Source organism: Tasmannia lanceolata, unplaced genomic scaffold (genome assembly GCF_043159265.1).
Source record: "Tasmannia lanceolata isolate RefF3 unplaced genomic scaffold, GAP_Taslan_0.1 ptg000006l, whole genome shotgun sequence".
In the NCBI taxonomy this organism is placed as follows: domain Eukaryota; kingdom Viridiplantae; phylum Streptophyta; class Magnoliopsida; order Canellales; family Winteraceae; genus Tasmannia; species Tasmannia lanceolata.
In genome coordinates this window covers 12,815,713-12,876,660 of record NW_027518683.1, presented here as the reverse complement: position 1 = coordinate 12,876,660, position 60,948 = coordinate 12,815,713, and the positions used below count along the sequence as shown (strand labels likewise).

The window sequence follows — 60,948 nt, the reverse complement described above, 5'->3', positions numbered from 1 at the left end:
TACTCTCGTAAACTGATGCGGTCGCCTGAAAAATTGGCCCATTTTGAAACATATTTGTCTGTATCCAGTTAATACTAAAAGACACTGAGATCCCTATTTCAAGAAAATGAGTCTAAATCATGTGCACAGAAAGCACATGACTTGAAGTGAGGAAGTTCCCTACTTCAGATGATATAAATATGGTCAAGTTGATTACAACAGCACAGGACATAATACCAGTACAATGTAAATCAGGAAAAGAACTAGTTTTACTTTCATTTAAGAAGAATTACAAAAAGCTTGCAATGCATTCGAAACATAATCACCACAGATTACCCTAGTGCATACCTTTTTTTTTATGTCCACCCTATTGCATACCTGCTTCTAACAATTCAAGCTTTTCAACATAAAATTTTGAAAACAGAGTTGTATGCCCACTCAAACATGGTCAGACCAAGTCTCCTTTCAAAAACAGTTTCAACATCTACCCATCTCTACCTGCCAAAAAAACACACCTTAACAGAGCAAATGAAAACCCACTGACTCATTCCATTGCCTGTATCAACCATTTAGTCATATGGAATCTGAATATACGCAGCATCGCATACAAATGGAATGTCAGCGTACATGCCCCCAAGTGCACACCGCATACACTCCAGCACCGTAAATAAGTACGCAAATGCAACAGCTGTCCAGAAGTGCATTCCAATCTTCCCCCAGTACACAGCCAGTGGCATCCAACGGCTCACCGTCCCTATCACCTGGAGAGCAATCTCAAGGAGCATGCCCATAACAACATGGAATCGGAAGAAGTGGGGCCATTCCTTCCTCCTCACCACCCCAAGATATGCAGCAAAGAAGTACGCCATCAAGAACCAGCTTGGTAAACTCCCGATAGCTCCGAGGAAGGGATATGTGAGGAATTCAAAGTCCTCCAAGAAAGGGTGGAGATGGTACGCCGTTTCCGCATACATCCATGTCTCATGGAGGGGCATGAGATAGGGGAGACAGGCTAAGGCCCTCCACCACCATCTCGGTTTTTTGGTCATTGGAGGAAAGCGGAAGCTGGATGGGACATCCTTGGCCGCTCGGGGACCCGTCGGAGATCTGGTCCCAGTTGTGCGCCGCTTAGGTAGCAAGGGGATCGCATGGACGAGGCTACCATGTTCCCCGCTTAGCAGTGGAGCTGATGCAGCCGAAAGGTGCAGACGTCCCCCTATGTTTGAAAAGAATGAGTAAAAAAAGATGGTGATTATAAGTACCTAAAAACACAGTTAGGTTCACCCATGTTTGGAAGTCCAAATATCAACCCACCTAGTGGTTCCCAACTTGGATTGTCCATGCATCAAGAATACCAACCACATGATCATAACCATCAACCAAAACATGACTGTTGCTTTCTTTTCTTTTCTTTTCTACTGTCCATTTGCAGGATGACAGTTATATCATGTATGAGTATTGGGTCATGAGCAAGCTAAGGTGGGAAAACCACATGGACAATCCAGACAATCATGGTAAGGCTCATGCAGAGTATATGGGTACTTATATTGTTGCATTGGTTTGTTTCTCCATTATAATATTAAAATAAGAGTGCTTAACAGAATGTCGAGGGTGGTGTCCCTGGGACTGCCACTTCCTGCATGTGAGCCAGACCACACAGGTTGTATGGCCCACCTGCGGGGCATGCACAGAGTGACAGTCCTAGAGAGTGCTCTCCCTGGTCATCCTTACATCATTTTCCTTCAAATAATTGGCTGAGTTTGTGACAATTGAACTGAAAGTAAAAAGTTTTAGATTTTGTTCTAATTTTTTAAAAGACTTCAAATCCCCTTCATAACTCCCTAAAGAATTCACCCTTGTTCATCCAAAACACCCAAAACAATCACTCTACTCTTCCCTTAACCACTTTTCAGTTGCCCTAGACCCAATCTCTACATCAACAATCTTCTGGCTTTCTGCCTTCTACCAATCGTTATTCCATCCCCTGGCTTTAACGAACACCACCAATCCTTAAACCAATTCCTTACATTTTTTTCTCTATTCCTCAGACCTATTTAACACACAACCCAAATAGCCGAGTCTTTAGATTCTTTTCAAGCACCATCTAGCCTTTCTTGGTTTCTTTTACATAATTTTTTTTTTGTGGGTATTCTGACTTATTTTTCATCGGCCAAGTCAAACTCGGAAATCATCACATAATTCCCGTCAACTTCAATTTTTTGAAATCAAGATAATAATGTTGTTTTGGAATTCTAATTTAAGCAAAAAATACAATGAAAGATACCTCTTGAGGGACAGAATTTCTGATCTTGATAAGTTCCCAATGAGTTCCTAATGCTCGGAACTGTAATTGTAATTGGCAGACATGAAAAGCATGTAAAAGCTGATTTCGGCATCACAGTGGAACAGGACCTAGGTTTCGGCGCCATGCTTGTGGATGACATGTTGCATCCATTTAGAATCATGTTCAAGCACTTGGATAAGATAAGCAAAAGAAACTATTAATGAAAATTTGAAGCAACTTACAAATGATTGATATTTGCTCTCACAAACAGCCAAAACCATAACTGGTGAGCACGATTAATAAATGAATAAAATGAAAAGATTATCACCATCGTACATGAAAGGAATAAATAAGAGGTGGAGACAAATGTAGCTGTTAAAAACAAACATGAGGTGTTAGACATTGCAAGTCTTGAAAACCCAATAAGGCGGCATATCTGTATATTTATTTGATAATACCAAGACATATGCTACCATGTAAATAGCAACTCATAAAGAGAAAACTACTTGCTCACAACTCATTTTTTTTGAAAGGTTATGACTTTTTGGAAAATAGTTGACTTCACAAGCACAAAGCATATAAAATTCCTTCATGCCGAATTACAACCCAACCCTATTCCTCGCTCACAAGCTCATGTCCAAGCCAACCCTATATTTTCTTGTGACGAGAAAGCCTGATCTTATCATCTAAGCCTTTAAAATGCCCCTCCCCATTCCTTGTAAGAGATAATCCCAAGCTTCTTCAATTCATTCTAAAAAAAGAGAAAAGAGAGCTACAAGCCCAGTCTTTTCTCTTCTCCTCCCTCTGTTCTTCTTCGTCCCTACTCTGGCGTACTGCCATTATTTGCAACAAGGTTAAACTTTTTGGCAAGGTTTCTAATGGCCGCAATGGGGCTCATCTATGGGTGCCTCTCACAGCCTACACAACTCCAATGACAATCAATTCGCCAGACTTATCACTTTGTAGTTAATTACAATGATAATTTAATAAAAGAGCTCTTTAGATTAGATTATCTGATTTCGCTTGTATTTGTGAGTACGTTTGTAATTGCATCAAACATAAATGGCGGTAACCCCATCTCCTAAATCTCCACCTTGACGAATCCACACATTTGGCAATTCTCGTTTATGGATGAGACCGGGAGGGTTTGGAAGATCATTAATATCACCCAGCCCTCATCTTTTCATGGCTTCCCATGCCAAGTGAAAGGAGTCAATTTGACAACGGATTGACACCATATACACTATAAGGGTGAAACAAATGGTATATATGGGGACTTATTAACTGATAGTTCGGGATCCCACAAAGATAAGCACACATGTGCCAAGCAGACAAGGGTAAATTTTAATGCTTAGTTTTCTAGAAGGTGGTCAAATATTCCCTTAGAAAAACTTCATCCAGAGTTTGTAATAGTTAATGGTGATGAATATTCCATGGTACAACACAATGCTTCTATTCTTTTTGCGTGAATTTCAAAGAGAACATGATGAGCTCAACATCTACAAAGCTGATGCACCACAAAGTTCAGATACAAACAGTCATCAATTCCTACAAGTCAACCCAAATCTCTCTCGCACGGAGGTTATATCATAAACATGGATAATGACGAAGTTCCTCCATGATAAACTGAAGCAAATGCTCTCTTAACCGACTCGCCATCATCCAAGTATGGCCGGCCTCGACGTCGGGTCTGCACATGCTTTATTCAAACGGGCTTGTGAATGGGTTTTATTAATGAGGGAAGAGTGGGCCCGCATATGTAATAGGTTGTCGTAAGTGCAGTGATTATTTTCCCCTTCATACATAAGCCCAATCTTTACTTAAAACACCATATTTTTACTAAATCTCAATGCCCCTTCCCTTACTAATTTTCCCATTTTCACTCCATCTAATTCTTTGGATCTCACCATACTCCAAACAGGTTCCCGACCATGAAGAATGATGAGGGGGCTGCAAACTAAAAACCAACAATTTTATAAGTGCAGCTCTCTAGTCAGTCACTTATAAGTCTGGTTCGGCATTGGGTTGGCTCACCTAGAAATTCTCGTAAAACAGGATATTCCTTGCCAATCCCTTGTATGCTTAGTGAGCAGCTATTTTCATCATTTGCATTTTCCGTCTATGTAGAGCAAAAAATTTACTTGGAAACTTTAGTGGAATCCTCCCACTTGTTTTGATAATGATACTCATCTAACACTACCAATTTTGATAATGACACCTATCTAACAATCCCTCTTGCTTCATTCTACTTCACTTGTCGATCCCTTTTAACAACAAAACACCCTAAATTCTACTCAAGTTTATTTCCACTCCACTTTCACTTCGTTGTGCGGCCCACTTCACTTCACAGACTGGGAACCAAGGCCTGAGACATTTCACAATGTGTATCTCCTATGCTTTCATTTTGCTTCCCCATTTCTCGTTTCCCCTTCATTTTTTTTTTCCAATGTTTCTTGCTTCAATTTTACGTTTTTCTTCCCCTTCCCGAATTCATTTCCCGGGATGATAACTTTGATATAATGTGTAGACACAATCTAAGGCTATTGTGATGCCCTTGCCGAGCAACGAAACCTTTACAGGTCAAAGTCAATAGCCTTGGGGTAAAAAAAAAACAAAAAACAAAAATAGAGAGAGCAAAGGGAAAAGCCCAATCGGATGTTAGATGGTCAACAGGGAAACCTGATTGGGAAGAGGGTAGACAACATCTAAAGTGGTTCCACCTGGGCCTCTCTTTTCCCTTCATGAATCACAAAACCATAATGTGCCTAAATTTTATCAGTTTTACTACGATTGTAACTCAGGAAATTATGAAGAACCATAACTAAAACCCAAATTGATCAAAAATCAGAAAATTTGACCTTTGTTGGGCCAACCAATGCGCCAAGCTCATCAGAAGAACCAACCCACTAAAGCGATCTCCACAATAAAATCTAACAGAAAATTCTATTAAAAAAAAAAAAAAAAAAAACTGTAATATAGGAGATGATAAAATTGGAAATCACGCACACTAGAACAATCAGAGAAGAGCATGAATTTCATCCAAAGTTAATTGCTTTGGATAATCATATAATAAACGAGATTAACACGTGAAACCATCTAATTACCCTGCAGTAGATATAGAAAGAGAGGGAAAACTACCTGAAGTGCGCATGCGAGAATGAGCAAGAGCAGACACGTTCACTAATTAGGGTTTTCTATCAGAAATAAAATAGAAGAGCTTGGTTCTATCCATCTTGGTGTTGTTTTGGAGACAGATATCCACACCCCCTCCTTTTACTAATGCCACTCCCTCTGTCTATTATAATTTAACTTCCTTAACCCTTTGTTAGAAACTTAGAATCTGACTATGCCGATGGCGATGGTACCGGTAGGATCAAAGCCAAATGGGGCATCGGCGTCAGTAGATTAAGGGCCCACATTTTTTTGGTGATTCAGACCATTCATTTTGTTGGGCCCTGACGTAGATAGGGTGTGCCCATAAATCTTATTCACACTAGTATCCTAACCTGCGGAAATGATATCCGCACTTCTGAAGAAAGGGCTGACAATGAGTTGGACTATTGTCTATTGCTTGCTGGATAGATAAATGAGAGCTCGATCACGTTCATCTGGCACGTGTGGGTCCCAGAAAATGATTATTAGAACCACTCCTTGCCATTTATAACACAAAAGAGTGCGGATATCATTTCCATAGGGACTCTTCAGATTTTTATGGAGTCCAGTAAGACCTTTGGCCGAACAAAACACATGCTTGGCCTATGAGATGAATTACATAGTATATTAGTATGGGTTCATTGGCGATTCCATGCATCTATAAGATCAAAACCAATAAAAATCAATTGTTTATCTTAAGACCTTCTTTGTTTTGGATTTTAAACCAGATCGTGAGTTCAAAACTGATTATTAGAGTGAAATTTACGTTTGATATCAAGTCCAATAATCAGTTTTGGACTAACAAGGGTTTTGGATTTCTCACTCAATCTATCCTGTGGACTTGAACAAGACCTTTTAGCTGATCAGAACTGTGAGATCCCACATCGGAAAGGGAGGAAAAGTTCATGGGCTATATATGTGGATTCCCTCTCCTCCTGTGTAGACGTGTTTTCCTGTGGGAAAAACAAAACCGGGGCGGGTTGTGACCCAGAATCGGACAATATCTGCACAGTATGGGGCCGGGGCGTGACATAATGGTATCAAAGCGGGACCTCCCATCCAGTACGGTGTGCCAGCGAAGATGTTGGGCCCTAAGGGGGGTGGATTGTGAGATCCCACATCGGAATTGAGGAAAAGTTCCCGGGCTATATATGTGGATTCCTTATCTTCCTGTGTAGACGCGTTTTCTCGTGGAAAAAACAAAACCGGGGAGGGTTGCGACCTAGAATCGGACAATATATGCACGGTGTGGGGCCAGGGCGTGACATAAATATGTTGTAGACCCCCATTCCCTGTGTAGAAACGTTTTCAGCATCTCCAAGGGGCGGGCCCCGCGGAGTAGGTCGGGCACGGTTAGTGCTGCTGGAAAACAAAACCGGGGAGCGTAGATGACCTAGAACCGAAAAATATCTACATAGTGTGGTCGGGGCGTGACAAGAACTACACTTATTGCATCAGTTGTAAGATTGTGCAGTTCAGCCTTTCCCAAATTCTTCATACGATAGAAAATGAAGAAAGTTCACATTCATAACATTCATAACAGAGGGTCTCTCACTATGAGCAGAGACAAACTTAAGTGACCAAAGTGCACGAAACAATGGCATGCCATCTCTCTTCTCAAACCATTAAGCATATAATTGTGGAAATGCAATCCATTTTTTCACACCAAGATGAAAATGGGAGCACTTGTTGTGGTTTTCTTGAACAAAGGTCAGGTTAGTAAAAAAAAAAAAACTTGAAAAAAATATGCTCACCAATGTAGTACAAATAGAATAAATCACGTTAAAATAATCAAATCAGAGTTTTTAGTTGAAGTAAATATGTCAAAAAACGTTAAGAATAAAAGCCAACACAAAAACATGATCAAAACATTGCATGTCTCCCTAGTTTTGAGATCATGAGTATGGTTTTAAATTTCGACCGAAACCAAAATGGGGTATACTCGAAACGGTGCTTTATTTCGACGAAATTTCGGTCTAAATTTCGTTTATCCCAAAATTTTGTCCGAGATTTAAGGGATTTCACCCAAAAAACTCAATTTTTGATATTTATCTAATATTTTCCCGAATTTTCTGGAATTTCAGCCGAAATTCTTTACAACATAAAATACTATTTTATCTGATTTCGTCGGATTTCGCCCTAAATTCCAAAATTTTTGTGGAAATTTCGGTGAGGACCGAAGCGCATTCCAAAACCGAAATTTGAAACCATGGTCATGAGTATCTGGATCACCCAATTCGTAGGCATATCGCCGATATGACCAGTACGCATATCTGATATGTACAATACATATTTTTTCAACCTTCAACTGATATGCTGACGAATACCCACATTTTACTGATATTTTGAGCCTTGGCTAAAGCTACAGGGCATGAGTGTTTAGGAAATTAGACTGAGCTCTTTGAATAATCCACACACAAACTATCAAAGTCACGGGGAAAGCATATAGAGAAATATGATAAATGTCGAGATGGTGAATGATTCAGTTAAAATAGCAGAACCATAGACAACCCAATGCTGCAAAACTGAATACAGTGAAAAATCTGGAGTCAATATATAATTCAAAATAAGAGCAAACTGAGCGAATGAAGAGATGTACTTCTTGCAAAAAAATAGGGATATTATTCCATAATAAGACTTCTAGAAAATTTTACTACATAGAAATATTTTGTTGGCTATTGGCATTCAAAACCCTGAAAGCCATCCAGTATTGTAAGAACATACATCAAAACCAGCCCCAAAATATTCCAAGATAGTACGAAAAATCTAACAAAATCATTGCTGAAGCTACAAACGTTAGGGCCCGTTTGGATACCTCCCATTTTGTATTTGGATTTGAAATTGAGTTTTGAATACAAAATGAGTAGATCCGGCAGCTCATGTAGAGGGAGAGAGAGAGGGAAGGGGGTACTTCCTAGTGGAGGGGAGCGAAGAGGGTGAAGGAAACTGCCACATCTGTGGATTTCCAATTTCTTATTTCCACAGCAAATTTAGAAATCTGATTTTTTTCACTGTCAGCTGCTGAATTAGAAATCTAATAATTTGATCCGATCCAAATTACAGTGCAAAAAGGGCTGCAAAAGTGAGAAATCCAAATCAAGATCTTCTCGGCATCCAAACGGGCCCTTAATGAAAATGAACTTTACATATGCTTAAAAGCTCATTACATAGATTTTGACTGCTACCATCCTAAACACCTAAAATGAATTAGTAGAAAGTGAGAAGAAGAAGAAAGGATAACAGTTAAGACATGGTATCAAAGAAGGAAATTAGAGATTCTACCAGAAAAGCTTGCCAAGAATCCGTCCCAGGAACGCTCATATTAAATTTGGTGTCCCATTTGCCGCTATTTGAGAAACCACAATTGTAAAGAACCCCTTCCTGGCAGCAAAGAGGATAATGCATAGAGTACTTTATCTCCTGTGTTCTATGTGGACAGTCATATTCAATGATCCCAAGCCCAACATAAGCTTCAAGACAAGCCAACCTGCCCAGCTTCTTTTAGTAACAATATATACATGCAGCCAGGCAACCTAACAACCAGAATCCAAACTTTCCAGTTTTATTTCATTCTAAGAACATCAACCTAATGGGTATATAGAAAAAACCCCAGAAATATATGTTTCCCTCCCCTTCCAGATCATCAGGGAGGACTTATTTTGATACATAAACATCACATAACAGTTGAGGCAGAGCAAAATTGGTTGGTTGCTACATCTACATTGTTGAGTTTCCCATTAGAGTGCCTAGTTTTGGAACTGGCACGTGTCATAAGTTTCTGTTGAAACAGAGAGGTGAGCATTGTCTCCAAGGTCTGTGCCGTGTACTTTGCATATTTTCCGGCGCTTGCATCTTGCTCAACCAGCGGGCCATAATTCTGCATATAACTCCTGTAAACCGGAACAATCGCCTGCACTGCCAGCTGGCATGTCTTTCCCCTCAAATCTTTGTCCAACACAACCCAATTAGATTGTTTCTTGTACATGTCATCAAATGCCTCATTGAAGGCTTTTAGCCTTTTCTTGACCAAGTCACGAGCAGTGGCTCTCCCACCTGAGAACAAAATCAAACCTTCCCTACTCAGCAGAGCGGGAAGCTTCCCCCAACTCTCTCTCAAGTAGAGAGCCGCATAATATTCCTTGTACTGTTCATGTTCTCTCAACCAAGCATCACCCAAAAGACCGCCAAGCTTGGTTCCTCTCAAGTGCTTATAAAAATGCCAGTGGTTGCCCATAAAAAAGAGGTAAGATAGAGTGGTGTCTTCATATGCCTTGGACCATGTCTCTAAATTTAATTCGACGGCTTTAACTATATTCAAAATCGCATCCGTAAGGAGCCTCTCTTCGAATCTCTCTTGGTTCCAACTCCGATGGATGACCAAAACTTGTGTTAGGATTGGCCTGTAATCATTCCCAAGCAATTGATTACAGTATTCCGTAATAAAACTTACCAGTTTTGGTACACTGCCATTGGCAGGAGGTGGTGTCTGCCTCTGCAATTCCACTTGCACCAAAAGCTCCCAAAATATCTCACAAGAGCCTTCAATAACAGCTTTAATGAGATCCCTCGTCAAGTTTTGAATTTGAACGCAGGCTTTACCACCAAATAGGCGGTAAAAGTCTAACCTTAGCTTATTCAAAGAAGCGAAAATATCCAACAATTTCAGGAGTTTAATAGGGTCCTTCTTACTCTCAGTAACCATCATCCCAAATTGGAGAAAAGAGATAATGCCGGCCTCGACTGCTATCTTTGCAAAGCAACCCCTCCATACATCGGGTCCAATTTTCTCAAAAACATCATCGCAAAGCTGGTACTCGGCTTCAAACAAATGCTTCACTGCAAATTCCAAGTGCTTACCCCACTTTCCTATATAACCCTCAATGCTCTGCACATCATTGAATTCCGAAATCGGGATCTCAAGGTAGTCCAACCCTAGCGCCTCCAAGCTAGACTTTACATTCGAGCTACGGACCTCGACATAGATCGACATGCAACTCTCAAGGCGGTTATTGGCAGTTAATCTCTTAAGAATCAACTGAAGCTTCTGTATGATGGATACTGGCAGTGGGGACAGGGCAATGCAGGGTTTTTCACCTAGGGTTGATGAGGTCATGGGTAAAGGAACACTGTTCTCAGTCAAGAGCCGACGTAATTCACTTTCTAATTTATCTAATGCATCCTCGAGGAGCCCACCATCTAGACGGGCTCGTTCCTCGTACGAATACAAATCCCAAAGATTCTTCAATGAATTCTTCAAATTCGATATGTACCGATAATCGGCAATAGAATTCTCTTCTAAGTACTCAACAATATCCTCTAACCACTGAATTGCTAGCCCACAATTATCCCCAAGGAATCTCAATGCCTCTTCAAGTCGCTTGACGACCGATAGGTCACTCCTGAGATCAGACCTAGGGTTTGAAAGAAGAGGTTTCTCGAGACCGTGGACGGCATCGAAGACCTTAAGGACTGCGGCGGCGGGGCCCACCGCTCGGTCAATGTGGCCACCGACGGCAACCAGAGCGTCTTTCTGGGCTAGGATGGGGCGAACCGCCGATTCTAAAGACGGTAACCTCTGGTGAATCTCTTCTAACCTAGGACCCACTTTCTCTAATGCGAAAGCGAGTGTTTTTGATTTCTCTAAGCTGATTTTCAGTGACTTCCTAGCAGCTACAAGGTTTTCAATGGCTGCCATTCCAAAACCCTAACCCTAGAAACTAGTGGAATAATAAATTCACACTGTCTATATAGTCTTAAAATACTGAACCACCGTAGGAAACTGAGAATTCAAGATTACCATTTCGCCACCCCAAAACCCTAACCCTAGAAATTAGGGGAATAAGTTCAAACCGTCTTTAAGCTCTTAAAATACTGAACCACCTAAGGAAACTGAGAATTGAAGATTACCATTTTCATGACTGCTTCTTATTTTCTCTTTCTTGTGATTGTGGTAAAGATGTTTTTATCCATGACTAATTAAGAAATGGGTCAGCATTTTCACGACCCAACTCCACCAAATCACAAAGATAAATTCAACAGAACATAACCAAAATCACAAGGGAAAATCTTGAAATCTGCAACTACCAGCAACTAAAATTCAAGAAAAGGAATAAAAGAAAGAAGCAACATAAGATGGGTAACTTAACTAGCTTAGATAATGTGGGATTCGGAACGCTTCTCAAGGGCTTTTGTTTTTGCTTTCTTACAACAGGGGTTTTAGGAAAAAAGAAAAACAACAAAAAGAAAGAAAAACCCCAAAATGAAACTGAAAAACTGATTCCCAACGCGACGAGTCGTGCCAAGTGCACGACAGTCCAGCAAGAAAAGGAAAGAAAATCAATATGAAATCTCAAATATCTAGCTAGAACGATTTATGTTAGGTACCCTTTTTAAAAATTTGACAATTCCCATGTTGGGAACTTGTGATTTGTATCATTCGATAAAGCCATTTAATCTTATGAATCTTGGTCCAGATACAAACGTTCCTTTGAAATAGAAAAAGGGACATGGAAATATATGGAATGAGAGGAGGAAAACGGAATTGAAATGGGCATGCATCTTAAATGCCCTTGATTTTCGATTTATTAACGGAGATGCCCCTATTAAGGAAACACGTTCGGAAGTGTGCTGGGAGCCTCGGAGTTTAGAGCTGGCAATTTCACCCCGGGAAGCGGGATCCGCCCCGCCCCGCCCCGCTTGGGGAAGGGGAAGGGGATTTAAAAAATTCCCCGGTGCGGGGAAGGGGATGGAGTTGGCCCCGCCCCGCCCCGCTCCGCTCCGCCCCATATTAATGCCATTTTTTTCTTGTATTTTGTAAGTATTTTTTTTTTTTTTTGGAAAACTACTAGAAACCCCTTGAATCAAAACATATTTACAAGATTCTCCCAAAATTTTCATAATTTCCATTAGTACAGTTTTGTCTCTGAAATAGCTTTTTATGTTTTCTTTTACCCATAATCTATTGGGCATTGTCCCTCATTATATTAGTATATTACCCTTAGAAATCCCTAAAATCTCTCCGTCGAACCATCACTGTAAGGCAACATTAAATTCTTTGAAAATCTCCCTCCCCCAAATAAAGGCAACATCTCTCTGATGAGTGATGAGATTTTATATGGTGTGCGCTCGTATAGTCCATTATTTTTCAAAAAGTAATGTATGGGCTATGCCATTGGATGATCCAAACCGTCCATTTGATAGGCTACAATTTAAAAGTACTTTACAGGCCACACCATAGATCATCCAAACCGTCCATTTGATGGGTCACAACTTAAATAGATTGCGGCCCAAAAATCATTTCCATAGGATGATTGCAACCCTCCGATCTATAGAAGGTATCATAATATGCAATTCCTCTATAGATTAGAGGGTTGGGATTATCCTATAGAAATGATTTTTGGGCCACAACCTATTTACGTTGCGGCCCATCAAATGGACAGTTTGGATCATCCTACAATGTGCCCACCAAGTGGAAGGTTTGGATCATCCTATGCCTATGGTAGTATGGTGTGCCCATCAAATGGACGGTTTGGATCTTCCTATGGTGTGGCACGTACAATACTTTTTGGCAAGTGGGATTGGGAATTAGGGATCTGCTAGGGACTATTGATCAATTAAATGAATCTGAGAGCAACCACCTTTGTCCCCAGGTTAATAAAATGAATAAGACAAAATCTTAGCCTATGTGTGGGTTGTGCGGCTACTCTCACATGCAATAGCTAAGCTGCAACATACCTGAAGTGATTGTCCCTTGCAAATCTTTAGTTTTAAACGTAACATTTAACAAAGTAAAGTGATTGTCCCCGAAGGATGCGGGGCGGGGAAGGGGATTAAATATTCTCCGTGGGGAGGGGGATTCCCCACATCCCCGCCCCGGGGAGGGGAAGGGGAGGGGAAGGAGTAGGGGACCCCAACATTCAGCCCCGACCCGCCCCGTTGCCAGCCCTATGGGAGTTTGTGTTTGAATGATTGAGAAACCAGGTTACATTTTTTTTTTTTGGAAATGATTTAGCACAGCTATGTTTTGATACAGGAGGCTCATGTTTCTTGTCTTTTAGTATTTAATTGTCATGTAAGTGCTTTTTGGGAGCCGTAAAACCCTTTTACAGCTCTTTAAAAACTAAAAGACAAGAAACACGGGCCTCTTGTATAAAAAATGTTCGTGTTGAAATCATTTCCCTTTTTTATTTTTTCGGCCAATGATGAGGAGCCGTTAGAATTTAGAGCATTGATTAGAATGGGACCCCAAATGGATAGGAAAGTTAATAGAAGTACCTACCTACCTACACTTTGTATAGGGAGGTGAGAAGAGTCCGCCCCATTACTTATGGATCTTGACAGGGTTTTGTTTTTTTTGTTTTTTACACCGTTCTCTTCTCAATCTTTTTTCTTTGTCTCGAGTGCCATCATCCCCTCTTTCTCTATCTAAAACCGTCAATGACATGCTATCTTTTTTTCTTTTTTTTTAATGACGTAGGATGTCCCCACCCCCTTCGGGAGTAGGACTAGTCCCTACGAATACACGCAACGACCCACTCACCACGTGTATCAGGTAAGTCGGGAGCAGGATTCGAACACTCGTCAACAAGAGCAAACCCATGACTTTATGCCGAAGAGCCAACGCCTCAGTGGGACACACTTGTTCCAACTCCAATGTCGTTTCAAAGACCAGAAGCCTTGAATCAAGTTCGAAGCTTCACATTTGTAATGGGTGCTACTTTCCAAGAGAAATTATATGATGAGTGGGCATATAAACACATACTCACCATCCCACCCTTGATATTTGATCCAATAGCAGATCATCGTCAGTACACTCATTTATCATATAATTTCTCGCTTTTCAAAAATCGATTGGCATCAACAAAATAAAATGAAGCATAAGATCCGCCCCGTTGCCACCCCTAGTCTGTCTTACCTTCAAGACCACAAACTTAGTATATCAATAATGGGAAAATAGATCTGATTGAATGGAACATGGATGACAATCCCAATTTTCGGTTGGTTATATTTAGTATAGCTAGGAAAAGCTACGGATTAGTATTGGGAGAACGTTTCACGTGCGTTGCGATGCAGGGCGGATGCGTTCGTCGCCTATTACACAATCGTCGGATTGTTCTGACAGACGGGATTAAAATGGTTAAAAAAGGCTTGCAAAAGGTATCCGGTAGCCTTCTACCCCACTTTTTGCGAGAATATCGTCCATATCATCCCAATCCAAATCTGATATGTACCTGTTTATGGTGTGTGTGTTGTAGTTGCAAAGTAGTTATCATGTAGTTAATTATGTAGGATTATGGGTGTTAGTTCTATTGTGTGTCATGTTAGTGGGTAGAGTTTGTGGGTAAGTGGGTTGTTGATGAGGCACTCTCTATGTTCATGTATTTAAGTTCTTGTAATTGAATGAAATGGAGGAAGAGAATTTTAAAGCAAAGGTGACTTGGTTTAGGAGAGTCATGGCTCCTCTCGAATCGAGGCTTTAGGAGGTCCGGTTGCCTCGAATCGGCCTCTTTCCCCTCATTTCTATTTTATTTTCGTTTATTTCCGTTACGGCCAATTAGGCAAGTAATAAAATCCCGTGGTGAAAAAGAATGAGGGTTTCTATTTTCAGCCTGATTTTTTCTCTAGCCCACTGTATGAGAAGAAAATCAATCGAGATAGAATTCAATGGATCATAACCTCCATCTTTTTTTGTTAAAATCAAGCCATTGGAGCAGAACCTCCATCAAGCCATTAGAACAGAACTTTCATCTCCTTTGTCTCCATTTTCGTTCTGTTCTACTCTGGAGCAAAACTCTCGATCAAATCTGTTTTTTGCCCGGGTGGCTCTATTTGGAGATAAATACACCGTTTAAAAGATTTTGAAAAACGAATTTCAGTGATCTACTTGGAGCTTGCCTAGGATAAAATTTCTTGTTAGGCATTCTTCTTGGTGGCTCATTTGTAATGAATAAATGTTTGATATTGGATATGATTTCGGCGCAACCATGTTTTAATAATTGCAAAAACCCAGCTTGTCTTTTCTTTTTTAATCGGCCTACGAGAGCTTTTAGGGAACTGTAATACAGCTGTTTAAATACTAAAAGACAAGATGAGTTAGTAAAACTATCAAAACATAGTTGTGATGATATCATTTCCCTTTCTTTTTTATTGTGTTTCTCAGAGTGGAAACTATTGCAATAACCTTTGATAGCTGCTTAAGAAAGAAAAGACAGTGTGTGTTTGTGCAATTATTAAAGTGGTGTAGAGCGAACACAACTACACAAGTAGCCCTAAGAAATTGTTAAAAAGAGAATTTTGAAAAAGTCGTTATGATCCGGTATGAAGGAATTTGATATGCTTTGTGCTTGTGAAGTCGACTATTTTCCAAAAAATCATGTGGATTCCATTTCATAAGATGTTCCAAACTGTTCATTTGTCGGGCCACAACATAAATAGGTTGTACCCCATAGATAATTTCTATAGGATGATCCTAACCCTCCGATCTATAGAGGGACTGCACATTATAGAAACCTCTATAGATCGGAGGGTTAGGATCATCCTGTGTAGCTGATCTAGGGGTACAACCTATTACTCTGTGGACCAACAAATGAATGGTTTGGATCATACTATGAAGTGGGCCCATTGTACTTTTTGAAAAATACTAAACTTCAGGCGCATACAACCATAAACACTGTCCTATGATTTTTTTTTTCCTGCCAATTATGCAGTGTTTGCGATGAGACTGCCCCACTTCAACATATCGATTCCCACATTTGACTAATTTTATCATTTCGGCTGATAAGGCTTTGTTTTAGATCTGTTACAGTTAGAATATTTAAAATCTCACCATTAGAATGGATTGATTTCTTACTGTTGGACCACCATTAGAATGGATAGATTTCTTACTGTTGGACCACCATTAGAATGGATTGATTTCTGTGAGCCAGAAAACACAACAATCTGCACTCCTAACATCTAATAATGTGTCATTTCATCCCTTGATGTGAATAGTTTGCTGTGTAATTTTTTACTGTCCATGTTCAACAACCTCACTCCCCCGCACTTCATTGTATTTGCAATGATCTCCCGGTTGAAGCATCCCTCCACTCTAAAATATAAACATTTTGCCATGAATTTATTCAATTTTATAGAAAATGCTTCCGGTTTCCTAATTGGTGAAATTTGTGATTAATGAATTGTTGTGAATATAATGCTTTCAAAAATAAAATACTCTTAATTTTAGTGGTAACAAACTTCTGTGTGTGAAGGTAGGCTCAAGCTAAGATTCTACTCGTGAGCATAACGGTATATAAGCCAGCGCGGACGATATAGAATCAAAGCGAAATGCTCACTAGAGACAATGAATCCATTTCGCCGGATCTTCAATTCTTGTGTCAAACTACAACTAATGAAAAGTACAAGACAGTGCAAAAAGTGATATAAAGATATATTAATACATGTTCGATGTTGATTCTTAGATCTCCCTTTTAGACGGAGTCATCTCTTTATATAGATTTCTATCGTAACTATCCGCAACGGCTCGTAATCTCTGCGAGGGAACTGCTATAGTTGTCAATTTCCGTTTCGAATTTCAAAATTCAATCTGTTCGAGATAACTAGCATCTGTATCCTGAGAGAAAATGATTGTTCATGAGTAACTGCTTTATTTCTACCGGATGAATTATAAGCCAACAATTCGGCCCTACATGACTGATTCTAAATTTAAAAAATGATTTTGCTAAGGGCACTCGTTGTTAACTTACCAACTTCTCCAATAGCTTAAGCTGTTGGAGGAAGGCGTTATTTATCTTTTATACTTTAACACTCCCCCGCACGTGTAGCCCACTTGGCAAACACGTGGCACATGCGGTCCCACTTTTGGGCTGACAATTGCATGTGGATTTTCGCTATCCGGGAGATTTGAACTCGAGACCTTTGGCTCTGATACCATGTTAACGTGCATTGCAAAAGAAAATTTTCACATGTCTTGATAAAGAAATCTCAAAACAGGTTTAAATGTCTGAAAGTACTTGTAAAATGGTTGTAAAATTTCTTTTCCAATGCACCTTTAACGATGACTTTCTCTTTAGCAAAACCTATTTAAAAATGGGTGTAAAGAGGTAGGCACTGGCGTATAGGTTTTGAGCATACCTAATATGTAGTAGACGTGTAGCAATCCAGGTTGTTGATCTGGTGCAGTGATCCAAGTCGTTGATCTAGTGGGCCACATCCAAACAAGTCTGACATGTCCTAAGAAGGTTTTAATTGTTAAGATTTGCATGCATTGATGGATTGGACGAGATCCATGCTAGGTGTCGAATTTGTGAAGGATTCGTAATAGAGTGATGATGAATCAGATCAGTTAATGACCCAAATCCGAATAAATGCATTGTTGGCCACACAACCAGATGGGACCTGTGGTTGCTCAGACAAACCAAAGGAAAATGGTACCTCGGCTTCTATCCAATTCCATACTAACTCTGGGTTGCCTCGAGATTCTCGGTCGTGGGCTTGTTTTTTATTTCATTCACCATTAAAGAAATGATTCCATATTTAATATCCTTTTGAACGGACTCCATGCTTTCCATATTTTTTTATTTATATCTTAGTTAATGGTGCATCAAGTCAAAATGAGAACAAATCAAAGGATTCGTCGCACTAAGTTTCTCGATTAGAAAACCTCATCCTCGGGGGATTTGATTCCGATTCTCAAAAAATTTCAAATCTTTCTTCTCAATTGATAGTTTGATACTGGGTGGTTGGATTCTCCAAGTCAATGAAATGGCTTTAGCATGTGCAACATCATGCCTACTAGTCAAAATTCAATAACTCCAAAAAAAAAACTCTAGAGAGCATCAGGTCCCGCCCTTTAATCCTTCCCCATCTGCCCTGTTTTTTGTTGAGGAGAAAGAAAAAAATGAATATTATTTCAAAGCTAAGCACAGTTGTTGTAAGCAATTCACTTCCACTCATCTTACCGGGTCTTAAAATAGAGAATGAAAAGCATTGAAGAACACATCCTTAGTGTGTGCTTGAATGGCCTTACACCTCATGCCTAGAAGACACTCAAAGAACACATTAATTTTAAGTTTTTTTTTTTTTTTTTTTTTTTTGCATATATCGAAATGATATCCACACCCACTCGTTAGGAACCTGTATTTGTGGTTGTAAGTTGGAGATGGGAATGTGGAGAGAATAGTTTGGTTGGGAAATTATTGAGTAGAGGTCTGGAAACATGACATGAGGGTAGAAGTTGCTCCAAGTTGAAGCCAAACTCACCCATCAAAAAATTAAATTTAGGTGGTTGAGTGGTTGACGAGTAGGGGAGGTGGTCACCCTCATGGGTTCGATCCTCCCATTATAGTAGTCAAACTATTTGCTATAAAACCTACATAGTCAATTAAGATTATTCACACTCCATTCATTTTTATTATGACTAACTCACTTTCCATGGAATTTTTTTTTTAAAAACAAAATACTTTTCCCCTCTTTTCTAGAAGGAGTGCCTTTACCAAAATGGATACGTATGGTAAAGGAGCAGTGCCACACTGTATTATTTTTGACTAAAGAGAGCCAAAACAAACAAAAATTCAATAGTAAAACGGAAAATGTGTGTCTTCCACATTCATCGAGACTAATTTTATAACGTTGCATCACGACGACTTCAACCCCCACTTTTTCGACTTTTCTAACCCACAAGTCACGTTACCCAAAATCCAAACCCCACTCTCTCTCCACTTATAAAAAGAAAAAGAAGAAGGGATAATTACATTTACACCCCCTCTAGTTTCCCGCACATCCACTTCCACCCCTATATAGTTTAAAACGTGACAAATACACCCTGTAGTTTCAATTTATTTAAGGTTGGCCCCCTCAGCCGAAGGTTCGTCCATAGATTGAAGGGTTAGGATGATGCGATGAGCTGATTTTTTGGGCACACCCCATCAATGTCGGGACCCATCAAATGAACGCTTTGGATCATCCAAACAATGTGGGCCCACATTATTTGGATGATTTTTTGGTAGTGTTTGGATTCGAATATGGGCCCACATTATTTGGATGATCCAAAACGTTCATTTGATAGGTCCTGACATAGATAGGGTGTGCCAAAAAAATCAGCTCCATCTGATTTTTTGGTAGTGTTTGGATTCGAGTATGGGCCCACATTATTTGGATGATCCAAAGCGTACATTTGAAAGGTCCTGACATAGATAGGGTGTGCCCAAAAAATCAACTCCATCTGATCATCCTAACCCTTCAATCTATGGACGAACCTTCAGCCGAAGGGGCAAACCTTAAACAAATTGAAACTACAGGGTATAAGTGGATATGTCAGAAACTAGAAGGGGGGTGTAAATGTAATTATCCCACAAAAAAAAGAAAAAAAAAAAAAAAAAAAAAAGCACAATACTAAGCGTCAACGAAACGCAGATTGGGCCCCACCACGCCATAAAATCATCATCACTTTTGACCACTTCCCACCTAGAATAGGTACCACCCTGGCCCACCACGACACCCACCCATTTGACTTAGTTAGCACTAAACGACAATAAACTTCGACCGGATTCAAACCGAGAATCAATTCCCGTTTATAATTTAACAGACAAAAAAATAAAAATAAAATCCACAGCCGAATAGCATAGAAAAAAGTGAAAAATCCATTTTTTTTCTTTTTTACATTGAGAGGGCAAGAACCCGAAGATCGATAATACTAAAAGCTCTAAAAATGTCTTTTCCGTTGCTCTTTTTTGGTTGATTTTTTACGTCGGAATTTTTCTGCCTCACTCAGGGCTCGAACACGAGTCCTACGGAATTCGGGATCGGAGTTTGGGAATGACGGTGTTCGCCTTCGTAGGTCACGATCAGCATAGACGGGTCATCGGGAGCCCTCTCCACGTGTTTTCTCGCAGGGCAACCCCTCAAGCTACTGCATTTGTAATAACCCCTGAAAGACCCAAAAACAATAAGATAATTACTAAAATGCCATGCTATACTATTCTGTTTTGACTTCTTCAGAATACAAACTAAGGGTAGTTCTGTAAAAAAAAGATGAAATAAACAAGCACCTTGGATACGGTGATCCTTTAATAGGTTTCTGGCCGTATTTTCTCCATGAATATTCGTCCGGTGGGATATCGGCCGTCTTAGAACTTATGGCCGGGACTTTTATGGTTTTCTTCACTCTAGATTTCCTGTAATAGCAAAATAATAAAAAACGTTATTAAAATCAAATTATAAAACGGGAATTTACTAATATACGCCTGGAATGCATGAAGTGGAATAAGGTGACAGCTTTGACCGGAAGGATCAGATTCTTTCCATTATACTACCGGCGCATCATAAGATTTTCTAGCAGAGGTTAGCTAACTTGCGCTTACCTTCTTTTGGAGCAGTGGCAGTGGCCGGAACCGGAATCTTTGCCGGAAAAGTCTTCGGAATGACCGTGTTCCTTGCACTTTCTCTTGTAAGAAGAAGAAAGAGGCGGTTTTCCGGCAGAGATGGTGGGGACAGGAGTGATCAGAAGGGAAGAACCCTGTTTTCCGTTAGAGACGCTCCCGTCTCCGGTAATCGAAGACATAAAGGACGAATTTGCAGAGATCGGAGGCGAGATACTGAAAGTCTCCTTGGCCGGAAACTGATTCGTACAGATCTCAGTGATAGGGTTAGGGTTAGGGTTTGCCTTTGTGAAATCCAAAGTTAGGGTTTGAGTAGTAGTAGGTGGGGGCGGGTTGGGTTTTGGAGACGGAATTAGGGTTAGGTTTTGAGGTCCGCGACGGAATCGGGCGTGTCCGGTCCGATTTAAGATGGAGATGACTTTCTTGAACTTCGAGACGGTGAAATCTGCAATTTCTCTGCAATCCATGGCGTTTTGAGCAGGGTTTTGATGTTGAAGGACTCGGATCAGATGATCCATACTTTTCAAACCCGCAGAAGCTGCTTCTTGAATCGCGAACTGATCTTCCATCTTCGAATAAGCCATAAGATCAACGGCCATTGAAGAATCTTAAAGGTAAGAGAATAGTGAAGATAAGAGGAAGAACAGCTATGCCACCATTAAAGCTCGGATGGGAGCTCTGCAATGGAGAGAAAAATAAGGGTTAGGAAACTTAGAGAGGAGGGGGTTATATGCTAGTAGAGTAACCGGGGACTCCGGTGGAAAGAAATAGGAGGATTCGAGTCAAACAAGGTTTACCATCGGACGGCTAATATTCGTTTGTGATTTCAACTGTAGAAAACAAATCGGAGGCTCCGTAAAAGGAGTAGGTGGTGGGACCCATAACATATAATAAAATGATGACGGTCTTCCAAATTCACCGCGAGAAAAGAAATTGGCTTGCCAGTTGCCACCACGATATATCGCATGAATTCAAGCTTGTTGCGAATGAGATTTTGTTTCTCACCGTGAAAATGATATTTCCACCCTGTTTCCCTGCATTTCCACCTCATTTTGCTTAGTTTTTCCCCAAGAACAGCGGCAATTACACCTCATTTTCTTGGGTTGTTCTACAAGAGTCCAAATTTAAAGTAGGGCTATTTGCTTAGGCGGTTAGGCCCTCTTCGTTTTGGATTTTGAGTTCAAAACTGATTAAGGGATTCACAATTTATCAGTGTTTAGTCCAATTACCAATTAAATAAATAAGTAAAAAAATTCCGTTGAGGTTTATCACTAATATTTTTGGGATGTGATATCCCCCCATCCCCTCGACACGATCTTGTTCGTTAAGTTCTAAAGGCAATGAAAAACGTTACAGGTGGTGAATTTATCCTCAAGCAGTGAATCATTCTCATAGAAAATGTCAGGAGGGGGGTTAATTTCATTTCCCTATTTTTTTAAATTGTTTTTGAAAACCTATTATTTCCTTGAGGTTTACCATCAATAGTATTGCATCTCTAGATTGATTTTCTCAGGGGCAGAGCTACATGTAGGATGAGGAGGGGCAGCTACCCGTGTTGAGTTGGACCAAACTCCTTAATGCTTCGTTTGGTTGCCAGTAGGACTTGCTAGGTTTTTTTTTTCCTACAATTCCTAAAATTCCTGCCAAAATTTAAGGGTGTCATTACCAAATATGGGAAGGGAGGAGAGAGAAAGAGATATGACATCATTCCCTAGGAAAGAAAAAGAGGAGACAAAGAGTCTATGTCACCACAGAAGCAATCATTACAAGAGGGGGATTAAAAAATTCTAGTGCTAAAAGGCTACCAAACATGGGATGGGACGAAAATTTTACTAAAAACTTCCAAAGATAAAAAATTTACTGGCAACCAAACGGAGCATTATAGACCCAACTCAATTGGGCCCAATCCCCTTTAAGATTTGAAGCCTATAAGACTACCTCCTTATGTATAAAGCAGCTGCTTCGTGATGGATCTTTCCATTTTCACCGATGGATTATAAAAAATCAGTGTAATTGGACCATCATTGCATTTCGATCAACGACTAGCAAATTTCAAGTTAAATTTGTTAATGTTTTAATGAGTGGACGGCCAGGATGAGTTCTTAGACTTTGATCGACTACCAAATCAATGGTCTCCATGAGAGAGAAAATTATTTTAAAAATAAGAAGCGTTTTTTTCGGCAACGAGAAATTGTCGAGAAAATCATCCCCGAAAACCCGCAGAATAATTTCGCAAAAGTCTCAGAAGGAACGGCAACAATGATGGTAAGAGTGAGACTACGGGTAGTGGAACCTCTGTAGGCGTTGGCTTTTGCAATCAAAAGTGTTGACTAAACGTACCAAGTCTTGCCCACCGGTTATAGACGGTTATTAATCCCATCCGTTGATAACAGTCAAGATTAATCCAACGGCCAAAATGGAATACCAATAGTTTGACAGGACTTAATTTCTATTAATTTAGTCCGCAAGCACCTCGATGTCTCTTGGCGTTTCGATACGCAACACGTGGCATGAACCTTCATGAGTCATGAGATTAGTTGTTGCCCGTTGAAGATGTTGAAGCAGAGAGAGAGAGAGAGAGAGGAAGGAAACGTGTGAGCGAGGGAAACGACCAAAAAAAATGGCGTGGGTTGACCTGACCAGGAGAGCGAACGGGCCCGGACTCGGTATGGATTAGCCCCCATTTGGTCGCTGCTTTGCCTTTTTTCTTCTCTCGTTTTTCTAAATTTTGTGGGAACGAGTCGTAACGACTAAGGAAACGTTTTGTTTTGAAGCAAATCAAAGCCTCTCTTTTGTTTTCCCAACTGTGTAGTTTATTCAACGAATAGAAGGGGTTGGGGGTTGACTATTTATTTGAGCAGATCAGTGATATTGGGGCAACTTCTTTTAGATCTTTTAGAACATCAACGGTCTAGCTTTTGTTGGAGGAAATATAAACTACGCTTTATGGATCATCTAGACTTGGCAAACGGGCCGGCCGGGTTTCACCCAACCCGTACGGGTCGGGTCATAAATGACCTGGAATTTTACGGGTCACAATTTGGTGAGCCCGGACCTCACCCGTATTGGCTGGGTGAACCCACAGGTCACCTGGCTTCTTCTTTTTTTCGCTGTTTTTATCCGACGCTATAATAGGATGATCCAAACCGTCCATGTGATGGGCCATAATGTAAATATGTTGTGCCCAAAAAAATCATTTCCAAAGGATGATCCTAGCCCTCTGATCTATCGAGGATTTGTATATTATTATTTATGGAAAACTCTATGGATCAGAGGGCTAGGATTATCCTATGGAAATGATTTTTGAGACACAACCTATTTACGTTGTGTTCCATCAGATGGATGGTTTAGATCATCCTATGATGTGGTCCGTACAGTACTTTCTGAAAAATATGGGACTATAATCATTTGGGTTTTTACGGGCACCCGTGGGTCCACCCGGCAGGCCTAATTTTGACAGGACCCGTACGGGTCAGGTCAAATTTCAACGGGTCACTAAATTAGTGACCCAAAGTGACCCGGTAGGCTGAGTGGGCCTGCGGGTCCGGGTCACTTTTTGCCAGGTCTAGGATCATCCGATAAGGATACTCAACGGTGCTGGCCCTATAGTTTCCTTTCAGTTCAAGGGATCAGATCACGAGCTAGAAGTGGGGCCCAATAAGCATTTCCCATTATATTAAGCCGTACCTGTAAATTCTTAGGTTAATGTTCCATGACGTCGATTCACCCAATTGTCTTGATCATTGCATATTTTATTAAATCTGAGCCTTTCAGTGTTTAATTAATAGCTAATTGTAGGAAAAACGATGGTGCTTATAGTTGTAGCTTGAGTGGGCATCTAGAAGGTCAACCCTTGGTGTCTAAATGAAAGTCTTATTCAGAGCCGTTCGATCGACGGTAATGACATTGTTTGCTTGTTTAACCACCCTAAAACGGCCTTTACTTCAAATTGCATTTGATTTTGACTCCAATAATCAGTTTTCAACTTAAAATCAATTCTCAAAATAAAAAAACAAACAGGCCTGAGATAAGAAGGTCAGGGTTTCTAGTAGCAAGATTCATATTTGTAAAAGGGAAATGTTATCAGCGCTACTGTATTTTGATGAGGGCACTCCTCACTTTATTAAAAGTACGGTATGGCCCGCACCATAAAATGATCCAAACCGTCCATTAGATGGTCCACAGCCTAAATAGGTTGTGCCCTAAAAATCATTTCCATAGGTTGATCCTAACCCTCCGATCTAAATGTTAGAGGGTTCATCCTAATCCTCTATAGAACGGAGGGTCACATCTAATAGACGGTTTGGATCATTTTACGGTGCGGGCCATACCGTACTTTTAATAAAGTGAGGAGTGCCCTCATAAAAATACTGTAGTGCTGATAACATTTCCCTTTGTAAACTAGTTGTGAGACCTTAAACAAGTTGCATAACAAATGTTATGACTTTGTTTCTTTCGAACTAAAATGGGCATAAAACAAAATTTACACCCGTTTTAAGTGGAAGATGGGTGTAAATTTTGTTTTAAGCCCATTTTCCATTGAAAGAAACAGAGGCTATATGGAAATCAGCAACCCAGAATTTGGACCTAGTACCAAAGGAATCTCACCGTAAAGTGAACAACACATGTGATGAAAACTTAACCATCAGCATTATTCCTTGTCACTAATAGTGTGTTTTTTATGTGATCTCGATGGCTATTCCTTACTATAGACAAAAACCCTCACCGACTTCAATTTTGATTGCCTTGCTACTTCCTCAATCCAATGGATGGCCAGGATTTTACGATCATCAAGCATAGTGGAGAAGAAAGGTTTAGTTTTGTGTGTTTCCGACTGTTTGACCAAAGCTTCCTTGGTGGGAAAGGTTTTAACTGAATGTACATTCCAAGGAAGCTTTCAGCTTAGTCAAAAATGAATTGCTGTCCCACTAACACAACCTATCTATAAATCGCTGCCCACAAGATCTGAGGGCAGTTCAACAAATATTTATTGAATATACTTACCAAGGATACAAACCTTCTAGAAAAAATGTGTTGCACATGTACAATCAATGGAATTGGTCAGAAGGTGGGGTCTACCAAATAATGTGCAGATAGGATGATCCTAACCGTCCATGCAATGAACTTTTGCCCAAGCAAATGTAGGCCGTTCGCAACTTAATTGTTTGTTTGCAGCTGATAATCAAATGGCCAGGATCATCTAATCAACGAGATTTTTTGGAATCTGGCCAATCAATTGTCACTTTTGGACCCTACATGTGCCGCGTGGAAATGACTCATGCTAAGTTGATGGAGTAAAAAGAGGTAGGGACAGACCGAAAACAATTTAGGTAGAAATAGTGAGGAAAGACTTGATGGCTAACAACATAACAAAGAACAAGACCTTGGATAGGAGAGAATGGAAGAAAATGATCCACGTAAAAAACCCAACAAGTGTCAGGATTAGACTTAGTCAATTTGAGCTGGGTAGACCCTTTCACCTTTTTCATGAAACTTTTCTAAAAGATTCATTAGGCGACCCAAGTAGTTTGGGACAAAGGTTTAGTTGAGTTGAGTTGTATGTGTCGTGCCTGTAGATTTGGCCAGCAATCATCACTGTGACCCATTACCATCGACCTCAACTTGATCAGATGAGCCTGGGTAAGTTTTAAATTATTGATTTTTGCAGGACTTTATCTTACGGTTCTGGATGGTCTACAAGTTGGACGGTCTCGATCACATCTGTCTGTCTCAAGTTGGGACCCAAAAATTGATGGGTTAGGGCCTTTTAAAGAATTCAGTTGACAAGGTTGACAAAGCTACTTGAAGCTTTTACTTTTGCATAGAGCAATCAGAAAAGTCTGCAATGGCTTTAAAGAGATTTTCAATGCTCTGGTCAGTGGCAGGTTGCAATGAACATGTTAGGTTTATCACGTAACATGTAATGGTGGGCCCTACTGTAGTGGTGCCATTATTAAAATAATCATACATATTAGACGTTCTTAATTGATTATGTTCTATTGGACCTTTATTCTCAGTGGATTTTCATTTTATAGTGAAACAACCAATTACTCCAAAAGCTTATTATGCTGTTTTAGTTGGTGTTATATTAACATTTATGCTTCAACAAGTGAGCAAGTGACCTCCAGCTTGTACTTTTGCCTACACATTCTTGGCCCAAAGATGGAGACATGAGCAGCTGGTAGAAGTGCAAGTGGACTCACTTTTTCAATGATCCAAGCTGTTAATCTGCCTGGGCTTCTTATGGATGGACCATGAATCCAAATCTGCTCCCACGAGATGATTCTAACCCTAGTATTGGCAATGAATACCGACAGTTGATTCTTTGTTTCTTAATCGTCCATTTAACGACCATAAATTGAAGGGTTAGAATCATCCGGTGGGAGTGGATTTTGATGCATGGCTCGTCCATAGAAAAATCCGAATAGATAATAGATTTGGATCATTGAATGAGACCCTATTTGTTTTGGATTTTGAGAACTCATTGTGAGTCCAAAGCTAATTATTAGACTCAAAATTAAATGTAATTTTCACTCCAGTAATCAGTTTTAGAATTTGGTGTTCTATCCTGAGGAACACTTAGAATCTGATCTTGGGTGGTTAACTTAGAGCAAGCACATAATATTTTAATCTTTACAATGGAACGATAAAATCACATCATTTGCCGTAGATGCCAGATTTTCGCTTTTCTCCGAGCTTGTTGCCTCTGTTTGATGATCCTGAAGGTTTGGCGGCCCCTACCCGTATTTTTAATAAAAAAGGTGATACAATATCAGGATCAAGATCAATACCCAATCCTTAAAACAGTCTAAGGAAGAGGCCAGTACCACCAGGGCTATGAAACTCCTGAGAACAAACTCAATACAGGCAAAGGAAAAGAAAGTGCATGAGCTTTGTGTAATTGTCAGGGCCGTAGTAAGTCCCCTTCGGATTATTCTAATCCTCTAATTTGTGGTCACAAAATGGACGGTGAGAAAATTTTAAAAAGAAGCAAAAGGTATGTGTATTCATCAAGAAATCTTCTACAAGTTAGAGGATTAGAATCATACAGCCGGGGGTTGGTTTTGCTCCGTGAGCCATTGATAGTAAGGCTTACGAAATAAATGGTTTGGATCGTCAAGCAAGTGGTCTCACACTTGTACTTCTGCTCACTCATACTTTTACTAGAAAAATTCTGGGCTTCCAAACTTTACAACTTGGCACATCCACTGTAAAGCCCATGGCAGCTGTCATTCTGGGCTTCTATTTATTGTCTATTGCATTTATTGATATTATTGCCGATTCTTTATTGAATAAAGCATGCAGTTTGGCATCAGTCATCAACTGTTTGAAATATGTTCTCTTAGAAAGACCTACTCATGGAGCCTGGAGAGAGTATAAGGCAAGAGAATAAGAAGAATGATACAATATGGTGTATCAGAATCATATTGTGATATGACATATTTGGTTTAATGGGGCTCATATTTGATCAATTAGGACTGCCCTCTTACTGGGCCTTGCCTTGGATTGCCCAAAAGTTTTGGGGAACAATCTAACCCATATGGTCAACAGCCTGTAAATGGAAGGTAAGAAAACAGGAAAAGGGAATGCCAGTAGTTAAAATCACATTAATTAGAAGATTATGATTGTCTGATAGAAGTAAATTTGGCAATGGAGACTCATGGACATTATTGAGGAAATTAGTGATAACCCACTATCATATACTGGCACTTCACACTGTAACCTCCCACAATAAAGAAGTCTATTATATGGCTTGAGAATTTTAAGCTTTGACGTGGTTTATTTGTTTAGGATATGGTTGAATTGTAAGGAAATAGTCATAACCTCCCTCAAAGTGGTACTTTGTTCTTCTACGTCCTTGTTCTAATCAATTATTTTCAGTGTTGATGTGGAAATAGTCATAATAAGTGACTTGATTAGCTAAAGAGTGGACAAGTCAGTGTCCACCATATTGTCCAGACTCATTGTGGTTGGTTAGCAAAAGTGAAATTCAGCAGGGCGCAGAGTGCTGCTGTGTTTAAGCATCATATCGTTGATGGGATCAGTTGATGGAGTAGAATTGGTTGAGGGCCAATGAGATGTGACTGAGTGTTGGGTCAGTGGAGCACACTGATTTCTTAGGCAGTTAAGTTTTGCGTGTAGGTCACTGGTTGAGAAGCTGTCAGAACCTTCGGAAAAAAATGAAACGCCGAAGGGTGTGGATTGGGGAGGATTCCTTGCTAATACCCAAACTCCTCAAACAGGACTGTTAGGCCTAAAATCGGTAACAGGTTATGGTAGGGCTGGGTGGTCCGGGCTAACGAGCCACGGCTGAATGGCTGGTTGAGTCCTGCGCTGCACAGAGTACAGACAAGAAAGAAAAGGGTCAGAGGACCAACCCGGAGTGATACTCCGGACGGGCGCTTCGACACTCAAGTCAGTATGAGCAGGAGTGTAGAGCAATGTCAGAGCAAAAAGCTTAGAGTTTTGGTTCTCAGATTTTCAGGACCCTCACCTTAGCACAAGTGAAGGCTATTTATAGTGATTCTGGGCCACCTGTCTAGGACAGGTGGTAGTTCTGAGCCAGGTGGTGGCCTCTGTATGGACCAGGTTTCATACCTAAGGAGGGCAGGTGTTGGTCCCTGATTGGTCCAGGTGTCACACCTAGTGGAGACAGGTGTTGGCCTTCCAACGGTCCTTGTGAGGGCCACGTGCCAGAAGCTAATTGGATGCTGAGTTCGGACCCCTCAGTGCTGAGTCCGGATTGCTGAGTCCGGATTCCCTCAGCGCTGAGTCCGGACCCTATCAGTTGCCCCCTGGTTCTTCAAGCCATGAAAGTGGCTAGAAGAAGCAAAGAGAAGGTAAAGACAGCGTCGGGCCGGCCTTAAGACCTCCAGGCAGCTGAGGCCGGGCTCAGACTCAGCTAGGAGAAATAGTGGCTGGACAGGAGACTCCTGGCGCCCTGGCCTGGCCTTGGCGTTTAGCCTGAAGGAGTACGGCCGGGCAGAAGGCATTCGACTATCCAGCACGGCTGAATTTTTGACCAGGGGCCTGGGCGGCCAGGGGTCCTGGACGTCCTTGGTCAGGAAGTCATATGGTCCTGCTCGGCTAAGGCTGTGAACGGCCAGCCGGGCAGGTCTTTGCTAGTGAAACTTTTTGTCGCCTAGCGCTTTTGTCATCTAGCGTACGCGCCATATCCTGTCCGGACAGCCGGACAGGTTTTTTGTCGTCTAGCGCTTTTGTCGTCTAGCGAACGCGCCATATCCTGTCCGGACAGCCGGACAGGTCTTTTGTCGTCTAGCGCTTTTGTCGTCTAGCGAACGCGCCATATCCTGTCCGGACAGCCGGACAGGTCTTTTGTCGTCTAGCGCTTTTGTCGTCTAGCGAACGCGCCATATCCTGTCCGGACAGCCGGACAGGTCTTTTGTCTCCTTGAATTATCCTGTCCGGACAGCCGGACAGGTCTTTTGTCTCCTTGAATTATCCTGTCCGGACAGCCGGACAGGTCTTTATCCTCTAAATTATCCTGTCCGGACAGCCGGACAGGTCCTTTGTCTTTTGAATGTGAATTATCCTGTCCGGACAGCCGGACAGGTCTTTTGTCGTCTAGCGCTTTTGTCGTCTAGCGAACGCGCCATATCCTGTCCGGACAGCCGGACAGGTCTTTTGTCGTCTAGCGCTTTTGTCGTCTAGCGAACGCGCCATATCCTGTCCGGACAGCCGGACAGGTCTTTTGTCTCCCTGAATTATCCTGTCCGGACAGCCGGACAGGTCTTTTGTCTTTTGAATGCGCCATATCCTGTCCGGACAGCCGGACAGGTCTTTTGTCGTCTAGCGCTTTTGTCGTCTAGCGAACGCGCCATATCCTGTCCGGACAGCCGGACAGGTCTTTGTCTTTTGAATTATCCTGTCCGGACAGCCGGACAGGTCTTTTGTCGCCTAGCGCTTTTGTCGTCTAGCGAACGCGCCATATCCTGTCCGGACAGCCGGACAGGTCTTTGTCTTTTGAATTATCCTGTCCGGACAGCCGGACAGGTCTTTTGTCGCCTAGCGCTTTTGTCGTCTAGCGAACGCGCCATATCCTGTCCGGACAGCCGGACAGGTCTTTGTCTTTCGAATGCACCATATCCCGTCCGGAAAGCCGGACAGGTCTTTTGTCTTCTGGCGCTTTGGGACCTGTGCCTTGTATTTAATGCAGGCGGCGCATTTAATGCGAACGGCGCATTTAATGCGAGCGGCGCATTTAATGCGGAAGGCGACGTGGCGCACTCCGGCTGGCGGAAATGGGCGGGATTTTTCCCGCTCTTCCCAGCTTCTCTATAAATACAGGAGTTTACTCTTCATTTCTTACTTTTCATCTTTTACTCTCCTCCTCTTCTGTTCGGCTGCTCAAGTTTTCTGCCCGCTTCGGATCAGTGAGCCCGGAGGTCCTCGTCCAACACTCCAGTTCGGTAATCTTTTTTAGCTTTTAGCCTTTCTTTTCTTTTTTTCCTTTTTATGTCTAGCACTAGTTCGGAGACGGACTCCAGTTCAAAGGAGTCCGGTTCGACCAGTACCGCATCGGGGTCCGAGGCGTCGGAGAGGGCGGTTCCGGCCTCACCTATAGAGGAGGCCGGTGTTGAGGGCGAAGAGCTAGTGATCATACTAGACGAGGAGAGCGGTGAGGAAATGAGTGTGGACTTAGACACAATCCCGGCCTGTGGGGACGGACCGGATCGGGTAGAAACCAGCGACGACGATGAGGACGTCGAAGCGGCAGTCCCTCAATCGTCGCGCATGCCAGTCGAGGTGATAGCGGAGGCACAGATGGAAGCCAACCCGCAGTATAACATCGGGGCCCTATACGAGGTGAACCATCTGTGGCCGAACAGGCTTCAGATCGTCAGGGACAAATACTGTATTCCTAGCCGGTACATTCTGAGGGCGGCTGTCGAAGGGGATCGGGCCAGCAACGATAGCGCAGACCTCTGCGTGTATGAGGAGGCCTTCCGGGCCGGGCTTAGGCTCCCCTTCCACCCCTTCTTTGCGGATGCACTGAATTACTACGGGCTGGCAGTTACACAGGTCGTCCCGAACTCTTGGAGGACATTGATCGGCTTCTTGTACCTTCTTGAAGTCCGGCTCCGTAGGAACCCCACCGTGCCCGTCTTCAGGATGTGTGCGCACCTGAAGAGGCATAAGGACGGCGGCTGGATCTACATTAGCCAGAGGCCTGAAATGAAAATGATCACTGGGATACCTTCTTCCATTCACACATGGAAGAACAGGTTCTTCTATGTCAGGGACACCGCGCCGGGCTCGCAGTGGCCGTTCTCATTACAATGGAGAACGCCGGACACTCGCCGCCTTAGTAAGAAACCAGCCCTCGAGGACTATGACCACATGACCTTCGCTCTGATCAAAGAAGAGCTCAAGCGAGGTCCAGTACACTGCTCAGAGTTCGAAGAAGAGGCCGAGCTGGTCGCACTCGGGGTCAGTCGTGCGACGCCGGCACGTACGTAGATACTATAGGATAGCATTTATTTTTCTGAAGTATTTTTCAACTTTCATATTGCTGACTGCGCTCCGTTCTCTTTTGCAGAAATGGTGAAGCAGATGTCCCTCTTGGACAGAATCAAGCAGTCCTCTGGCGCGTCCCCAGCGCAGGAGCAGCCCCAAACAAAGGGCAAGAAGAGGAAGGTGCCGGAGTCGACCCCGCCGATGGTCGCGCTGGCTAAGCCTCTTAAAAGCAGCCGGGCGACGCATAAGCTTGCCCTATCGAGCCGGGCAGACACCACGGGTCAGAGCTCCAAGTCTGGAGCGGCGACAGGGTCAAAGCACGGCGGGGCCGTACTGGGTATGCCGGCTACTGCATCGGTTGGAGGCGACAACGTCTTCCGCCCGAACTGGGCCGTGCAGAAAACGGACACCGGCCTGGGGGATACCCGGGTGGCCGCAGAGTTGATGTACAAGGGTGTCCTCGCCCGCGACCGGTTAGCAGTCGAAAAAGAGGTGCCGGAGACCTGTGAAGCGGCAATCAGCTCCGCCCTCTATCAACTCCAGGTTTACTCAAGGGATATGGCCAAGAAGCGATATCTCTTCTCGGAGACGATCACAAGGATCGAGTCCGAAAAGGCCCAGCTCCAGAAGGAGAACGGCGAGCTCAATGAAGCCCTCCAGATCAAAGAGGCCGAGCTCAACAGCTTACAGGACGAACTGCAGAGGGTCAAAAACCAGGCCGTGCAGGATCTCCTGAGTGCGGCTGAGAGGGCCGGAAGGAAGGAAAAGGCGGCCGTGGAGAAGGCCGTGAAGGAAACTGAGGAGAGGAAGGAGGCCCAGCACTTCGACTTAGGCCTCCAGGCCTACAGGGCGGGTTTCCTTCTCTGCTCCGAGCAGGTGAAGAAGATTCACCCCGACATCTCCTTGGACGGGCTAACCGTCCCGTATGCACCTCCAGAGGATGAGGAAGATGAGGAGGAAGACGAACCGGACTCCTCCCGGCCTATTGAGGTGGATGCGGAGGTGACTGTGGCCGCCGTCTCCTCGGCGGAGGGTGGCGAGCTCGCAGCCCTCACTCCCGCAGGGGTCGTCACCGAGGTGGTGGCCGACGAGGAGGCCTGAGCAGCAGCCTTCTTTCTTTTTTGTTTGCACAGTCGGTAACGCCTATTCTTTGTAAGCCAGCTCGGCGAAGAGAGCAATTTTGTAATACGAATATGAATACTGAATACAAATACATTTTTTGTTCAACTGTCTGTACAGCATTCTTATTTTTTTGTACGTATTATTTCTGTGCTGCATCGAGAACCGAGCTGGGAATATTTGAAGTTGGTTTCCACTGCGGGCATCCTGGCTGGAACTGATCTCCAAGCCACTAGGATGAGCCGGAGTGCACCACTGCTGCTCGTCCTAAGTCTGAGAGAACCGAGCTGGAAGCTTGGTACTCAAACACTTAGGAAATATTCGGAGGTGGTTTCCACTGCGGGCGTCCTGGCTGGAACTGATCTCCAAGCCACTAGGATGAGCCGGAGTGCACCACTGCTGCTCGTCCTAAGTCTGCGAGAACCGAGCTGGAAGCTTGGTACTCAAACACTTAGGAAATATTTGAAGGTGGTTTCCACTGCGGGCGTCCTGGCTGGAACTGATCTCCAAGCCACTAGGATGAGCCGGAGTGCACCACTGCTGCTCGTCCTAAGTCTGCGAGAACCGAGCTAGAAGCTTGGTACTCAAACACTTAGGAAATATTTGAAGGTGGTTTCCACTGCGGGCGTCCTGGCTGGAACTGATCTCCAAGCCACTAGGATGAGTCGGAGTGCACCGCTGCTGCTCGTCCTAAGTCTGCGAGAACCGAGCTGGAAGCTTGGTACTCAAACACTTAGGAAATATTTGAAGGTGGTTTCCACTGCGGGCGTCCTGGCTGGAACTGATCTCCAAGCCACTAGGATGAGCCGGAGTGCACCACTGCTGCTCGTCCAACGTCTGCGAGAACCGAGCTTGAAGCTTGGTACTCAAACACTTAGGAAATATTTGAAGGTGGTTTCCACTGCGGGCGTCCTGGCTGGAACTGATCTCCAAGCCACTAGGATGAGCCGGAGTGCACCACTGTCGGCGGAGCTCCCGTTGTCGACCAGGATCTTCTTCATTTCCCAGTTCGCCACTAGCATTGTGACGACCAGGGCATCATCGTGCGGGAGGATCAGACCGTCAAGATCTGCCTCCGAAAAGGATATCTCATTTTCTGGCTCGGCCCTCTTGCTGCAGGCATGGACGGCGTTGACCTGCCGGGCATAGGTTCTGCGGGCCGATGAAGAGGTCCCTCCCGCGGTCGGCCCTCCTGAAATGGTACCAATAACACCATGAGGCTGGAGTTGAGGTTGAGGTACCTGAGGAGGGAGAACGGCCGGGGCTGGAGCCTGGATGCGGTCGCCCAGGGGTTGGGCGTCTCGAGGACTTCTGTCTCTGGGTCTCGGGTTGTCCGGGCGCTCCCTTCTGTCGTCGTTATTTTTTAAGTACCTCCCGAGGTACCCTCTGCTTATCAGCTGCTCGATCTCCTCCTTGAGATGAATGCAGGCGTTGGTGTCGTGGCCGTGCCTCTTATGGAACCGGCAATACCTGGACATGTCTTGGGTGCCTGCCTCCGACGTCTGCTTCTTCGGCCACCGGATGAAGTCTTCTTTCCGGATGGCTGCCAAAATTTGAGCCCTAGACGCGGTGAGGGGCGTGTAGCGCTCCCTCGTCGGGGGGCTCCTCTCCGCTCGAGGCCGGGGGGAGCTCCTTTCCTTCCGGGACGGACTGCTCTCCTTCCTCTGGGGTCTGTCATCCCTACGCTGCTTGGCGGGGTTCTTCTCCTCTGGTCTTCTCTTGCTGACGGAATCCAGGGCAGCGAGAGTCTCCTCGACGGAGATGTACTCTTCCGCCCCGGTCATCAGATCTGCCAAGGACTGCGGATTTCGCCGGGCGACTGCTCTTCGGAAGTCGGTGGACCGGGCTCCGGCCAGAAGAGCATTCGTTGCCGCGGAGGGATCCAGGTTGGGTACCTGAAGGGCCTCCCTGTTGAACCGGCCAACGAACGCTTTTAAGGCCTCACCGTCTTCCTGCCTCAGGGCCATCAGTGAAGCCGTCGTCTTTCGAGGCCTTCTGCTGCTCATGAAATGCCGGGCCAAGTCGTCCCCGAAGTCGTCGAAATTGTCAACGGACTTGGGCTTGAGCCGTGAGTACCAATCTCTTGCGGCTCCGGTTAATGTGGTGGGGAGTGCCCTGCAAAGGAACCCGTCCGACGCCCCGTGGAGAAGCATCGTGGTCCTGAAGGTCTGCAGATGATCCACGGGATCGGTGGTCCCATCATACTGCGGGATTTGCGGCATCTTGAAGCCCAAGGGGACTGCCGCACCGAGTACCCTGTCTGTGAAAGGGGGATTGCTACTAAAGATCCTTGAAGCAGGGCGGCCATGATCTCTAGCCAGCTCCTCGATTCTGTTATCGATCTTCTGGATTCTTAGTAACATCGGATCATCCCTCTGTTCGGCCAGACGGGCAGGTCTACTCCTTACGGCTGATGGGCTCCTTGCGGATCCGGACTGGCTGAGGGGACTCCTTCGCCGGTGCCGCGATCCCTCTCCGTGCATAGGGTCTCTCTTGCTGCCCCGTTTCTGCACGGAGGGAGATCGTGACCGGTGATGCTGTCGACGAGGCTCAGGACGCACGCTCCTGTCCCGCGAGTGGTGGTCTCTTCGAGTGGAGTGACGAGTTTGGTCGCGGGGTGGAGACGCGCGTTCTCTGCGGGAGCTTTCTCCCCTCTGAACAGGTCGAGAAACCTCGACGGGGTGTTGCTGGAGTGCGGGAGCCGCATTCCTGAACTGCGCAACTACCGCGGTCATTTCCTGAAAAAGAGCCCTCATTTCCCTCGGGGTCGGGGTGGGATCTGAACGGTCCGAGTGGGGCGAAGTCCGCTCCACGGCCGCCCCGACCTCCACCTGTGAGGCCAGACGCTCACTTCGTCCTTCACGGGGGGCCGTAGCCCGGGTAGCCCGAGAAGTCGGAGGTGCTCGCTTGCCGGTCTGTCCTACCATTGTTATCTGAGTGAGATTTCGAACAGCTTTTTGTTGCGCGGTCCCACGGATGGCGCCAAATCTGTTAGGCCTAAAATCGGTAACAGGTTATGGTAGGGCTGGGTGGTCCGGGCTAACGAGCCACGGCTGAATGGCTGGTTGAGTCCTGCGCTGCACAGAGTACAGACAAGAAAGAAAAGGGTCAGAGGACCAACCCGGAGTGATACTCCGGACGGGCGCTTCGACACTCAAGTCAGTATGAGCAGGAGTGTAGAGCAATGTCAGAGCAAAAAGCTTAGAGTTTTGGTTCTCAGATTTTCAGGACCCTCACCTTAGCACAAGTGAAGGCTATTTATAGTGATTCTGGGCCACCTGTCTAGGACAGGTGGTAGTTCTGAGCCAGGTGGTGGCCTCTGTATGGACCAGGTTTCATACCTAAGGAGGGCAGGTGTTGGTCCCTGATTGGTCCAGGTGTCACACCTAGTGGAGACAGGTATTGGCCTTCCAACGGTCCTTGTGAGGGCCACGTGCCAGAAGCTAATTGGATGCTGAGTTCGGACCCCTCAGTGCTGAGTCCGGATTGCTGAGTCCGGATTCCCTCAGCGCTGAGTCCGGACCCTATCAAGGACTCAGGAGAGTTATGGGCAAAATCAAATTGATATTTCATGCTTGTCTAGTAATTAACAATTTATCATCAGTTTGATGAATGGATCATACCCACACTTGGTTACCCTTACACCCACCTTGCTAACCCAAACTTCAAGCTGACTAATGAGTTAGGCTCTGTTGTTTCTTTTAGATTTAGAATCAATTTTGAGTCAAAAACTCGTTTGGAGTCAAAATCTAAAACAAACGGGACCTTAGTTAACGAAACTATGTCCCAATATATTGAGTAACATCAGGGGCTATATCTACAAATTCTGCTTATAAAGAATCTAACATGTTCTTTATCCTCTATGTTAAACTGGTGCAACCTTCTATAAATAACACAATGCTCGCACCTGAACCCATTTTATTATTTCATGCCAACGTTTCACTTGCTTCAACTGCTAACTTTATATAACTTGATGTAAATGTTAGCTTTGATGCTCAAAGACAGTTTTCCTGTTTATGCATCCCCCTTGTGGTATTACTGAGGTGAAGATATCACATACCATATTGTTACTTTCCTTGATCTCGAGTAGATTTTGTCTTATAACCATTTCCATCTTTCTTACTATTATCTCACAATCCTTAGAATCATTCTCCAGTCTTGTGTCTACCTTCTTGGTTTTCACTCAATTTTGCACCATCAAGGCACCTAAGAAAAGCATGCCAAACATCCCAACACATATGCTCCATCATCCTTGAAACTAGACTGTTCATTTCATTGACATCCATGTCTTGTTGCTAGGATACTACGTAACTATTTTAGATTCGAAGAATGAAAGGAAAAGGAGGAAAAGAAAACATTATCTGAATTGTTATAAATACCAGTCCCGTCGTTTCATAACCTAAAAATACTTCTATCCTACATCCCATAACCATGCTCATGAGACCTTGAAAAGAAAAGAGGAGCAACAGATATGTTTTGGGGGACAGGATGTGAAACATAGGGTTACAATCATAGGATTACTACAAGCCCTGATTTCTCAGAATGGGTAACTGAGTGTGAATGGTTAACAACATTAACATTAAACCTCCTCTGTCAGGCATATGCCAAAATGGGTGGCTCCTCCAGATGGGTGGTTTAAATTAAATTTTGATGGGAGTTCCATGGGGAATCCGGGTATGGCGGGCATTGGCGGTGTGGTTCGGAGTGCTAAAGGGGACACTATCATGACATATTCCGTGCCTGCGGGGGTTTGCGATGCAAATGAGGCGGAGGCAAAATCTTTGCTATTCGGTTTGCGGTGGTATGCCACTCATAATCTTGGTCCATTAATTGTCGAAGGCGACTCCGCAAACGTAATCGCATGGGCGGCAAATCGGTGTGCTGGTCCGTGGAAATTAGCCAGGATTGTGGACGAGATTCGTGACTGGATTCAATTAATTGGTTCGTCCCTGTCTCATAGGCGGAGATCGGCCAATTCTCTGGCTGATGGTTTAGATAATGCTGGAGTTCGTCTTGGTGACACTGACGTGGTTATTGTCGATGCAGCCGTGGTACCGGCTTAGCGTTCTTTTCCTTCTTTTTTTCTTGTATCTTCCTTTTTCCAGGTTGGGGACTTGTATGGTGGGGGGACATCTTGTTCCCTGCTTACATGTTTTTGAAATTATGGCTTTATGAATAAATTCTGCTACCTTTAAAAAAAAAAACTAAACCATATTTCGAAACTCTGTCTGACTTGGCTGAATTCACTCAGTTACTCCTGAGCTGAGCTCTCTTTTAGAGCAACAAGTCCCAGTCGGTAATCAGTTTAGGTGAGAGGTCGGGACACTGCTATTCAGCTAAGTTGCAAAAATATTACTACGTTTTGTTTCGGTAATTGAGTAGTGTCTACACTTGTAGTTTCTCATGCATGCATGAATTGTGATTTCTCGATTTCCACTGTATAGAAGTCTATAATTTATACTCTTCCTTTACATGATTTACAACCATTGTTAGCACTTGCTTAGATCTGATTAATTTTTTCTATAAAAATCTAGTGTTCATTGCAACATGAAAATTTTATTAATGACAAAGGGAGAAAAACAAGACAGAATTGATCAGATCCCTATAATGTTGCAAAAGCCAAAATCCTAGACGGGATACTGATGATCAGGGCCCATGAAATATGTACTAAATCTTTCCCCTCTCCATGTCCCGTTCTATGTACCTTTACAAATACTGCTGTGTCTTTGTATATTATGAGTGGCATCTGTAGAGATTGTTAATCTGCTCTTGATTATTTCAGTTGTCTGTTAAAATGGTCCTGATCTCTGCTGACATACTATTGAGGATAGGGATTCAAACTCCATGCTTATTTAAAAAAATGCGGTAGCGAACTTGACATGTGGTACGAAGGGGCCGTTCAGTCTTGGAAAACCAGAATACTGATCTCTTCAAACCTTGTGGTCACATCTGTTCTTTGAAGGTTTCATTTTATGTAGCAATTCGACTTTTCATATCAGAATGATTGCATGATGAAGAAACTCTACAAATGTAGTGATGATGGGTCCAATATTCTCCTGTGTTGTAAACTTGTATGCTTACTCAATGTTGGTAATTATATTTTTTTGGTAGATACGTTGGGATATATGTTGCATTGCTACGTATCTACCAACGTAGATACGTAGAGTTGGGATTAAATCCGTAACCACACGATTTGTTGTCTTCTGACATAGTCCACCTTGAAATTAAAGACGGGCCTAAGCCTCCTTCAACATTGATTGCTGAAAGTTGGGTCACCGTTTCATATGCATAACAGATTAACAGACGCTTACTCCTACATAATTCATGGGCCTAGTCTGTAGGGTTCATCATGGGCTGGGCCAAAGTCTTTGTGAAACAAAGCCCGACCATTGCCATTAGGCGTGTGTGTTCAGCCCAAACTCACTCCAGACTACATTGGATCTATCTGACATTGATAAGGTTAGCATTGGTTTAAACATAGCTAGTTAGGTCCAAACTTGGCCTGCCATTATGCTAGGCCCAAGACCCAACGCTAGCCCGACCCAAAGGCCGACACTATTGGCCCAAAGCCCAAAAGCCAGGCTCATGTGCAACCCTCTAGTGACAGAAGGTTTATTATGCCATTATGCCTGCCTCGACATCATGGTCTTCCAATATTGCTCTATCTCAGCTGTTATGAATCCAAAGGGAAAACCTTTTCAGCCCCTTTGATCCTACTGTGATAAGAATTAAGTGTGTCCTATTTTGTAAGATCTTTGAGTTAGTAGGTTCTTAAGTTTATCTTTGATTTTAGTTTGCTAAGCCTCAGCATTCTATTTTCGTAGCTTTGTAGTGACATCTTTAGTTGCTGGAAAACAAAAATTTGAGTTAGAGACTAGAGAGTGCTAGCTGGTCTGGCCCACATCCAAGTCTCACTGGATGATCTAGACCTTTGTCCTTCAACATTTCTTCAAACAGTTGATTTTTGCATACCTCAATCTTGTGAATGAGATCTACGATTGGAATGGAACCTAGCCCCATTGGGTTATCATGAGATGGCTCATTTCAACAACAACCCTGTTCACCGAGCAGATGTGCCATGTGTGCACTGAGTCATGGTCATTTTGGTTCCTCTGGTGGGGAGAATACCTACTACTTATGGCAAACAACCATTGATCATATGGGTTAAGACTACCCAATTCGTGTAATATTTTGGTCCACCAATCTTGGTTGGATCCCCACAATTTGGACAGTATGGGTCACCCTGCACTGGTAGTCTGGTACCATAAATACTGTACCAAAGTCTCTTAAGGGCATGTTTGGCAATCATAAGAAAAAATATTTCATGACAAGTTATGAGAGATGGGCTGAGATGGGGAGACTTGAGGGGGTGAGATTATGAAAAGCTCTTGGAAACACAGGGAAAAACTTAATTTGAAGTAGCCTATTTTTTAATTATTTTTTAGATAAGCACACACACACAACACCAATATTCCATGGAATATTTTTTTAAGGTTGCCAAACATGCCCTAACTTTCTACGCCATTCTTGCGAACTATGGAACCCACTTCTGTTCTTTGGGCTCTGTTTGGTTAGATGAGATTTTAGTGGAAGTAGTAGTCAACAAGGAGGTGACAAGGGTGGGATATGTGTAGACTTGTCTGAGAATATTAGAGGGAATTTTGAGGAATTTTGGGGTGCCAAAAGAATAAAAAGGTGTCTCCCATCATCTCAACCAATGAAGCATGAAAGACCCCCTTAATTGGCATACCTTCGCCCCCCTCATTAAATACTCTAGTTAACTCTCTTCAAATCTCCATAATAGAGGTAGATCAACCCAACTTTAGGGGAAAGAAAATTATGGACTAATAATTTTTATGGAAAAATTATTTCATGGAAAATAAACTTCCCGAGTCCGGTCGGTTTGCAATCTTCCTCAAAAAACACAAAAAATATTTTGGAAAAAAAAAAAATTCCTTGGCAAATGAGTTTACCAAACACTAGAAAATCATATTCATTCGAAAATTTAAAGTCTAAAAAAGAATTCTCTTTATCCAAATTTCTCTCATGAGCCCATTACAATAGTCTCCATTTCTTTGGACATAAAACAAATTTTACGCCCGTTTTTAACCTTAAAATTGGGCATAAAATTTGTTTTACGCCCATTTTATGTCCAAAAAAACAGAGCCTAAAGTAAATTATTGGGTGTGGACATAATCCTTGGTAATTGAGAAGGGCTTGGGATCGCTCCTATTTTTCTACAAGTTGGAATGCCGTATGAGGCATTGGCATTGACCTCGCTAAATAGCAGTTGGGAGTTAAATTTGGGAAATTTTGTCCCGGTTTTCCCCAATTATTCTTTTAAAAATGAAAATCTTGTGGGGATCTTCTCCCAGCATTGCATGTGTGTTCCCTTAGAACAAGACATTTAACCCTCTAATCCGAAAGGAAGCCCAACCATTTTAAAGCTCTTTTACAGAATTCACATGCACATCACCTAGGCAATCGAATGGAGATCCCAATGCAAATATAATACTAGACTTAAATAATCATAATAAGGGTTTCTTGTTGCGTCTTCTTGTTTAGTCTATTCCACCCTCTTGCTTTATTTTAAGCTGGCTTATGTAAAATTCATTAGGCAAAGATGAGGAGAAAAAAGGAATATGCTCTTACAGTGGTTGCCTCAGAAATTTGAGATTCGTGGAGCACAAAATAAAGGGGGAATAAGAAAAGGTAATGTTAGGTACCTCACCAACACACCAAAAGCTCAGAGCTAATGGACCAAGTCAGACTAGGCCCTTTAAGCATGTTCCATACTAGGTTGGCTCCCACCTAATCCCATACCTAGGCAAGCCCTAACTTAGGACCTAACATATCACCACGCTTCTGCCGTCCTACGCAACCCACTCTATGACGGCCACTCTATAACGGCTTTCACTTTATTTTACCATGTAGCCCTTTCTAGGTAGTCCTCTCTACAAGTTGCCCCTTCCACGACTCGAACACGGGATGTAGTAGATGCTCTAATGCCAAATTTTAGATACCTAACCAAAAATGCCAAAAGCTCTAGAGCTGATGGAACACATTAGGCTAGGCCCTTTACATTTGCCCATACCGGGTCCCACCTAGTCCCATACCTAGGCAGGCCCCCACTCAGGACCGTAATTGAGGGTGAGGTTGTTCTCTCCCGCAAAAGTGAGTTGTGAAATGGCTTTATGCGAAATTGCCTAAACAAGCTCACTTAGCTAACTTCTATGTTAATAGATCAGTAACAATAATTGTGAGTTGATGAGAACCTCTCTCTCTTCTTATTTTCTTCTTTCTTCTCCCCTCTCCTGTATTTTCTCTCAACATTCTTCTTCGGCCAATTTTCTTTTCTTCTATCCTTGCTTTGTCTATGCAAACGCCCAACAATTATTGGCTGTAAATTGTTCAGGGCTAATGATCATTAGCTTAGACCCTAAATACTAGCTAGTATTATTTTAAATTAATGAAAATTTAGTAACTTTTGGATGTTTAATTAAAATTGGTTTTGAAACTAAGGTATTTTTTTCTAATCAACACATCATGTGACTTTACCCCTTGTAACATGGAGTGATTTGAATAAAAAAATACTGAAGGTTTAGTATTTCTCAAACTATAGGCAAATCGAACAATCATTATTTCTCCTCAATATGATTACTAATTAAGAAATTTCAATCAATTCTTGGAACACATCATTCTTCATCATCGTAGTACTACCTCAACCAAAGATTAACGTCAGGTCAGGCAGGATAAAATGAGTTGTCTACACTAATGCAAAGAGAGACCATCTCTTGGTACATTGGAGGTGGGTTATGGTTGTGGGTCCTTTCTAGTGCCGTATTTTGTTCTCTTCTATGAAAGATAGTGCCGATGGGTCTTATCAGATGATTATTATTAGAGAAAATAATTTCATTGAATTCTTTGAACACACTATTAATTCCTCATCATTTGAGTAGTATACAACTATACAAGTATACAGCCAAAGGCTAATGAGGTCAGGCAGGACACTAAATGAGGTGTCTACACTACACGAACTTGGATATAGTTAGCAAGTCCTTTCAAGCGCCATTTTTTGTTTTCTTCTTCGAAAAATAGTGTTAATGACTCCTGTGTATTCTGATCACCCAAAAAAAAAAAAAAAAAAACCTCCGTTATTTGTAGGCAAACATTTAACGCTTTTTACGGATAAAATCCCCCCCTCTAATGGTTTCTGTGATTCTGCTTGAGGATAGATTCACCCCCTTTAACGTTTTGACTGAGGGCTTGTGGTGATCTTGGTTTGTTGGTGGTACCTTGATGTAGGTGCATCTCGCACGATCACGAGATCAACGGTCAAGATCGTCAGAGCCATAAAGATTAGAAGATCTTGGATGGCATCTAGATCAACGGCTCCTGTTGATTACAACTCTTCAAATAGTCCTATTTGAGTTTGTTTTTAATTAGGCTTTAATTTGATTATTTTTAAGAATTGTTTTTAGTTTGAACGTCCCAAGAGAAGACAGTAGCTTAGAGTTCCAATTTTACGTGGATTAAGTTGGAGTATTTTTAGGAGTTTGAGTTTGTTTAGGATTTTAAAAGATTGACTTAGAGAAAATTTAGGAGTTTCTTTTCTAAGATGGGCGTCCGAAGAGGTTGAGATATTTTAGTTCGAATAGGATTAGGAACGTCCAAGCAAAGTCTATAAATAGGGTCTTTGTAAAATGTTATCTTTTATCTCTTAAATGAATTGAATTTGGTTGCTACTGTTGCCTAGGAAAGTTGCTTCAGAAATCCAATCAATAACGAGCCACCTGCTGTTCGTTTTGCCCCAACAAAAGGAGCCATCTGCTGCTCATATTTCTTTCTCCCTTGAATCGCTAACGCCCCTGCGTTATTTTGGTATCAAAGCTTCAATCCGCCGAGTGTCCCCGACATCATACCTCCCCCACTATGTTATTTTGGTATCAAAGCTTCAATCTGCCGCGTGTCCCCGACATCATACCTCCCCCACTATTTTCCAAGACTCCTTGTTGTCTGAATGCCCCTTATGCTCGTCCCTTCTTTTATTGTTTCTATTATTCAGCATGTTCATTGATTTATTATCGAAAGAAAAAACATTTCCCCTTTGTAAATGAAAACATTTATAAGTACTAAGCACATTTTTTTAATGTTTCCACTTATTTGACTGTTTTTTAGTTTTTTTTTTTTTTGAACCAATACCGTATTAAACTCGAATTTTCTGGGTTTTTTTTTGCTGAATTAACGATGGTTTTGACTGAGGGCTTGTGGTGATCTCGGTTTGTTGGTGGTACCTCCCCCACTAATTTCCAAGACTCCTTGTTGTCTGAATCAGTTTCTAAGCCAAGCAAAGAATTTCCTTGAAGTTAAAGAATGCGACTGGAATTGGAGCTCTGTCCTTATTGAAAATAACAGGAAATTATTCCTCAATTATCAAACTTGAATATTAAACAACAGGGAGAAAAGGACAATTATTCTTAATCATTTTTCTCATAAATCAATCCAAATCCCAAAAAAAAAGAAAAAAAAAAGCACCACTGAATACTCACCTCTGCCGTCTCAATACTCTTCGTGAGAAGAAGCACATATGGGACACCTTGTGTATCCACTTGCACGGCAATTTACATTCGCTTGATCTGGACCATTCGTATAGTGATCATGAATATAGAGAGGTAGGATTATCAGATCAAGGTGGGACCAGCAGCACCATATCAGAGAACCCATTCTACATGCATTATGCAACGTGATTGTCATCTTTCGGTAGGAGAGTTCAAACCCCTTTTAGCTTTTTCTACTTTTCGAAAGCTTTGATACGTGGAACTCACTGTTCCTTTCCCATTATGTGTGATTTGGTGGGATCAAGAAATCTCTCCAAATTGTGACTCTATCATCAATCTCCATTCGTAGAGTTTTTATAGGGTGTAAGCTCGTATAGTCCAGTATCTTTCAAATAGTACTGTACGGCCTATACTATAGGATGATCCCAACCCTCCGATCTATTGAGGTTTCCATAAGATGATCCAAATATGCAGTTCCTCTATAGATAGGAGGGTTAAGATCATCCTATGGAAATGAGTCTTTGGGCACAACGTATCTACGTTGTGGCCCATCAAATGGACGGTTCGGATCACCCAATTAATGGACTATACCGGCTTAAACCATATAAACCCTCCTCCATCGTGTGCATTTTTGCGAGTTAAAACACTGACAATGAAAAGGAATTTGCTCGCATCCATCAGACAAAGAATTTCTTGGATGGTCTGTTGCATCTGACAGCAGCCACATGGGCTCACTTTTCGGCAGATTTTGTATTCATTCACGAGGTGGCTGTTGTAAGATGTAATAGACCATCCGCAAAATGCCTTTTGCGATGGACGCTAGCAAACTTCTAGTTTAAAACTGTCCCAGTCAATTATCAAATCTCCCAACTCAACTTGCTTTTAACATGTCTAGTTCTCTTTGGAGTCCGAGTTTTGCCCTACCAAGTCAATCAAAACTTCTTTGGCTCAGTCAAGTTAATGAAAAATTGATTGAGTCAACTATTGACTCGCCCACACTCTTTTTTACCTTGGCCACTTGTAGACCAGTCTAAGTTTTGAAACACTTGTTTTAACACATAAAAAATTCAACAGTATAACTCAATGAACTGTAAATCGCTGAACGTCACTCTTCAAATTGTGTGCTTTTGCACTTACAAGTTACAACTAACTCGAGGTTATGGAGAAATCCCAAGAAGTTGGAGAGATCAACAGTTTGAAGAGGTCCCGCGAGTCACCATACAGTTCTTATGTGATAAAACGTACAGCCCAGTTTCCTTTTAAACCATGGAAAATTAAATAAACCAGAAAAGCATTTTGTCCCCCGAGCATATTACGGGTATTTATTCGATAAAGACGTGGTGGCAATCTCTGTAATTCATTGCAATCGGCAGACCTCTTATTGTACCTCTAATGTTTTGCAGAGAAGCAGATCTCTCTCTCTCTCTCTCTCTCTCTCTCTCTCTCTCAAGAAAATAGAAATCTCATGGAAATTCTGGGAGAGAATTGCTGGGTCTCTTTAATTTGCTTTTTTTTCTTTCTTTGCTGTCTATGAATCAACCCAAGGAACAAAATTATAACAAGAGAAAAACATAATACAAAGAAAGATAGGAAGACTATGTCTGATGAATTAATTCAACAATAGAAGCCATCTACACATCAATCTCTCCTTTTCATAAAACAAAGCTATACACATAATTTGATGTAATCTAGAAACACTTCTATATTTTCTAAAAATGATCAATTCTGACGAAAAAAATCATTTATCGTGGAATACAACACAAATTAAATTAAAAATAATAAAAATAATAATCAACCTGTTTTGATTTTCTTAGAAGGGGGAGGGAGAGCAAGGAATATGGAATTCAGGTCGCGGGGAACGAGAAAATAACCTTCCGGCGGGGGCCCAGATTTCCGCTTAGGCGGCCGACGTTTCCTTGGTGCAGGAGGACAAACAAGGAGTGGCTTTATCAACTGAGCTTGGGATTTTGGGGTGTGACACTGTTCTTCTTCACTGGGTTGTGATGATGGATCTTTTGGACTCATCGTTCGTATCGGTGTAATTGAAGGCAATTCTTCGCTCCCTTCCGAACCCATGATTCACCCGCTAGGCTAGAATTCGTTGAAGAAACTTAGGTTTATCTCAAAGAACATTTGTTGATGATTTTAGGAAGGAATGTAAGGAGAGAAATGAAGTTATTAAGCCTTGAGATGAAGATGATTGTGAGAGGTTTGGAAGATAAGAAAAGGGTATATATAGTAATATAGAGAAGTGCAAGTTGTGGAAGGAGTGGGGAGAGAGATATTATCTATATATAATGAGAGAGATAGAGAGATGAGGTTGGCGTAATAAATGACGGAAAACTTTTAAAGGGGGAAGGCTAAACTCAGTGGTCCATGGACTACCAAAGGTAGAATTCCTTTCCGTCATTAGTAGGGCCACCATGGGTGGCCTATGGCCCATGGTCCAACAATCTATATATTGATTGTACATCTTAATCATCTAATCAATTCTCAACAAATCAACGGTTAAAACAAAAGGAGTTCTATTCAATTCAATGCAATTAAAACTGATCCAAACGATCAAATTATTAGAAATAAATCCATTGGAATAAAGGTGGGCCTATGAAGAGGGCTACAATCCATTTTTAGAAGGAGAGAGAGAGAGGAAATGTGCTAAAATTTGAGCTTGGCAATCTAATTAATTCAATCTAGCTGATCACCAGTCACAAAGAAGAAATTCAAAAGGGAGGTGGCACCCATGGAGCATGTTAGCCCCGGCCATTTTTCTATTTTATTTTTATTTTCCTTTTAACGTAAAACTAATAGAGGAAAGGAGGTTGAGACTTTCGGTGAAGAAGAGGAATTGGTATTCCCTCAACCGTAAAGCTTCTGGCTTTGGTAGCCCATTGTTTTCATGTACTTTAAAAGGTGACAAGGACATCCTCGTCATTTTATGATTTGGAATTATTTCAGTAATTTATTTAAGAAATTAAAGAGAGAAATTGAATGCACATTCAATTCTCTCCTATTATTTCGTCTCCATACACAATATCCGTTCCTTAAATGCTAAATCATAAAATGACAAAACTACCCTCGTTGCCATTAGTTACGATCTAGAACTAGATCTCTGGCCTTGAAGTGAGGCAAAAGCTGATCAAATCACATGGTTTTGTTGGGGTGTAATTCTCCCTTACCCTTTTTAAGAAAGAAGAAAGAAAAACCATGTGATTAGAGAGCCTTCTCCATCAAGACATCAACTCATAACTATAAAACAAATAATTTCTTTGTTTCTCATTTTTTTTTCCTACTACTAGTCACAGTTAATTAGGGTTGGAGCCTTCCTTCTCCATGAAGACTCGAACCCAAGAACAAACACACGTTAAAAGAAAAAGAAAAAGAGAATAATGGAATTTTTAGTCTTTAGGACTGATCTTCTGGATCCAAGACAGGTGATTTGGCTAGTTTTAGTTGTAATTGTAGGATAATATTACTTTAACTGTTCTGTTACAACGAACAAGAATCTGGAAAGGTGCAGGCAGAGGAGGAGTAAGCAGTAAGAAAGGAGAGAGATGGAGATTCGTAAAACCATTAAAAAAATAAAGAAAAACAAAAGAAGAGCAAAAAAAGGGGGTTCCAAGGCATGAAATTGAGTGAAGAGAAACTGGGTTTCTTTTAGAATAATCATCATACCAAGTAGTCAACAGCATCAGATCCAGAAACAAGAAAGAGAAGAAGAAGCAGAACAAACAACTCTTTATGTTTTTTTAATCTTTTATCTGAAAAACCCATATATAAAATGAAAAAAGAAAAAATATTTTAAAAAAAAAAATCTTTCTATGGTAGGTGAAAGGGGGGTGTTTCAGTTTGTTTTTATGTTATTTTACGTCTGAAAACTGTGAAACCATTCACATGCTTCAAACGTCATCATGCACATGGAATGAAGGTTGAGAAACTACTTCTCCCATCTTTCCCAAAAAAAAACATTTATTCCTACTCCACTCCTTCAATCAAACTTCACCATAAAGTTAAAAAATAAAAATTCACTTCTCTGAATGTCTTAATTTATCTCTCTATAGATAGTAAGTATGGTATCTTTATGGGAAAATATATGCCTTGAAAAACGTTTGTAGCACATGAATACAAAGTCTTTTAAATTTAAAATCATTTTAAGCAGTGGAGGTGTAGAGAGAGCAGTTGGTACGTCAACGCAAACAACCAATAGAGATTGTAAAGAGCCTTAACAGATACGGACGTAAGTAAATAAACGAGTTGAGTTGTTATGGTGCAGAACAAAACTGAATTTTATATGGTGTAAGCCTGTACAGTCCACTATTGTTTCAAAAAGTACTGTACGGGACATACCATAGGATGATCCAAACCGTCCATTTCATGGGACACAGTGTAATTATGTTGTGAACCAAAAATCATTTCCATAGGATGATCCCAACCACTTGATCGATAGAGGTTTCCATAGTATGCAGTTCTTCTATAGATCGGAGGGTTAGGATCATCCTATGGAAATGATTTTTGGGGCACAACCTATTAACATTGTGGCGCATCAAATGGACGGTTTGGATCCTCCTATGCTCTGGCCCGTAGGGTAGTTTTTGATAAATACTGTACTATACGAGCTTACATTGTATATAAACTCGAACAAAACTAACCTCTCTCTCTCTCTCTCTCTCTCTCTCCTCTGATCCCAAAAAGGGTTTTAAGATTCCTATTTGGTAGCCTTTCTCTTATTATTGTGACTTAACTTATATGGTAAGAGATAGCTACTCTGCAACTAGAATCCCAGAACGAGATTCCTGTGTCTGTGCTGGAGTGGTGTTGGTTTCCTGTGTCTGTGCTGGAGTGGTGTTGGTAGTAATCTAACCCAATAAGGAGAGTATCCAATGTTAGAAAACTTTTTTTTATTGGGTATTCAAGAGTACGATCTTTGTTTCATTTGGACGTGATTTCATGGGTAAGCTACAGCCGGAAAATCATGCTGATGGGATGACTTGGTGGACTTTTTTACTGGATTCTGGTCAACTTTTTTTTAACCATTTGTTTTCAATCATCAAGGTCTTCCAAACAAACGGCTAGGATTGTCTAATTGATTTGATTTGTGGGCTATCCTCCATTCATAATAGACCCTCCTAGATTACCAACATGTAGGGGTGCAACTTGGGTCGGGCGGGTCGGGTTTTGAAGATACCTACTCGGGTCGGGTCGGGTCGGGTTGGATTTTTTTCCGGAAAACCCACGATTCCCAAATCCGGCCCTACCCATGATAATTCTCGGGTCGGGTCGGGTTTTTTCACGTTGACGCGTTGTAGAAAAAAAAACAAATCTTCACACCAAAAATCTCTAAATTTATGTAATCATGTGTATAAATTTAAGAAGGGAAACTATATTTCCACATCACAGACATGATCACCTCAATGAAAACAGTTATATCAATATATTGAAAAATAATTTGCTTTGTTATTCAAGAGATAATTAAAAACGTCATAGTACACCTACATAAGTCGGGTTGGGTTTCGGGTTTTTTTTCTTTAAACCCAACCCTACGCAAGATTGAGCCGGGTTTTTTAAACTAAAACCCGACCCTACCCAAGACCCCATGATTTCTAAACCCGACCCATGCTATTTTGTACCCGACCCAAGTTGCACCCCTACCAACATGTACCGGACTAGTGAAAATATCAAAATGGCTAACATTGGATACTTTCCGTGTAATAGGGAGCTGATATTCTACACCCCTTTGTTTTGATAGACACAATTCCCAAGGAGGAATCATAGCGAGTTAAAGAAGTTTAAAATAGAGGGGCGAATCTGTGGAAACAAGGGCCTGTAAAGATTAGCTTTCTAATAGTAGTAGTAGAAGGGATATATATCCCACCCCCTTATTTTGATAATGGCAATTTACTATTTGACACTTTCCCATGAGCTGTAGAACCCAGATTCTTCCACATGGCTTTTTAGCATGATCCAAACCCTTCATTTGGTAGGCCCCCTCATGAAGATGACATAGCTAGAAAATCACAACTACCGAATGATCCTACGAATCGATTGCTTGCAGATGTAGAGTTACGAAAATATGATCAATAGCCTACATTCAAGTTCTGTGCTCTAATGATTACGAATATTAAAAAAAAAAAATTCACATTGTATCATCTGCAAATTTGGGAGCTGGAGGAAGGACCCGGTCCAAGATAACATCATTTGGGTGGCTCCGGTCAAACTTCTCTTATGGCTCTGTTCACTTGTTTTCCCGGGAAAGGAAAAGAAAAGGTTTCCCGGGAATCTGACATGGCATTAGGAAAAGAAATTCAGGGAAACTTTGTAGGAAAATGTTTCTCGCGCCTATTCACTTGCGCAGGAACTGTGCAGGAAAAGGTTTCCCGAGAAACTGCTTGCCCACTTTTTTTCACTAGTTTTCCCGGGAAAGCAAATCCGACCAAAACAGTGGGATTTGATTTCCCACACTTGTGAGAAAAGAGACATTTCCACATCATTTTTTGGCAATTTCCATGTCATTATTTGACATTTTCTACCTAGGCTTGTTACTTTCTCAGGAAAGCAAGTGAATACCAGAATTCTGTCTTGTCAAGGAAAAAAGAGCCTGTTTTCCAGGGATTTGCTTTCCCGGGAACGCAAGTGAACAGAGCCTATTAGTATTGGATGATTGGCATCATGTTTGGGCAGTAGGAGATCCAAAGCAAGTTTAATAATTGGACAGCTAGGATGAGATCCAAAGCAAGTTCAATTTAGGATGAGATCTTTTAATAGGTAAGTTGGGGTTTGGCGGGGTACCCTACCAGATGAACAAAACTTGGCTGCGCAACGTTGCACAGGAGGTTCCTGCTCAACGCCCTAAAATAAAGAGGAAATAGGGGAGTGCGGAAATATCAAACATGGGGTGTGAAAAATGTAAAATGATGGAATTGATATTGCCACACCCCCTGCTTTTAGTGTATTTTAATGCGTTGGGTAGGAACCTCCTATGCAACGTTGCGTAGCCAAGTTTCTTTCCTACCAGATTATTAGATAAAGAGAAAGCTGCTATATTCATGATACAATACGCCACCTCTAACTGAGAAGGAGATCTAAATTCTCAAGATAGACAAAAACATTACACTAAACCTAAGAATTCAAACTGCTCAATACTCTTGAGTTACATAATCAATTAGCCTAGTTGATGGCACATGGGAGTATGTTGGGATCTTTGGGAGCGTCTTAAGCTACTCTTCTTTGGAACTTTCTGCCATGGTACACCTTCAGAGTCGTTGTGGTTCGTCAATAATTCTTTTGCTGAGGCTTCTCTCCCCTTAGTTCCCCCCTCAAGATCTGCTTGGGAGGGTAGTTCCACTTCTTCTATCCTTTCCTTGCCCTTTTCATGCATGTACCCCTATGAACCTGAGGTTTGTGATGCATACAATTCTTTCTGTTGGAAGACTTATACATAACCAAAGAGAGCCCATTTATACAAGTTTGCTTCTAGGCCTAGTAGATGCAAGCTAGGAAGGGAGCTATGCCATACTACTCTTTTTAACTGTAGGAGCAAGAAAAGGGACACATAGTGTTTGTCAAAGTCACCGTGCCCCTTATGCTTTGGGAGACACATGTGCTAAAGAAAAGGGTTGCCATCCCGTGAGGGTGAGTTGGCTCCAAGACCCCGTCTTTAGTTCAGATACTTCAACAGGAGCTGTTGTCAATAATTTTGAGTAACTTCTCAACCCGGAATTCCACGACGTAGGGATCCATATTGCTGGGAATTTAATCGGGTAGAACTCACCCCTAAAAGCTAGCCGTTAGAGGGAGGGTGCCCATGCCCTTATAACCCATCCACATCCATTTCACATATCCGATGTGGGACTCTTGCTTTTGCGTGGAACCCCCAACAATCTCCCCCTCCACACGGAAGCAACGTGGACAATCTCGCCCCTCCACGGATTGGAGACATGGGAACTACGAGATCTTCTTCGAGGAAATTCCACGGCCTTCGGAGGCACACCGGGGTTACCGAGATCTTCCCGGGAGTTACCACGCCCCAGCTCTGATACCATTTGCTAGGACTTTAACCGGGTAGAACTCACCCCTAAAAGCTAGCCGTTAGGGATGGTGCCCATTCCCTTATAAGTCATCTACATCCATTTCACATATCCGAAGTGGGACTATTGCTTTTGCGTGGAACCCCCAACACATATTAAACATAGTGTTGGGAAAGTTGCCTTATTTCCCACGGCTCCTTGTGGGAGGCAAAATAGCTAGGGTCGAATCGGCTTACGAACCCTACAACAAGTGCTTCCCCAAAGGCTTTGATGATCAACCAATCTTGCTTGCACAATGGAAAGTGCCACAGGTTTCTCCCTCCATCAAATCAAATTAGCTAAAAGTGTGTGGTCATGATCCCATGCTCAAGTTTCAATTAATTCCTGCCGATATTCATGCCAGGAAATTGTTGTTTCCACTATGCTGTTATATATGAATGAATTGGCAATTTCAATTTGCCTTTTAAAGAGCAAGATCAGGCCAAAATCCAATCCATAGCCTCCCTTAAGATGTGTCAAAAGGATTTTGGGACCTGCAGATCCATTCTTTTTCCTATTAAAAGATTAGCCCTTGTTTCTTTGCTTTCACGTTGAGAATTCTTTGCAGATGAAGAGATGTCAGATATGTCAAAGGGCCTAATTACTTCCCAAACAATTCCTCCTACATCTATATAATAATGTCGACCAACTAGAATAAACACACCAAAAGATCGCATATGGCAAGGATGATTTATACATCTGAACTATCATGCTAATAGGCTGGTTGGTATTTGGTTCATTGCCTCATTGCATTTCCACCAAATACTTTTTAAGATAAAGCACCCATCATAATCGAAAGAGATTAATGGCTTAGCTTATAAACTTTAGGTTTTAGCTTATAGAATCCAGGTTTTAGCTTCCTAAACAATTCCTCCTACATCTATATAATAACGTTGACCAACTAGAATAAACACACCAAAAGATCGCATATGGCAAGGATGAGTTATACATCTGAACTATCATGGTAATAGGCTGGTTGGTATTTGGTTCATTCCCTCACTGCATTTCCACCAAATGCTTTTAAGATAAAGCACCTATCATAATCGAAAGGGATTGGAGAATCCAGGTTTAGCTTATAAACTTCAGGTTTTAGCTTATAAAATCCAGGTTTTAGCTTGCAAAATAGACTATAAATCCATGTAATCGAACGACCCTTATGGTTTTTCATGTCCATGTTGTCCCTCTGTATTTATGCATTACTACACTGTGTAATGTATTTTTCTTAGGTCTTTGGCTTGTCCGTTCTCTCTGTATCCATATTCAGGGATAAAATTATTTATAAGAAAGGTGCAATATAAGGGCAGAACTTACTAAAACAGATACAGCCTTGTCAACATCCTACTTTAGCAATAGGGTTGGCTATCTCAATTGGCATAGGAATCTATGCTTGAAAGAAGAATCTAGGCCACTAGACAAAACCAAAATCCAATGAACACTGAATACAAGCTAATCTCGATGGACCTTAGCTCTACACGGGCCCATAAGATGGCACTAATGGAGGTTTGTTTACAGAGGAATTTTTGGATTGTGGACCCATGTTTCCATTTATATGTCATTTCTTGTCCTTGGGCCCACCTTTTCCGGTACATCTTTAGAAAATGTTTGCAAATGGGTCTATTTTCTTCATGTTTGAGTTACTTTTTTGTCAGCGGTCCACCTCTCCTCGGTGTTTTAGGTACTTCTTTGTTCTATGGGCCACCTATCATTTGTCTTTGAAGCCTGCTCTTGAAGGCCGTTTTGTTGCCCAAGCCCATGTTTTGAACTATTTTATAAGGCCCATTTATATGGTACCCAGATAAAACAAGCTCGTTTCACTGCTTTTTAGGTACTTCTTTGTTCTATGGGGCCACCTCTAATTTGTCTCTGAAGGCCGTTTTGTTGCCCAAGCCCATGTTTTGAACTATTTGATAAGGCCCATTTTTATGGTACCCTTCTAAAACAAGCTTGTTTCACTCTTGACTGGCTTTTTTATTTGGCCCACTTTTTCTTCGGCCATTTTTGCCAGCAGTCCCTAGCAGCCCACTCTCTTCTTGGTCTATTTACTGTTAGGACCACTGCCCAGGCCTGATGCTAATTTCTGATGTTCAGGCGCAGCTACAGGTGTGACTCGGTTCTTAGTCCCATATTTGATAACTTGTGGGAGCTTCATGGGCTCAAATTGAAGACATGAAGACTGACACATTGGCCGCTTGCTACATAGTCGGACATCTTGCTATCTTTGTATCGTTGTATATGTAATCATGGTTTTAAATTTCAAACCAATTTCGGATTTCGGTGAGGAACGAAACCAAAACGTACTGACACCGAAATGGTTCGAAATTTCGGGAATTTCAGGAATTTCGTCAAAAATTTGTATTAAAATAATAATATTCTATTCTGTCAAATAATTTCAAACGAAATCACCAAAATTTCGCAGTAATTTCGGTCGAAATTTCATTCCAAAATAGGCGTTTCCGAAATTTTAGCCGAAACCTAAATTTAAAACCATGAATGTAATTACCTTATAAAGAGAAATTAACGTGTTTCTACGCCCATTCATCGTATAACTTGTCAAACCATATGTATATAGAATAGGCCTACCAATGTTGTTGGCCGTCACAAGTCAGGCATATTAGACTTGGTCTCCCCCATGTGGAATGATTCTATGTCCTCTTTTGATCTTGATGGAAAAGATCAACTTTTACGATGTGTTCCAAGTCATTTACTCATTGCAACCCCAATCTTGCAAATGGATCTGCATTTTTTCATTTGGCCTGGACCCATTGGCTCACCCTACGACGGTACATTAGGTCAACGATCTTGATCTACTGTGCGACTCGGGTCGGGTCAGGTTGAGCTTTTGCTAAAAAATGAATTAGAATCAACCCAAATCTGATCTGAGTTTATGGTAAATGCTCAACCCGAACACCCAAACACCAACCCCTGTTGTAACCTTGATCGATTGTCAAGAATGATTGCCACAAGTACACTTAAGCATGGCTGTTCTCATGGCAAAATTGAAACTATCCATGGCAAATGGTACAATAATTGCAATTTTTTGGGTTATAATGCATTGGCAAGGTTGTCTAGCAAGCAAAATGCTAATATTTTTCCTTGATGGTGTGTAGATGCACCGTGCATGAAGAGGGATATGATAGGCTATTTTCAGTACACAAAAAATTAAAGGGAACATAAGTGGCATTTGATTTTTTTTTTTTTTTTTAATTTCCCAACAGATTGGCTTTTTCACGGGTTTACTTGCCTTCAAAATAGAAGTGGCTTTCTCTAGCACCTACTGCCTCGAAATCGATTACTCTGGACTTTGATTTTCGGTTGCTACCAGCCTACCGAACTCCATTTGAAAATTTCTCGAATAATGTGGGCAGAGAATAACAACTTGCCAGTGTTAAAGGAATAGTCCGTGAATTCAAGGAGTGTTTGATCTCACCCAACGGTTGAGAATATAGCCTTCTTTTTATCCAATTATGTAAACACCTTCATTTTATTTTTCCAAAGCGGCCATTAGGCAATCTACTATGTATCTTTTTATACATAGTGGGACTCAACTTTAATGCTAACTAAAAAGATCTTAAAAAAGAGATCTCCGTTTGGTTGCCAGTAAAAATTTTGTTCTAGGAAGTTTTAGTAAAATTTTGGTCTCATCCCATGTTTGGTTGCCTTTTAGCACTAGAAATTTTTTAATCCCACTCTTGTAATAATTGCTTATGTGGTGAATTTTTTTAATCCCACTCTTGTAATGATTGTCTTTTCATCCCATCCTAAAATAATCCCAGGAACCAAAAATAAGCTTGAGAAGAATTTTTTTTCTTCCCAACACAGTTCAAGCAACCAAACAAAGTTAGGTTTTTTCCCACCATAGTCCGGTCAACCAAACATGGGATTTTTATTTTACCGAGGTACTTCTAGGACTTTGTTTTTCCCACCAATCTCCTTGGATTTTTTTTTTCTCCCACATAAATCCCAAGAACCAAAAAAAACCCGGCAACCAAACAGAAAGGAGATTTCCAACAAGGGAAAGATACACGCGGTGTTGTTCACTCAATCCCAGTTTGGCTAAAAAAAAGTTTAGTTATTTTAAGGCTTAAAATAAATTTTTAAAACTTCAAAATTAAACAAGATTGACACATTGCAAGTTTTCTATTTTACGATTGTTGGTGCCCTTTGTTGGTCATACTCTCAGGTTCCCCTATCACTTTCATTTTCCTTATTAGAGATTGGGGAAATCTAATAATCTATCTATTATAATATAGCAGGATGGGGGTTTCACTGTTCATGCTGACCTGGACAGCCCCCGATCCTGCTTATATCCAACGGGGCATTTCTTTTGTATATATTGAAAAAAATGTTTTGATTCGAAAATATACACCTAATCTGAGTCTCTCAATTGAACTTTCACGATTTCATCTCTCCCACAAATTGAATTTTCTTTATAAAATGGCCTCCTTAAGTCTCCCTCTCAATTAAATTTTCCAAACAAAAAAAAAAAAACATTTCCATAGGTAGAAGAACTGCATATTTATTGGAACCACTATAGATCGAAGGGCTGGGATCATATTATGGAAATGATTTTCCAGGCACAACTTATTTACATTGGGGCACATCATATGGACATTTTGGATCATCCTATGGTATAAGCCGTACAATAATTTTTGAAAATATACTAGACAATTCGGTCTTACACCATATAAAAACTCTAATTATACATACATGCACGTATGTGAGAATAGCAAATTAATTGAATGTATGCATAGTCTGATTACTCTCAGGATTGAATTCAAAGATATTCATGCGTCCCACATGGGATGTGTATAATCAAGATCGTTGATCCATTGCGCCATCATGAAAATGCTTCACATACATAAAGATTTTGGCCCAGAAAAACCAGCGCTTCAATAATCTTGGGAGTATAGATCAAAGTACTAGAATCATTTGATCAAAGTGGGGAACACAATTGGGCCATACGTGCAATGGACGTGATCATTTTTTGCACTGCAACTATCTAGGGTGGGTTTGTCCCTAGATTAACCCAAACCCAATCCTATTCAACCCGGCCCGATTTGAACAAAGCAAATTAGACGGGTTGGGTTAGAATTGAGAGATTTAGAGGCAGGTTGGGTTAGGGTTGAACATCCTTGGCATGCTCGGGTATCCTTGCTATTATTTTTTGCTAGGATAAAGAGATTTGTGTTTTCATTGGCCCATTTGGATACCACATATTTTGTATTTGGATTTGGATTTGGAAATGAGTTTTTTTTAATACAAAATGAATAAATCCACCAGCTCATGTTGAGGGAGACAGATTGGTGAGGGCATGCTCTTTAATTCTATGATAAAACAGAGACGGAAAATCTGAGAAAATTTTTACCATCTTTTGAAAATACCAAAATTGCCCTTTGCCCCCACTTTAATTTCCCAATCTTTATGAAGGGGTGGAAATGGCTTTTATGGAAATTACAACCTTCATCTTTCTAAAACCGTAATTGGGGTCTTCTAAATCTGCAAGAGGTCATATTTTTAGGGATTTTTCAACTTTCCAAAACAACAATTTCGAATATAAATGCATAAACAAAATGTGAACCCTTTTTTGACTAAAAATTTGGACTCCTTTCGAGGTTTCAATCTTTCCCTACAAACAAATAGAACCTTCCGACATGTTTCATATTCATGAAAACTATTTACCATGGAAAATGATTTCCAAGATTTGCTAACCCCCAAGTATAACATTACCTTAATAGAGGCATTACCAATTAGAGAACATCAGATCAGATAGATCTGACCGTTGAATTATTAGAGGGGTTAGATTAGGTGGTAGTTGGATTAGTTGAGGTGATATGGATTAGGATAATCTTTCTCCAAATCTTTTCTTTATCTCTTGGAAAAAACAAAAAAAAATTTCACTCATTTATATGACTATTTTTATTAGCACTTGCAGCTCGAATGACTGTTATACCCCTGCACGCGTTTTCAACCTTTGACCGGGCTTAGTGGGAGAAGTCTTCTCTCTAGAAGGAGATGTGAGGGTATTTAAGTCATTTCCTCAACATCCATGAAATAAAAATCCATGGGAATACTCTATCCCACGCAAAGTGCTGAAATACCTTCCCCTGATCTTCCGACACTTACACGTTAGCACAAAGGTAATCTCTACCGGGCCCCACATAATTTCCAGTCTCTTACGTGTAAACACCATAAGGAGTACAATACGCACCATGCCTATTTTAGTAAAATCTCCCAAATAAATACATGTCTCTCTTTAAACTACGCCTACTCGCATATAAATTCCCCTTCGCGGCTGAAAAATTATCATTTATCATATCAAAGTCCGGGTCCAACACTCCAAACTCCGAAAACCAGACTTTTTCTCTCTTTAGCAGCAGCCACACCGATCAAAGAAGGAAAAAAAAAAAAAAAAAACCCTAATTTTCAGCCTTTTCTCCTTTAAATCTACTGGAATCATCGAAACTCTGTTAAAAAATCACCAAATCTTCCTCAAATTTAGAGGCAATGGCGTATGTTGATCACGCCTTCTCCATTTCAGATGAAGATATCATGATGGAGTCATCTTACATCGTCCAAAATCGACCTCCAATCAAAGAGATCGCTCTTGCAATTTCCTTGCTCGTTTTTGGAACCCTAGGTATTGTTTTGGGGATTTTCATGGCTTGCAACAAGGTGGGAGGAGACAGAGCTCATGGTATGTAATTCGAAAACCCTAGCCAGGGTTTCTCCTTTCTTCTTTCTTTCTTTCTTTCTTTTGCTTTTGGGTGTTATATGCGGATTTGATTGAAACAGGGCTTTTCTTCGCGACGTTGGGATCGGTTCTCTTCATACCGGGGTTTTATTATACGAGGATAGCTTATTACGCGTACAAGGGATATAAAGGGTTTTCGTTCTCCAACATACCGCCCGTGTAGAACTTTACTTGATAGATCTATGGCTATGTACAAATCTTTGCAGGTTTTTTTTTTCTTTGCTCTTTTTTGCGGTTTTGTTTGAATAATCTGTTTATGTAAATGCGGACGCCTGTATGCAAACAAGCGCATGTTTGTGTGATTTGTTGCAATGTAGTTCTTATGGAATTTTTTCTATGGTAGTGTGGCACCCTTTTACATATGAATGGTGTAATACTATTTGTTGAAAGGTGTTCTTTTGTCTTGCAAGGTCCGGTAAAATTCAGAGGATAGCTCTGATTGCTTCCTCCATGTCTACATTCTTATTTTTGTTGTGTGTAATTTGGATGGATTTGTAAGAACTCAATTGGTATCTGATAACTTTTAGATTTTGGTAGTGGTAATTGAGGCTCCCTGGCGAGTTTAGGTGTGCAATCCAAAATTGGATTCTGAGTGCAATTTCTGTGTCGGCTTACAATCTGGAACCAACACAACAAACTGCCCATTAGCTTTTGGCTATGGTTGCAAGAGCAACTTTGTGTGGAAGGGCTGATACCTGATTGTGTTATTGGATGGAAATGTATATTTCTGGGTTTGCTTTGCACGGAAAAACAAACTTTGAGAATGTTGCTTTTTATTTATTTTTATATATTGAAATGCTTTTATGGAAGTCGGATAGGATTTTAGCATCTTCTATTGAGTTCATGATACTCTATTCTCAGAGTCTCAGACCATTATTGAGCATAGAAACCTATGCTTCCTGTCCGTTGGGTCACAATCTCTGATGTGTCTCAAGTCTCAATTCAGAAGTTCAATGCCGGAAAATTCTATGTTCTCTTTCCATCTTCTCAGTGCATCCCTGCATTTTCAGAAGGAGGGGGCTTCCCTAAATAATGCATTTTATAATCCCGGTACTATATTTTTTTTTCAAAAATGAGATTCATGTGTACCATGTAGCGGATTTATAGTCCATGAATTGGGCCAGTATATTTCCTACGATATGTTAAAGTCTTCAACCTTGTTTTGATTGACGCACATTCTTTTGGCAAGGAA

At 41.6% G+C, this 60,948-nt stretch overlaps 4 protein-coding genes across 4 annotated transcripts; 1 reads left to right on the top strand and 3 right to left on the bottom strand.

Moving 5' to 3' along the window:
* Window positions 1–230: 230 nt before the first annotated feature.
* LOC143879759 (protein TIC 20-I, chloroplastic-like) lies at window positions 231–5,560 on the bottom strand. The gene is made up of 3 exons (XM_077382300.1): window positions 5,402–5,560; window positions 2,264–2,453; window positions 231–1,195 (listed from the first exon to the last, which is right to left on the bottom strand). Exons 2-3 carry the CDS (start codon window positions 2,442–2,444, stop codon window positions 549–551), a joined length of 828 nt encoding a protein of 275 aa, XP_077238415.1. The 5' UTR covers window positions 2,445–2,453; window positions 5,402–5,560; the 3' UTR covers window positions 231–548.
* Window positions 5,561–8,201: 2,641 nt separating this feature from the next.
* LOC143878394 (exocyst complex component EXO70A1-like) lies at window positions 8,202–11,638 on the bottom strand. The gene has a single exon (XM_077380685.1). It carries the CDS (start codon window positions 11,109–11,111, stop codon window positions 9,090–9,092), a length of 2,022 nt encoding a protein of 673 aa, XP_077236800.1. The 5' UTR covers window positions 11,112–11,638; the 3' UTR covers window positions 8,202–9,089.
* Window positions 11,639–19,959: 8,321 nt separating this feature from the next.
* LOC143879758 (putative WRKY transcription factor 17) lies at window positions 19,960–21,499 on the bottom strand. Its single transcript, XM_077382299.1, has 3 exons — window positions 20,773–21,499; window positions 20,461–20,586; window positions 19,960–20,339 (listed from the first exon to the last, which is right to left on the bottom strand). Exons 1-3 carry the CDS (start codon window positions 21,387–21,389, stop codon window positions 20,180–20,182), a joined length of 903 nt encoding a protein of 300 aa, XP_077238414.1. The 5' UTR covers window positions 21,390–21,499; the 3' UTR covers window positions 19,960–20,179.
* A 37,798-nt stretch (window positions 21,500–59,297) lies between these two features.
* LOC143878393 (uncharacterized) lies at window positions 59,298–60,093 on the top strand. The gene is made up of 2 exons (XM_077380684.1): window positions 59,298–59,699; window positions 59,798–60,093. Exons 1-2 carry the CDS (start codon window positions 59,510–59,512, stop codon window positions 59,917–59,919), a joined length of 312 nt encoding a protein of 103 aa, XP_077236799.1. The 5' UTR covers window positions 59,298–59,509; the 3' UTR covers window positions 59,920–60,093.
* Window positions 60,094–60,948: the final 855 nt, after the last annotated feature.

Bases quoted from the DNA above. Each gene is read 5' to 3' on its own strand.
- LOC143879759 (XM_077382300.1), bottom strand. From the start codon at position 2,444: ATGATTCTAAATGGATGCAACATGTCATCCACAAGCATGGCGCCGAAA. The intron at 1,196-2,263 runs GTATCTTTCATT...TTTCAAACATAG, and splicing joins GAAATTCTGTCCCTCAAGAG to GGGGACGTCTGCACCTTTCG.
- LOC143878394 (XM_077380685.1), bottom strand. From the start codon at position 11,111: ATGGCAGCCATTGAAAACCTTGTAGCTGCTAGGAAGTCACTGAAAATC.
- LOC143879758 (XM_077382299.1), bottom strand. From the start codon at position 21,389: ATGGCCGTTGATCTTATGGCTTATTCGAAGATGGAAGATCAGTTCGCG. The intron at 20,587-20,772 runs GTAAGCGCAAGT...TTGCTATTACAG, and splicing joins TGCCACTGCTCCAAAAGAAG to GAAATCTAGAGTGAAGAAAA. The intron at 20,340-20,460 runs GTGCTTGTTTAT...TGGGTCTTTCAG, and splicing joins AAAGGATCACCGTATCCAAG to GGGTTATTACAAATGCAGTA.
- LOC143878393 (XM_077380684.1), top strand. From the start codon at position 59,510: ATGGCGTATGTTGATCACGCCTTCTCCATTTCAGATGAAGATATCATG. The intron at 59,700-59,797 runs GTATGTAATTCG...TGATTGAAACAG, and splicing joins GGGAGGAGACAGAGCTCATG to GGCTTTTCTTCGCGACGTTG.